The sequence below is a fragment of the Alnus glutinosa genome, chromosome 9, assembly GCF_958979055.1.
Source record: "Alnus glutinosa chromosome 9, dhAlnGlut1.1, whole genome shotgun sequence".
NCBI classification, from domain to species: Eukaryota; Viridiplantae; Streptophyta; class Magnoliopsida; order Fagales; family Betulaceae; genus Alnus; species Alnus glutinosa.
In genome coordinates this window covers 17873676-17945764 of record NC_084894.1, presented here as the reverse complement: position 1 = coordinate 17945764, position 72089 = coordinate 17873676, and the positions used below count along the sequence as shown (strand labels likewise).

Below are 72089 nucleotides of genomic sequence, written 5' to 3'. Positions count from 1 at the left end.
CAAAGTGTGCTATTTGGAACTAGGAGCTCGGGCATAGTCTCCTCGGGATAGTACCCTTGGAATAATACTCTCGGTATGTGTCATCTCGGTACATACTTTTCGCCTCGGTAGAATACCCTCGGATCAAACTTCTCGGATTATACTTTCTTCTCGGTATATCCCCTCGGATCTAACTTTTCGCATCGGTAAAACACCTCGGATCTAACTTTCCGCCTCAATAAATCACCTCGGATCTAACTTTTCACCTCAATAAATCACCTCGGATCTAACTTTCCGCCTCAATAAATTACCTCGGATCTAACTTTTCACCACAATAAATCACCTCGGATCTAACTTTTCACCTCAATAAATCACCTCGGATCTAACTTTCCACCTCAATAAATCACCTCGGATATAACTTTTCACCACAATAAATCACCTCGGATCTAACTTTTCACCTCAATAAATCACCTCGGATCTAACTTTCTGCCTCAATAAATCACCTCGGATTTAACTTTCAGCCTCAATAAAACACCTCGGATCTAACTTCTCGGAGTATAACCCTCTTTCTTTTTCTTTTTCTTTTTTTTTTTCTTTTTTTTTTTTTTTCCCAGGTCTGTCTCTTCTTCCGAAAGATTAACTCCAACAGTACTCATCAGAGAGCCATCTTGGGAGATTAACTCCATTCCCGTGGCCGATGAAACCGACGCGGAAACTGTTCTCTTCATCCTCGAGATTGAACCCAGGACTTCGGAAAATTTTGGTGATGGGTGACCCAAAGATCGTCTGAGGAAGCAAAACATGTACTAGTGTGTCTCGGTGAACCTGCAAGTATTTCTAGCAAAGCAATCCTCGACCCACTTCATGAACTCATCACCTGTTCAGGGGCTCTATATGCAATCTGTAGTGGGTCCGACTCCCCCTTCAAGACTTTGAGGGTGCTAGTTATCGGCTTAAGCTCTTCAGATCCTCCAAAAATGGAGAAGATTTCTGAAGAGCATCAGAATTTCAATCCCTTTCTCTCTGGGCTGGGATGATCGGAACCTGAAGTTTCTGGAGTTGATCTGGATCACGCAATTTCTGACTTGAGGTTCGAGAGTTCCAGTTCGGGCATTGTGGGCGAGCTAGGTTCGGTTGAGCTAGAGGAACTATACAGCCCGAAGGCGGGCGCAGTGCCAAGGCAGAGGACTTGATGACGTTTGATGAGGCCCCTGATTGTGGTTTCATGGAAACTTCTGGAGTCTTACGGGATGAACGGTGTTGTTCTGTATTGTTGCTTGACAAACAAGCCCTACATCTCTTGATCTTCCAAAAATCTCCCACTGTCCGATCTCTTCAAGACATTGGCGGTTTCAGATCTGGTTCAGGCTTCGGTGGGTCACAGCCAGAGCTCAGTTACTTCTCGGGTTCACTGTTAAATATAAAATCTTTGAATACGACATACGTTATTCAAAGCTTTTAGAGTGAAGTCCTCGGTCATCTGGCAGAGACCCGAGCTCTCGTCACATTGCTGGTCCATCTGATTTTTCTGACTTCTGTAACTGCAGAGGCTCATCTCGGAAAGCCAGTTTCAAAAACTTGATTTGGCTTCTTCAAGTCTCCCTGGATCTCTTTTTCTTCTTTTTGCTCTGTTTTTCTAATAGGTCAGGAGGTGTAATACTTGTGGTTTTCCCGCCTGGCAATGCATGGGAATAATTGCCATATTGAATGTGGGACAAGTGCCCCGTGCCCGCATACGTGGGAGAATCAACGCCCGCTATTCTCCTTTCTTTCTCCTTGACCGTTTATCACCTTTGCATCTTCCAAAAAGGTGGCCCGATTCTGAATACAAAGAAAGAAGTCGATCCCTTCTGTGGCTATCGGTGAAGCACCCTTCTTGGTTCCTAACTGCAACTTTCGAGTTCCTCTGAAGCTATATCATTCTCCCAACTGAAAACCGACACTGACTCTTCTGAGCTCTGACCGCCATAAGCTACCAGCACTTCCTCACTATCGCCATCTGCAACCTCTCACTGATTTTTCAAGAATCTTCCATTAAAACATGAGGTCTCGGGCTTTCTTGTTTACAGAATCTCCCTTACTATCACCGTCTGTTAATGCAAACAGGAGCTTAGAGCTTGTGATTTTCAATTCGGGATTCTCTGGGCTCGGTTCGGGAGGGGCTGATGGAAGAGGGAAGTCGGAGCGGGTCTTCCATGTTGCCGCTGTCCCGGAGGTTCAGAAGTAGAATCTCTCTTTCTCGTCCGGGTCTACTGGCCACCGACTAGGTTTCTCACGCTCCAGCTCCGTGTTCAGTCCGACCAGTCATACATGAGGATCCATGGAAATCGTCCTCTGTTTCTGGAAACCATTCTTGATGACTTGGGTTGTTTCCTGTACACCAAATCAGGTGCACCGAAAATACCCCTGATTTCTTCTAGAGCCGCAAGCCCCAGAAAATGAGGTGCTCTAATTCCATTTTCGGCGCTGGTGGTTTCGGATCTAGCTTCATATTCTGGCGGGTCACAGTCAGGGCCTGATTACCTCCATGACTGGGTGTTAACTATGAAACTTTGAGTATGGGCTGTGAGAGTGAAGTCCTCGGGATATGGCCTCTATTTAAATCACAGTCGAATCATCCTCGGCCTGTACAGATAGTCTGCTTTATCCTCTCGAGGGTCTCCATCTCACTGGTCACGAGTCTATGGCCACGGATTGGGTGAAAGAGATGTGAGCTTTCCAATTTCCAAATGCCTGGCATAGACGATTCAGCAACAGGTGGGGGTGAGCGTGAGGAGCACGAGTCGCTGGATTCTGAGTGGAGTGTCGCCATCTCCTGAAAATCTCCAGATTTGTGAAGAAGACAACCTCCATGTTCAGGGCTCCGACATCCCACTGGGCGAAACCCGAAGTGTCGGGGATTTGCGTTTTGACGTCATGTGGATCGCGTCACCGGCGCTTTCGGTGGGTTCGGAGTCAGCAGGGAGGATCCAAAGATGGACCTTCACGGTGGCGAATCCTCCATTACCTAACTCGGTATCAACCGAAAGGTTATGGACTTGAACTGAGATGAGCCATCGTGGATCATCCTTTGACGAGGGTCTGGATCTCGTAGCCATCATTTTCTTCGAAGGAGAAAACAGGAACCGGATCGAGTTAGGACTTAGGCACCCGTGGATTCTCTTCTTTTTCCTTTGGGCCGTTGATGTAGCTTCAGAGCAACAAGGTTGCTTCTTGTCTTCTTTTTTTTTTTTTTTTTTGTTTTGGGCCGACTCCCTGCCTCTTGGCCCATCTTTCTCTTTGATTTGTTTTTCAGAAATAAATTGACCTATCATCACCGAAAAAATTCTTGAGTTTGTGCACCCATGTATAGTCGTTACTTCTGAATATAAATCTAGAACATCTGTTTACTGTCAACATCGATTTGGTGTAATCAAATTCTGATCTATCATCACAATAATCTTTTTCTTCTTTTATAAACCCAATTATTTGTCTTGTAGTACCAATAAAAAATATCAAAAATCAACAAGTATTAGAAGAGAAACACCATTCCAACCAAAACTCACAGTATAGTTGAAAGGCTTCATGTTTTTTAACGAAGCGCTTGTAAACGTACAAGGCCACAATAATTATTGATCTTTGTCTTAAGAGAATTTCAGATCTGACACCCCAAAATTTCTTTCCACAATTTAACAAATCGAAATAAAAAGAAAAGTATGGACTTATCTTGTTTTTCTGACGAAGGCGAGCACTGATTCGATGCCAATTGAATACTGATACGTCATAGTTGAACGTGATCTACTATGTATGACTGTAGATCTATATAGATCTGTCTTGGTCTAGTGATGATCTTTGAAGGAAGAAACCACAGGCCAGTTTCAGCCATGATTTATCGCGTAGTCACCGTTGCAGATATTTTTTTTTGCAAGAAACGATTCGTCGGTTCCCACAGACGGCGCCAAATTGTTGGTACAGTTTCCGGTACGGTGACGTGTTGCCTTGTGATTCGTTGCCTTCCTCGATGTTCATTCTCCTCGTAATCTGCAAAATAACAAACGGCTCGTCGGGGGTGCCGACCGGACCCCCACTCTGATGCCTAAGTCAGTTCAAACTTATTTTCTGGAGAATATCAGTAATCTCAAGAGTTCAGAGAATCTGTTTTTTAATACCTGGCGTAGTAGTCTTATTTATAGGCTCACAGTTATAAAACCGCTAAAATACTTGGAGCATAATCTGATTAGGAGTCTGAGTCCTAGATCACATAGTCTTTAATTTTATCTTTCTGGAATTCAAATTGGGTAGTAGAGTCCAAACTGGATATGACACTCTCTTTAGCTAATGTCATTCTATTAGGTACCTTATCCCATATTTGATGGGATAGAAGTCTATCTTGATATACTCGAGATATACGTCTTTTTGGAGATAACGAATGGTCTTATAAATTGGGTCTAATCTTGCTGGGCCGACCCGATGGGCTCGGCCCACATGTCTTTGGAGCTAATTATTTCTCCAACAACAATGAAGACAGAAATTACCAACTTACCAGTTCAAGAGTAAAGGTTTCAGAGAATCAGAGGGACGTTTCAGAGAATCAAAGGGACGTGAGGGTGAAAGGTGAGAGGTGAACGAATCAGAGGGACACGGGATGAGAATCAGAGGGACGTTTTAGAGAATCAGAGGGGCGTGAGGGGGTGTGCGGACTCGGAATGAGAATCAGATGGGGTGAGCGGTGAAAGGGGACTCGGGATGAGAATCAAATGGGGTGAGCGACGCAAGGGGACTCGGGATTTTAGAGGGACGACCGGACAAGAGGGGGTGAGCGGCGTAGGGAGACTCGGGATTCCAGAGGGACGATAGGGGGTGACTGGGTGAGCGAGGTAGGGGGACTCGTGTTGTTTAGAACTTTAAGGTTTCCTTAAGGAGAGGACTTTTAGGGTTAGGCGTGCGGGGCAGGGTGGATATCCAAGATTTTTAAAATGTTATACCCGCAACCCGTCCCACCCCACCCCCACACAGGTAGTCCGATTTTGTACCCAGATACGCAATTTTAAACTTAAAATCTGGACCTTAAGGGCGGGGCGAGTTTGGGCAAGTTTTGCCCACTCCAAACCTTAGCAGTTCGCTAACCTCCGACGAATTGTCAATTAATCTTTGATTTGGATTGCCATTAGCCAACCTCTGCTGCCTTAAAGTTGTCAATTAATACATTCATAAATAAAAACTAATTTATCCAATTAACTCTAATGATATAAACTCACCAACTTAAGTAACTAAAAATTAGTACAAATTTACAAAAAGGTATAAACAATAAAGATATTTACTTTATATTAATGAATAAATTAATAAAATAGTTTGTGAAAAAGTTTTAGTTCGCTCAAAAAGAAAATTTAACCAAACTTAAATATTTAATCTAGATTGATAATGAGCTCAAACTCCACTCATAATATAAAAAAAATAAAATTAACAAAGTAAGTTTAAAACTTTAACGCTTCTTAGTTACAACCTTATGTGTTTGGAAATGTATTTCAAGCAATGTCTAATTAAGCATTGAATGGCAAATTGCAACATGCTTAAAAACCACGCACACGACAAATGTGACCTATATAACAACAGTAGAAGGCGCCCACCGTGGGGCTCAAACCCACGACCACAAGGTTAAGAGCCTTGCGCTCTACCAACTAAGATAGACGGGCAGCTTGTTGAACTCAATTGTCAACCTTTTAATTATCTAATATAAGGGTAATTACCTTTTTTCCCCATAAACTATTAGTTATTGTCAATATACCCCCATGAACTGACACTCTCACTATAAAAGAGCATCGAATTACCATTTACTTACCAAAGGCCTCTTTCCGTTAGTCAACTTCGTAAAAAACTTGAAATGACTCAAATACCCTAACTTTATAATCAAAATTTACATATAATACCTTCAAAATAAAAAATAAAAATAAAAAAATAAAATAAAAATAAAAAAAAGGAAGAAGAAGAAGAAGAAGAAAGGGGGTGGCTGCCAAACTGGGGGTGGCCGCGCGGCCACCACCAGGTTCGAAGGTGGCAGCAAGCCATGGTGGTTCAAAGGCCACCCAAGCTTGCATTTGGAGTGGCTTTGGGCAACCCAAAGCAAGTTCAAGGGGGCTACGCGGCCACCCTCAGGTTCGGAGGTGGCCGCGAGCCACCCTAGAGATAGCTCCGGTCACCTCTAGAGGTGGCTCGAAGGCTCGCAAGCCACCCCCTTCCCCTAAGGAGGTGGCCGCTTTTCCTTTTCTTTTCTTTTTTCTTTTATATATATATATATATATATATATATATATATTTGTATTTTTAGGTTTGATATTTTTTATTAAATTATTGTTTGAGAGTATTTCTGCCTTTAAACGAAATTTAACGTCTAAAAATAGAATATTCCACCCAATTTAACGAGATAACCTAACAACGAGGGGTTATGGTAAATAAATGATAATTCGATGCTCTTTTACGGTGAGAGTGTCAGTTCATGAGACATATTGACAATGGCTAGTAGTTCATGCCCACTTTTACTAAAAAAATGGAATCCTCGTCCGGGTTAAAATATAATTTCCCAATATACTGTCAGAAAGCTATGAAAATCTCTTAAAAATATTGCACTTTGCACCGGGACTAAATCCCAATTATATCAAATTAGGAGTGGAAAGGCAGTTATTTTATTTTTATAATCCCCACTGCCCCGCCTTAGGCAATTAGCGGTTATAAAAATAATCGTCATTTAACGTTTATTTAAAGCTATAACCGCACAACATTTTGGACCTATTTTTGCATCTTGAGCCATCATTGAAACTCTTTTTTGGGCTTATTTTAAGGCCTCGTTTGGTTTGCGGATTAGACCCATGGAAAGGAATAACTATTCCTACTAGGGGTGGGCATGGGGCGGGGTGGGGCGGGTTTCCGCATTTTTTGGCCCCGCCCCGCACCTTTGCGGGTTGGAAATTTCCAACCCGCAAACCACACTTATTAAAGAGTAACCGTGCGGGGCGGTTCACTGCGGGGAGGGTTCGCGCGGGGCGAGGCGGGTATTTTGAGTGGCATTTACGTAATTTTGATTTTATTTTGTAAAAAATAAGAAATTCAAAAAAAATACTGATTTTTTAAATAAAAAATTAAATTCATATTTCCATTCAAAAACATTTTTCATGGATTAGCCTTTTAAACTAAAAATCCTATTAATTATAAGATAAAATTCTAAGAAACATGATTTATATTTTCTCCCATCAACAAAGCATAATGAATAAATGACAAGAATAAAAAGCTATAATATTTCACTATTCTATGTCATCAATTTTCTTGTCTTTTCCAAAAGTAATGAAAAGATTATTTCAAATAACAATACAATAAAAATGTATACACTTTAACATCCCATGAAATTGAACCATAAAAATTGTATTTCTCACACAATAAAATGAGTCCACTAGTTAGTAAACAACTAAACATGCAAAAATATAACAGTCCATTGGTTAGTAAACATGCAAAAATATAATAGTGAACCAAAACAATTTAAAACAAAAGGAAAAAATGAAGAAGATGAAGAGAAAGAGAGAGATTCCCTCTTCTAGCCTTCTAGTTTTCTTTCTTTCCCTTTTTTTTTTTTTTTTTTTTTTTTTTTTTTCCTCCTCCTTTGTGCGGGGTGGGGCGGGGCGGGGACCCGGGTTTTTTAAAAGTCTAAACCCGCAACCCGCCCCGCATAAATTTCTCAAATTAGGATCCTAACCCGCAAAAAATCTCGAAAATCCGGTCTTCTGCGGGGCAGGGTGGGGCAGGTGCTGCGGGGCGGGGCGGGTGCTGCGGGTTTTGCACACCCCTAATTCCTACTGAATAGCTATTCCTTTGTTTGGTTGTATATTATTTAAGGGAATAGTTATTCCCATGGAATAGCTATTCCCTTACGAAAAGGAATAGGTATTCCACTCAAAAAGGAGTGGAATACCTATTCCTTTCCTGTGTGAATAAATAAAATTCGTCTTTTGCCCAAAAACCCCAACCCTCTCAACATCCAAGTCTCTTATCCCCCTCTCTCTCTGTGTTTCTCAACTCATGGTGTATTTGGATACAAAATTTTGAAAATAAAATATAATTCTGATTCTACTTTTTTCAAAAATAAATCATATTTTATTCAACTTTTTCAAAAACAAAACATATTTTATTCAACTTTTTATAAACAAATCATATTTTATTCAATTTTTTTTTTTTTCTAAAAAGTCAAATCTCAAAATTCGCAAACAGAATAAGAATTTAATTCTGATTTTAATAATTCATTACTCAAATGCACCATCAGTATCTCTCTCCATCTCTGCAATTATATTCTCATCCCCCTCTCTCTGTTTCTCAACCCAACTTAATTTGTTGTGGGTTAGTCTTTTTTTTTTTTTTTTCCTCCTATGATTTAGCCTACAGAATGCACTTAGACGTAGCAAAATGAGTACCTCTTAATATCGGGAGGACTCCAATTGCCTGACGGAGGTTTGAGAAAAACTTTATAAGCAAAGAACGAATGTTTGTTGCTGAAAAACAAATAAAAAATAATAAAATAAAAAGGGCTTTGCAGATGATTTATTTTTTTATGATGATTATGTTTTTTTTTTTTTTTTTTTCTTATAAATCATTTTACTTTATAAGCAAAGAATGAATGTTTGTTGCTGGAAAACAAATAAAAAAGAATAAAATAAAAAGGGCTTTGCAGATGATCTATTTTTTTTCTTTTTATTTTTTTATGATGGTGATATGATGATTATATGTGTGTGTGTGTGTTTTTTTTTTCCTTACAAATCATTTTGTAGCATAATTGTATATGAAAAAAAAAAAAAAAAAAAAGGGCCATGAACTCTATGAAATTAAAAAATAAAATAATAAAAAAAAATAATAAAAAAAAAACAAAACAAAACAAAATAAAAAGGTCATAGTATGATTGTTTATGTTTCTAAAATAAAGAAAAAAAATGTCCTTAAGAATATAAATTATATTTTTATTATAAGGGTATTTTAAGAAATTTGATTATAATATGATTCCATTCACCAATGTATTGCACTATACCAAACAAAAGAATACATATGCAATGTTCTATTCCACTGTTACAACCAAACAAAATAATAGGAATAGTTATTCCATTCCACCTTCATCTATTCTCAGGAATAGTTATTCCTTTTCCTAATGGAATAGACATTCCACAAACCAAACGAGGCCTAAATGTTTTGGGACTTTCTTTTTGGCCGAATGTTTGATGTCATTTAAAACTCCATATGAAATTACGTCATTTTGTGTGTGTCTATATATATATATATATAGGCCGTTAGTAACCGCATTTGCCTACCTCTAAAACCGCTAACAGCCCCGCCCTTGACAGTTTTTTTAAACTGCCTACAAAAATGATTAGGCAGCAATTATTAACCGCTTATCTTTTCACCCCTAATATCAAGGGGGCTTATAGGGACTACCCAATTGTATAATGGCATAGTTTTCTCAAGGTTCCTGAACACGAGGCTATGAACCCTGGCTTCCAATTTAAACACGGTTTTTTTTTTTTTTTTTTTTTTTTTTTTTTTTTTTTTTTTTTTTTTTTCTATTCATACAGGGAAGGCCGGAAGGGGAAAGGAAAAGGGGACAAATCACAAATATGGGCATTTAGAATATGAGCAAAGAATGTTGTTGTTGGGTGATTGCATGACACATTTCAACAAGGGGAAAATAAGTGAAATTTTAGGCTGAGAAATACAAGCAAATTTACTAAAATACAGAAACATAAACATGCCTAAATTTTTTTGTCAGAAGCCCTCTCACCTAAGGAATACAAATCGGCTAGAACCCCATATAACCTAAGTCAATCATCAATGGACTCGAAAGGGGGTGTTTCTAAGAATTATCTAACTCTGCAAGTCAGCTGTCTGAAACTTCAAATTTTCAAACAGTGCTCTTATCTCAGATGGGTTTCACTCAGTAAGCAAGTTCTAAAATGGAAAGCGCACTTTGGACACATATACATGAGTCCTTCGTAGCTTATGTCAGCACTAAGAATCTATGTCACAAGCAAAACGCAGCATCCCTAACAAGTACTCAGTCTTCCGTTTCCGAATCCAAAACCGGAAGGACGCTCAGGGCTGAAGAACTAAGATGCATACCTCGAACTATCCCTCCGTATCCAGTCTTAATCCTGTGGCACAAAAGCAAGATGGAATCCCAAAGCGCCGTTCTTCCCTGAAAATAAAGATCATAACAGATGTTATTTTGACTAAATCAACAATTTACATATACGGCGTACGCACATGCACACACATCTCATGAGAGGACAACGAAATGTCAAGGCGGACATGGCTTTGCTCTAATGGATGAGTAACAAGAAAATGGCTACTAAAAATGCTTACCCTATATGCATTAATAGATCCCTAATCCTAAATCAACCTTGCCAAAGGCACTTGGAAAATTTGGAAGCTTGTCTCATCCAATAAAGCAACCAGAAAATGCACCATATTTGGACATAGGTTCCTTTTGTTTAAATCATGCCCCGAGAAGACATAAAATGCAACCAAAAAATGCACTGAATATAAGATGGCCCTTATATACAATCCAATGCACCATATTGGGACTTTTTTTTTGATAAGTAGAGAATTTTATAAAAAGCGTAAAGGCGCCCCTAAGCATACAGGAAGTATACAAAAGGACACCAAAAAAGGAAAGAGAGGGGAAGGGGAAAAACACCCGAAAAACCCAAACAGAAGGAAACCCGGAAAACCCCTACAAAACCATATTGGGACATAGGTTCCTTTTGTTTAAATCATACCCCAAGAAGACATAAAATGCAACCAGAAAACAGGTCTTATTAGATATGTATTATACTTGCAATGAACCCGTATGAAAATGCAAAAGTACAGGACGTATTCAATGTGCTAAGAAAATATATCTTATTAACTACCAACCTGAAGAGAAAATTGCACCTTCTTATCCCAGTACAAGGCAAAAATTGGGGGACTTTGCCTTCCAAGAGCCAGTATAGACGCTCCTGGGTGAAGAGCAGAAGGTACACCAGAAATTACAGCAACATATTTCTCAGGAAACCTTTCTTTTGGAGGCAGAACTCCCAAGAATAAAGGGTTCTTGCTGGACTGGGCTCCAGCATAAGATGTAGGATCCACGTGTAGCATCCACTTAGGGTGCTCTAGGAAAGCACAAAATAGATACAAAAGCAACTGAGAATCAGTTGGAAGCTCCAGAGTCCACTTCTTGTTCTTTTTGTCATAAACTTCCCCACTTCCAAGATACTCATAATTTTTCAAGCAGGTTCCTCCAGCGAGCTCTAAGAAATTCCACATGCAAGTAATCTAAAGTTAGATTCAACAGACTAAACAGTTGCCACAAGATCAACTCCAGATTAGCATACCATATTTCAGATGTTTATGAGACCCGAGAAAGGTGATTAGTATTGAAAAATCAAAAGTCTAATTACCTCGGATTCGCTGTATAGTATAATCAGCTCGAACACCGCTTTGAGGCAGCAAACCTTTAACCCACTCTCCTTTCATCAAAGCATGAAGCCTCTGGTGTTCGGTGATAGCATCTACACACTCCTGCATAATAGGGATCAAGGGATTCTGTTGTGGGGGCTGTTGCAGATTGGCTAGAGGCAACTTGGCTGCATATGATGGGACACAAAACGTCAACTAGGATCTGTAAACAAAATCTCTCCAGTAAATGTCAAAATAAAATATATCATAATTGATGGTCAATCAGCCTACCCATGTACGTATCAATAGCCTGCAAAAGAGTGGCTCGTAATTGATGAAGAATTCCATCTTCATCTTGAGTAAATGCTGGTTGCCAATCCTTAGTCCTATCAATTGGAGACACGGTAGAAGGAGTTCCAGTAGTAGGTACATCACATCCTATTTGGCTGATTGTGATTGAAATGCCAAGTCTGGCAGCTGCTTGCATTACCTACAAATACAAGAATTTAAGTTAGTATATTAGATAGACATTTTAGAGAAACGTATGCTACTAATTATCTCAATAATTTCAACTCTTGGCAATACAAAAATTATTTTCTGCATGACTAGGCAATGTGGACCTTCATATGTCCTTACAACACGTGAATATTTTATTAAAGTAGATCTTTAAAATGCTTGTTGCTAGGTCAAATTTTTGGGTAACTAGGTGTATGCAATCTATTAACTCTTTGTTCCTGCAACCCAAGTCCCCCATCCTCCAAAGCATCAAATTCCCCAATTTTCTGATTGTTTCAAGTCAAATCCAAACTGTGCCAACTTTTAAACTTATATATCTTACCACTACTAAGCAAAGTTGAAAAATACTCATATCAAGCAGAGTTTTTTCTGAGTATAATAAGGGTTTTTCAAAATTATAGTGTCACGTTATAGTGAAAACGTATGCTTCTTTGTTCCATCTAAACTCAAGTACACGTCCTCATTGAAAACTCATAATTGAATACTGTCGCCTTTTGCATATGCCACTCAAGGAGTTCTAGATTTCAATTTAGGAAGGATAATTCCCAAGTTCCACATTTTTAACATAAACAAACTGTGACCATGATAAAAACCAATTAAAGACAACATGGTCACGAGTATTTATTGAGAACATTATACTTTATTATCAAAGAAAAAATAGCCAAAGAAATGAAAATAGAAGCATGAGGAGCAGGAGGAGGTGATGATATCGATGAAAGTGATAATTGACCTGAATATGACTGGTTTCAATCTTTGTAAGAAGAGGATTAAGCAAAACCGAAGAAAACCATTGCCTGAGGCGGTCACGCCATTGCTCAATTTGAGGATAGATGCCCAAATGCTCAAAAGCTTCAATAGCTTCTTCCATGGACATAGGTGGAGGAAGCTCACCTTCTCCTTTCTTGGGGGGAGTGCTAAACTTCTGGGAACCTGGAGACATCCTCACAGGCCTCAATGGAGTACTTCTAGTAGTTCCAGAGGTATTAGCTGAACTAGTAACAGTATTTGGACTAACTATGCCAAAACCACTAATGGTGGGGGGTGGAGTTGCCAGTTTCCCAGCTGATTCCGTGATTTTCTCATCTACTTCTGCCAAGAATTGTTCAAGCTTTTCTTCTGATGTTATCTCTTTTCCAGAGGAAGCTCGCTTGTTTGACCAAGGGGTTGAGACCATTGAATCCACCCCAGGTGAACTTTGAACAGAAGGCAATTGTGAAACAGCACCAGGGATGAGATATAAAGAGGACGAAGAACTCGGTGATTTGGACGAGGTGCTGACAGCACGCCTCCTACTTCCCCCACTGGAGTTTGATATATCCACACTGGTTCTAGATGAACGATTTGGACTGGTCATTGGAGGATGAAGTGGAACAAGGACATCTGAGTGTGGTCTAGACTTGGGAGGTTTCTTCGAGGACTCCGATGCGACTTGTTCAACCTTTGGTTTCATTCCCAAAAGTCCTAGTTGACGATTCGTAAGAAATGTTTGATCCTTATTTTCTTTACTGGAAGATAGAACGGACACTCCAGCGACATTTCTTGCTCTACGCAGAGAGATGGCTTTGAAGAGGGAAAATATAGTTCCAAAAAACACTAAGCCCACTATTGTCTGTAGTGCCTTGGCAATCAAATCTGAAGGACAAATGCAAGATTTTCAAAAATAGTTATGCCAATCAGAGAATTTGTTTAGCCAAACTAAGATATGTGAATTGTATTTAAGCTTACATGCTGTTTCCTGGGGCAGACTTTTGAACTTTAAATTGTCAATGAACCCATTTTCCCTTCAACAAGTCAATGGAAGATAATTAAGCACGTGAAATACAAAATCAAAACCCATGGACATAACTAAGATCGAAAGTACAGTATTCTAGTTTGAAATTCTCCTACTTCATGAGAAAATTACATGGATAATCAAACCCTTGAATCTATGTTCCTTATAATAGATAAACTCAATTAGATTCAGCACAAAGTTGCTTAAATTAGGTCTTAGCAACTGAAAGGCAAAAACTACGAAAGTGCATATAACCTATTCACAATTACTCGAGAAACCAAACAAAAGGAGACCCTCCATTAGGTATTTTCTTTTTTTATATGGGATTGAACCTGTGACCTTATCCTCTATCCTTGTTTTATAGGTGCTAAGAAATTCTACAATAACAACAAGATATGAAACTCCAAGCCATTCTTCTCCATTTCTTACTTCCTTAAGAATGAATAACCCGACTATGCTAAAACTAATAGTTTAATTAGACTCAAATGAGCATAGATTTTTGTTTCCACACATCCCAAATAATGAGATAAACATAACTCAAAATTTCAAATTTCCTATATTTTCCTTCCAAGCAGACTTAGCCATCAACCATAGGGAGCACATTCAAAAGTTTCAAAAACAAAGTACTCACTTAGAACCCCCACAAAACCCTACGGCATTCACTGATTCACATTATTGAGACACTTTCTTACCTCCTCTTTTTTTTGGATGAATTACTTTTTTATAGACACAAACAAAGAGTACAAGTCTCACAAGCAAAGCTAGAGACAACAAAACAAAGCTATTTTATACAACCTCACCCCTGTCTACAATCTCAATCTTCTGAGAAAGTAAACAACCTCTCAACTAAAAATACAAGAAAGCCCAACCCAGAAAACTATACAACGAAACAAAATTCCACAGCAAACTTAACAAACAAATTACCATCAACCAGACCAGCCACAATTCATTTACTTCCTTAACCCCTCAAAGCAACAATTCATTTAAATTCTAGTTCTAAAAGTAACCCAAGCAAGTTTCCTACAAATTTAATTCGAACATGCAAGATTTAGAACCATAAAAACCAAGTAAAAAGCTTCACTTTTCGAAGTTTATTGCTTCAATTTCAGCTCTTACAAGCACTGAAAACAAGTTTCAAACATAGTGTTATATCGTACGATTCCACTCATAGAATGAAAAAACTAAAAGCCAGGCAAGCTAAAGAAGAAGAAAAGAAAAACCTTAATTTTCAAGTATAATTACGAAGACAGGAAGCAAATTGTACCAGGAAACAAGGGTGAGAAGAGCGAAGGCGGAGGCGGAGGAGAAACAGAAGATGCAGAGAACGGTATACTTGGAAGGTTGAACACTTTTGGCGGTGAGGGCAGTGGAGAGAGCTGCGTTCTGGTACACCGAGAACTTGGAGGGCTTCGGTGGAGGCGAGCCCTTGTCTCTCGCGCCTCCCGATTCCATGACCGGTGAGTTCTAGGGTTTGCTGGGAACAAAGAGAGAGTGAGAGATTGGTCTGTTACAGGTACTGAAAATCCTACAAATAAAGACTTGCCTTATGCATCAACATATCCAAAATAAGAAAGGAAGACTGAGAAAACCAACCCGTCAAAGAATCACAGACACCCAGAAAGGTAAGACCGATCGGGGTCGGCTGAGGGAGTGAGGCACAGATGCTGAGATGCAGAACAGATTCAACAGAATGCAGTGAGAAGGCTGAGAGTATCCTTACATGCAGAACACTGAGAACAGATTCAACAGAGCCAAACCTCAAACGGCGTTGTCGAGTGACTGAGTGTCGACTGTCGAGTGAAGTGATGCGGAATGGGAAAGCTCCAAAGGAAAACTGGAAAAGAATGAGAATCTGACGCCCAATCTAAAACCCTAATTTAGTAGTTTTCTTCTTTAATTTTTTTAAATCGTGAAAATTACACTTTACCCCCTTTAACATCTATGTATTGGCAATCTAACGCCCAATGTGCAATATTTAGTATATGACCCCATTGATGTTGTCTACTTATTCCACCGTGGACCTTCCGTCCATATACCCGTCATTTTAGACGGTAAACAGGTCACGTGCACTGCACGTGATCGTTTTACTCAATTTTCGTCACCAGAATGCCCCCGACCCCATCAAGCCTACACAACCCATATATGGCCAACACTTCTCGACCATTTTGGGACCTTGGCTCATTTTTTTTTTTTTTTGTCTTCTCCCACACCGAAGGATTGCAGAAATTAAGGTTTCGAACACATCTTCTTGCCGATGATCCAACCGTCGGGCACTGCTTCTTCAAAGTCGGATTCTTCAAGAAGTGGGGCAACATCTGCAATGAAGGCACTCTGTTATTGCGAGCGTCTGGCTTGTGTGTTAACCTCATACATCGAACGAAATTTCGGTAGGAGGTTTCGAAAATACGGGAATTACAAGGTATAAGTCGAAAACTCTCATTAACTGTAATTTGTATGATGGGTATGTTGCAGATTTCCATTATTTTGAAAATTAGGGTTTAGGTCATGCCCATTGTTAAAGTGGGCAGTGTTCATGACTTTTAGATTTGAAAAATTAATTCCCATTTATGGGTTTGCTTAATTTTGGAACAATGTAAAGCAATTCTTTCACGAGTTTTTGTCTAAAGGAAACAAAAATTCAAATACGCACACAAGGTGTATGATAAAATACCTCAACCAATATGCCAAATTATGGGAGGCTTGGTTTATGTTTTATAAGTCATATGTAAATTGAGTTTCTTGAGAATTACTAAGTTGTTAATGCAATGTTCCTCACTGATTTGTTAATGCAGGTATGAGTTTTTGCATGAAATTGTGATTGTTAATGCACTGTCATGGTCTGTTCCTCAATGCCTCATGATAGAAAATGGTCCTAACATTTTTTAGTGTCTTTTGAGTACTTGGCAGCATAAGAATAGAGATGAGGCATGGTTTTAAAATGTAGTTTTTTAGAAGTGATATTTTAAGTGCAGTTTTGTTCTAATTTACAAGTACATTTGGTGAAGTAGTTTGATTTTAGGGTTCAGGGAATGTTCTTATTTTATTTACTGCAATTTATCATTATCATTATCTATGCTGCTATAGTTTTTTTTTTTTTTTTTTTTTTTTTTTGGGGGGGGGGGGGGGGGGGGGGAAATTGGGAGTGTGGTTTTGGGAATAGATTGATTATAAAATGTGTCCATTTGGAGATAGGGTAGTAGGTCGTTTGTGGGAATGGCATGTAAGTTTGATTTAAGAAGCCGAACGTTGTCGTACAATGGTTTGAAAAAAAAATATGACTTATAATTAACCGTGTGTGTGTGAACAGCGTGCAACAAAATATTAAATGCAGAATTTAAAGGAGATAAATATTTTGTTGACGAAGTGAAAACTCAGTTAAAAGAAAAACCACTCTATGGCAGCCAAACCCATGATTTCCACTATTCAAAAGACAAAGCTAGTTACAAAGTAATAGCACTCACATACCCCTGATGTAGTGGTAATACCTTGAACTCTGACGTGTACCTATACACGAACGCCTTCAAACCAGGTCTCTTACCTGAATGGATCTTCAATGCAATCATTTACCTTAGGGCTCCTTTCTAAGATAAACTTCACAACTAATCAAATCACAAACTGGCAACAGCTAGAGAGTTAGCAGATCTTCAAATCTCCCTAAACATCATTTCTAAACTATAGAGAATTTAATACCAAATTTTGTAAAATAATACATGCCTAGAGGCCTCTATATATAGGCTACAGAAGACCTAAATCAAGTCTGCTACGATTTTCTCTAGGCGGCGTCCGGATGCAAGCTGAGGTCGTCCAGACGGTTAGCTGTGCAACCGGCTTTCCAAAAAGGGTTGATTTTCTTTCATGAATAAGGCCGCGTCCGGACGGTGTTGCCCTAATGTTCGGACGGTTGCACTTCAGCTACACAAAATTTCCATAATAAGGACTGGCATCCAGAAGGTGTTGCCCTGACGTCCAGACAGTTGCAATTCTCTCCACGTCTTGCCTTATCAAGGATGGCATCTGGACAGTGTAGACCTGTCATCCGGGCGTATGCAGCTATCTTCCTATATCTGTGTCTGCGAAAGAAAACCTAATTCTCCTCGAACTCTGAAAAGCATCCGGACGTGTTGCCATGACGTCCGGATGGATGCAACATTAAACTGTTCGAAGCTTATTGACACTGATAGGTGTCCGGACGGTATTGCCACGTCGTCCGGACGGATGTTGCTGACTAAAGAGCGTCCGACTTCTTTGAGTTGGAATCTGCACAAAATCTTCTTGAGACTTATGAAATAGCCTTCTTCATGCTTGTGACACTGAACTTGTCATAATAAGACTCTTTCTATCTTTAAAGAAATAAATTCTGAATATCTGAAGACTCTGAAATATACGGCATCCCTGTAAAAGCAGCAACATTACATGATAATAATTTTGTCAAAAGAATGCAGTTAGTCATAAACTAACAAACTGCCCATTCGGCCATTCTGGGACAAAAATCACTTGACCGGTTAAAAATACAATTCCGGTCTAAAACAAAAAATACTCTAAATTTTTGTCTCAAAAGGACGAAGGAAAACAGAGTATAGAAAAACCACAAACACAAAATACTCCCCCTTAGTGTCTCAAGTTCTCAACAGGATAAGGGTAAACAGAGTATATAAAATCCCAGACAAAAAGTTTTAAAATCCAAAAATAACAGGGATAAAGAGAAGTGTCTGCAAGTAACCCCAAAAGAGAGGAACCAAAATTCTCCAAGTACCAAATCCTATTAATCCACTGAAAGCAAATAACGAAGAGAAATCCGTACAAAAAGTTGGATTTGTGCTACTTCAGCTTCTAGCTCTGGAAGCCAGGAACCATAGACTGAAAAACCTTTAGTCGCTTGATTTTGCAAAGCCTGAACCTGGTCATCTGCAGATTGACATCCTCTAAGCAACTGGTCTGCAAGATAAATAAGAAGATTCACTACTGAACCTCTAACTGGTACGGATCTGAGGAAGATGCTACGGAAGGCTATGCATGAGCTGAGGAAAAAAGTTCATCTTAAATCCTGAGACCTTTGGAAATATTGAACATATGACCTCAAACAAAATTAATTTTCCAAATGATCCATCTATTGGACATTGTGCTGGGAGCCGCTGGATAAAATATTCCTAAAACAAAATTAAATAGAAATATCTCCAAAAATACCACTACCAAGAAGAATCAGATCATGTTAGTTCTAAAAACAATGTGGTATTATGATGACTATCAATTGGATGCCAAAGAAAAATATAAGCAATGCAGCAATTCATAAGACATAAATATCAAGTTCAACCCAGTACACAGACAGAATAGGATTCTTATGCACAATATCTCAAGAAAATATCCCAACAAATATTCAAATATTCTAAAAGCACAAAAACTTAAAAGAACAAAGGAAGACGTAAGGAAGATCATGGAATGAGAAGAGATGTGCAAAGAATGCCAAAATCTCGGGAGTAATCCACGAGAAAAACACACAACATGACAAGATAAATCAATAACAATGCAGTGGTGTGTGACTGGCTGAGAAAGCAAGCTGCGAAAAATACCTGTAAGGATCACGTTTGGACGTGGTACACACTTGTCCGGACGGTCCACTGCCAAATTAACAATCGGCAGGACTGCGCGTGTTTTGGATGTGTCACTTAACTGTCTAGACTTCTGAGCCGCACGCGTCCGGAAACAAGAGTAGGTCCGTCCGAAAGCTTCATACTGAAAATCTGAAACTGGAGGAAAATTTGCAGACAAAATATTTTTCCTAAAAATAGCTTCAGAGCACGCATGTATAGTCAACTGATAAAACAATCATATAGCATTTCAAAAATATGCAAAGATATAATTGAGAGTTAAGTATTCAATAAACACAAATTTTCCTATAGATAAAAATTTTAAATAAATTACTCAACTCATGCAATGTGTGTGTGTGTGTGTGTGTGTGTGTGTGTGTGTGTGTTAAAGTTTTCTCAATAAGGTATGATGTTTGCTGATATGACTTAAAGCAACTGAATTTTCTAAACAAGCTGTATTTATTATCACAGGCTTAATAACAATAGAATCTGATTCAGAATCATAAGCATGTTAAGTAGAAGCACTCAAATCATCAATAATTAAATCACGCTTGTTAGACATATCTATATGAATACAAAGCATGCTTTTCAAATTATCACTAGAGAATTTTTTCAATTTATTCTCAAGTGCATCATAGTATTAAGCAACATGGTATTCTCAGATTTCAAAGAGTCAATCAAAACATGTGATTCAGATAACTGAACAATCAAAGACTTTTTTTCTTGCTTCACCTTTTTAAGCCCTTTATGAGAAATTTTAGAATTTTTAGCATTCTTTAATTTATCAAAAACCTTAAAGAGCTTAATATTAGAATTCTCTTAAAATAACTGAGAAGAATTCATAATAAAAGGTGTAATAAAAAAAATAGAAGTCACAAAGATAAAGATCACACTCAGGAATTAAATCCTTTAAACGGAATGTACCTGCTCTGATACCAATTGAAAATAAAATATGACTTCTAATTAACCGTATGTGTGTGAACAATGTGCAACAAAATATTAAATGCGAAATTTAAAGGAGACAAATATTTTGTTGACGAAGTGGAAACTCAGTTAAGAGAAAAACTACTCCGGGGCAGCTAAACCCAGGATTTCTACTATTCAGAAGACAAAGCTAGTTACAAAGTAGTAGCACTCACATACCCCTGATGCAGTGGTCGTATCTTGAACTCTGATGTGTATATATACACAAACGCCTCCCAACCAGATATTCTATCCGAAGGGGTCTTCAATGCAATCCTTTTCCTTAGAGCTCCTCCCTAAGATAGACTACACAACTGATCAAATCACAGACTGGCATCAGCTAGAGAGTTAGCAGATCTTCAAATCTCCCTAAACACCCTATCTAAGCTATAGAGAATTCAATATCGAATTCTGTAAATAATACATGCCTAGAGGCCTATATATATAGGCTACAGAAGACCTAAATCGAGTCTGCAACGATCTTATCTAGGCGGCGTCCGGACGCAAGCTGAGGCCGTCCGGACAGTTAGTTGTGCAACCGACTTTCTAAAAAGCGCTGATTTTCTTTCCTGAATAAGGCCATGTCCGGATGGTGTTTCCTTAGCGTCTGGACGGTTGCACTTTAGCTACATGCAATTTCTATAATAAGGACTGGCGTCCGAATGGTGTTGCATTGACGTCCGGACGGTTGCAATTCTTCTCCATGTCTTGCCTTATCAAGGATGGCGTCCGGACGGTGTAGACCTGTCGTCTGGAAGTATGCAGCTGTCTTCTCATATTTGTGTCTACGAAGGAAAACCTAATTCTCCTCGAACTCTAAAAAGAGTCTAGACGTGTTGCCATGACGTCCGGATAGATGCAACCTTGAACGATTCGAAGCTTCTTGACACTGATGGGCGTCCGGACAGTATTGCCATGTTGTCTGGACGGATGTTGCTGACTGAAGAGCGTCCGGACCCTAGACAGGGCCGTCCGGACGGAATCTTGGGATCCGACTTCTCTGAGTTGGAATCTGTACAAAATATTCCTGGAACTTCTGAAATAGTCTTCTTCATGCTTGTGACACTGAACTTGTCATAATATGGCTCTTTCCATCTTTAGAGAAATAAACTTTGAATATCTGAATGCTCTGAAATATACGGCATCCCTGTGAAAACAGTAACATTACATAATAGTGATTTTGTCAAAAGAATGCAACCAATCACAAACTAACATGGTTGAAATCGAAGTTGCAAAGTTGAAGGAGAAGATGGAGAGTGAAGCAGCTAAATGATGTCGTATAATGGTTAAAACTGAAATTGCAAAGTCGAAGGCGAAGATGGAGATTGAAAATGCCACCCTTTATAAAGAAATCGAGATTGGGTAGATCAATTGCCAAGCAATGAAGAAGAATTATAGGACAACAATACTATGTACATGGATATTGATCGTGGTGTACCTTTTTATGGCTAGATCAACTTCAAGGGATGTGTTTGAAGCTAGATGTGATCGTATTTTATTACCTTGAAGACAATGGTCTTTTGTTTTGTAATGTAGACATTTTTTATTTACTGTAGGCCATTTTTATGTTGTAATGTAAGCCGATGGTGTTTAATGTATGCCATTTTTTGTGTGTGTTTAGGGTTGATCTTTTGGACACAAGTTTGTAACCTAAACCAAAAGTGATATATGTGATGATGTTGTGTTGTTGTTTGAAATAGAATATGTATATGCACATTGTCCAATTCTGTTATTGTGTCCATTTTGTAATTTAACATGACCTGTAAAACTTATTGATGTTGAAACCTAATGATGTTTTCATATTGTGCCCATAAGCAAGTTGTTTCAATTTGTCAAATTAACCTAATATACCAAATGTCATCCAAATCTGCCCAAACTTGTTTCAATTTGTCAAATTGACCTAATATACCATTTATTTTTTTCACAACACAATGTACAAAATATGCATTTATCAAATGTCATCCAAATTTGCCCAAATTTTCTCAATCCAAAAATCATGCATTTACTAAAATGTCATGCAAATCTGCCCAAACTTTCTCAATCAAAAAATCCTGCATTTACCATTCTAGTACGTCCAAACACATATATTTACCATAGCATGTAAACAAATATTCCACCAATAGTGGATTTCCTAAACAAACCTACATAATCCAAAATACCTGCACACATAATACATTGAAAAAACACAACCATTGCCTAGATACATTGTCATTACATTACACCAAAAATAGACACTGTCCAAAATAAAGTGTTCAAACCGATTCTTAAATACCATATTTCACCAACATTGCACCAAAAATAGACATTGTCCAAAATAAAGTGGACAAACCGGTTCCTGAATACCATATTCCACCAACATTGCACCAAAAAATACATTCTCCAAAATACATTGTTAGAACCGGTTCCTATATACAGTCATAACATTACACCAAAAAAAGGAATTTTTCATAGAGGGATTCAACGCTTTCACTTTGGCTTTTTCTTCTTTATTTTTGAGTCCATGAGCTATATCCCTTTCTCAATTGAATGCACCATTCTTTTACCTTTCCCTTTCTCTTTGGCAACTATTGAGGATTTCACTGCTGCACCATGTTTAGCAACAGCTGAGGTTGTTGGGTTGAAACCATACACTTTCCCTCCGCATCCATCTGTTGTTCTTCCAATTAGGTCAATCCAAACTTTTGGTTGAGGATTGATAAGGACAATGCGCATTTGGCCTCTGAATCTGCCTAACACCCTCTTTGGGTGATGGAGGTGGTCTAGGTGCAGGAGGTCGCCTATTCCAGCTTAGTAGTGTAATTCCTATAGTATTTCCCTACCATAAGTTTAGTGTCAATTGGAATGATAAATACTCAAAATACTACTACATGTGAAGTTATAAAAACACTAAAATAAAGTAGCATATAAATACCACATCTCTTTGCACATATGAAGTAGGTGGTGCAATGGGTTGATGTACTCATATTGTTCCACAATAGACTCGAGCAGAGAAAAAGTCAAACTATTTGGATCAACACTGTCAGGATGAACAACCATTTCATCCCCCGCATAGATGATTCCATATTTTTTGTCAAACCTACCCCCATAATTTATCTCAAACACCAATTTCATCCTATACATGCAAAAATATTACATTGTCAATTGGACTAGGGGGCCACTAGTATACAATTTTAATTTTACATTACATTTACAACATAATTCATTCAGTGAAAAATATGCTATGGACCCACTGCCCTCGATATGAACCCATGGAATTAATATTTTATGCACCAACACAGAACTTGGGATCATTATATTATGCAACCAACTAGAAAGCTGAACCATGCACATGGACCCAATGCAGTACTCAAATGTGACGACTCAAACGACATCATTAAATAATCCACCACGATATATGTGGTCCCACTGCAAATAACAACCCAATCAATACAAAGCAATGTCTCGACAAAATAAAACACCAAAATATACAAAGCAATTTGTATGGAATAAAGGGAATTTAACCAATCAAGCAAAATCTCCAAATACCCGACAGTGACAGTGACAGTGGGGTATAAGCAAAATCCACAATCCACCATGGCCTATCGGGTATAAGAAATTCATACCCAAATCGTCGACACAAACCCTAAACCATTTTCAATATTCAACTAATCACCAACCACAATTAAACTAAGCAAACAACATATACATAGCATTACCAAAATACCCGACAACTAAAACCCCCAAATTTTCGACAGTTGTAATGGTTTTATCCCAAATCCTCGACAATTCCAAAACCCTAGAAATTATTAAAAAAATCATCAACCACAATTAAACTAAACAAACAACATAAACAAACCCTAAACCCAAATCCCAGACAATCGAAACCCCTAAATACCCGACATTACTGTACACACTATTTTATACCCAAATGCCAACAAACCCTAAAATATAGAGAAAGCACCAAAAAGGAATGAAAAAGACACTCACCTACTTTTTCCAGTTGGTTGAGAGATCTTGATGTAGAGTGAAGTCGAGTGGGGAACAAAATCGGGAAATCGATGTGTTGCCTTCTTCGTTTTGATGCAGATCTGGAGTCGAATGGGGAACAAAATGAAGTGTGGGGCACGATACAAGAATATGCAAGGTATGAGTAGGCTTGATGGGGTCGGGAGCATTTTGGGGACGAAAATTGAGTAAAACGGCACGTGACCTGTTTACCGTCTAAAATGAAAGGCATGTGGACGGAAGGTCCACGGTGGAACAAGTGGACAACATCAGGGGGTAAAATGTAATTTTCCCTTATATATATATATATATAGAGACACACACACACACACACACACACACGATTACCGGTTATAGCCGGGTATATATAAATCCTATAATCGGTAACCGCTCCAGTAGAGCCGGTTATCAGTTATTTCAAATCGGGTACCAAACCGGTTTCCCGATTTTCCGGTTACCAATTGGTATCCGATTACTAACCGGTCGGATTTATACCTCTACAATCTGCTGCCTTAGAGTCGTCAACTAATACGTTCATAAATAAAAACTAATTTATCCAATTAACTCTAATGATATAAACTTACCAACTTAAGTAACTAAAACTTAGTACAAATTTACAAAAAGGTATAAACAATAAAGATATTTACTTTAAATGAATGAATAAATTAATAAAACACTTTTTGAAAAAGTTTTGGTTCACTCAAATAGAAATTTTAACCAATCTTAAATATTTAATCTAGATTGATAATGAGCTCGAACTCCACTCATAATATAAAAAATAAAATAAACAAAGTAAATTTAAACCTTAATACTTCTCAGTTACAACCTTATGAGTTTGGAAATGTATTTCATGCAATGTCTAATTAAGCACTGAATGGCAAATTATAGCGTGCTTAAAAAACACGCACCACCGTGGGGCTTGAACCCACGACCACAAGATGCATACCTCGAACTAATCGTTGAAGGCGCGATCGTCTGCCTTCATCTTATAGCAGACTGCGTCAATTGTCGTCGCCACGTGTGCCAAAGTGCGTTGATGGGTCATCAACCTATCCTGCTCCTCGCTAAAGGCAATGACGTGGTCGTCAAGCATGAACTCGAGCAACCTCTACTAGTAGTTGGGCTACCTCCCCGATCAATTGAGGTATAAGGGCTGGCAAGTACCGAATCGTGGGAACGGGTTTGGAAGTTGTCGCTTTGTCTAATGGCTGGTCCACCGTAGTTGCTGGCTTTAATACTACTAGACGTGGGGTTGTCTAAGCTAAATGGGTGACACTCCTCTGCACGAAATCCTTGTACAAAGGCCCCAACAGTTTTTGAATGTCTCATCCATCAGCTGCGCTCACGCTGACCAGCCCGACTATCCTCTTGATCAGACCCTCGAAAGGTAAGTTTGCGTTCATCACTCCCCGATGAATGTTCCACATGATTCTAATGGTGTAGGTGGTGCAAAGTTGATGGGAACGTGTTGAAGCGAGGTGTACAAAAAGTGCACCCTCTCTAGTGCAATCGGGTTTGTGCTGGATATGAGGTGGAGGCTCGCTGCTACAACTCGGTAAATGAGGCGAATGTTCGTTAGGAGTGTCCCAATGAGGTAGAGAGTGTATGCCTCAAATTGTCTAGTCTCTAAGCACTCGATGATCTGGCTGTGAGACGGGGTCTCCTTCGTGGTCCATGGATACGGTGAGTTGAGGACCTCAGGCGTTTGGGTGAGATCCCGAATGAGGGCTGGTGTGACTCTGAAAACCCTCCCTTTAAGCATCATATTTGTAATACCCAAAAACCCTCCCTCTGAAATTGAAGTAATAAACTTTGAAAAGTGAAACTTTTTACTTTGTTTCTATGGTTCCAAATCTTGCATGTTCGAATTAAATTTGTAGGAAGCTTGCTTGGTTACTTTTAGAACTAGAATTTAAATGAATCGTTGTTAGTCTGGTTAATGGTAGTTTGTTTGTTAAGTTTGCTGTGGAATTTTGTTTTGTTGTATAGTTTTTCGGGTTGGGCTTTCTTTTTTTTTTAGTTGAGGTTGTTTACTGAAGATTAAGATTGTAGACAGGGGTGAGGTTGTATAAAATAGCTTTGTTTTGTTGTCTCTAGCTTTTGCTTGTGAGACTTGTACTCTTTGTTTGTGTCTATAAAGAAGTAATTCATCCAAAAACAAGAGGGGTAAGATAGTGTCTCAATAATGTGAATCAGTCAATACCGTAGGGTTTTGTAGGGGTTCTAAGTGAGTACTTTGTTTTTGAAACTTTTGAATGTGCTCCTTATGAGAGTCAAACAATTTTGTGTGCGTCAAACAATTTTAGTTGTTTGAATTTTAAAGAAGACAAAATATGATGTTGACAAATAGGCAGGATTTACATGAGAAGTTTGCATGCAAGGTTTACTATATGTTGCATTTGTTCAAAAGTTTGGGAGTCGGTTACTAACATGCAGCAACATAAAGTGGATGAGTAAACACACGAATACACAAAACTTAAGGACCACAATTTCCACTAGTTTGTCCAAAATGTGTGAAAATAGAAGTGGTAAAATGCATACGAATATGAAAAAAAATAAGGGACTACAATGAATTGGGAATTCCCAAAACTTGAAAATCGAACCCGATCCCCATTGCCCCACATGTTAACTGCACTTTATTCTCAACTACTCCTAAAGACAAACACTTTTGAGTAATTTATTGTTCCCACCATCCGTTTTCCAAGCCATCTCAACATCCACATCTGACTCACATGTCCTAAAAATTGACCACATCCAAAGAGATATCCACATTGTAGTTGACATCCCACAACAACAAATTTCAAAATCAAAATTATAAAATTGTTGGACATCGGTGATAACAACATCATTTCATAACCCAACATCATTTCTAGATAAATTAACCCAAAACCCTAAATTGGAAAAAAGAACAACATAAAAATTGTGAATAAATGAGAGACGATGAGCTTTTTGGTACTCGCAACAGGAATAGAATGGTTACGACGATATTTTCCACAGCAACGCCAAGGACGACGAAGAGAAAATCTTGTTTTTGGGTGAATGGACAATAAGTCCTTAACGTTTTATAGAATATTCTATATTTCGTCCTTGATTTTTTGAAAAAAATTTCAAACTGCCGCCCATCTTCCATTTCTCACGATTGGGGCCGAGGTGTAAAGTAAACAATTAAAATGGCGTCGTTTTGAAGCTGAAGTGTCAATGCTTATGTTGACAAACAGTGACTCACCCTAATAGAAGTTGCGAAAATAGACAGAAAAGTCAGGAATGACTGATTTTAAATTCACGAGAAACAGAAGGAGTAAATATTGATTTTTAGAAAGTGAGGGACTAATCGCGCTTCGACTCAGAGATTTATTATACATTTACCCAAATTTTAATGCCACGTTTCATAAAGATTATTACATCTAAGTGAATATCACCATGAAAAAAGACATGCAACAAAGCTCCCAGTTGTTCGTAAATTCATGAATTATGAGATTGATGCCGGATAAAAAAAAAAAAAAGAATAATTGGATTTTTTTTTTCTAAAATTTTATTTAGGTTATTATTATTTTAATATATGTTTTAATTAATTTCAAAGAATCAAGGGTGTTATTTTGTAATTTAATAAATGAGTTTTGTCTAAAGTCAATTGGGTTAGAGTTTAGGGTCTGTTTGGCTTTGCGATTTAAAAATAACGATTATAAAATGTATGATTTGAAAAATTAATTTTTAAAAGCGTAGTTAAGTGTTTAAAAAAATTGCAATTTGATCTTTAAAATCGCAAGTTAGCTTTTAAAATTATGCGTTGTTAAGAAAACATCCCATTATCTGTGATTTGAAAAAGTAATTTTATGCGTTTTCAAATCGCAATTTTTTATAAACATAATTCTTTAGCGATTCATTTTCTACGATTTGGTTTAAAATCGTACTTTTTACCTACGAAATTGCAATTTAAAACGCACCCTTAGTCATATTAATAGTTATGGGTCTCGCCTAAAGTCAATCAAATTAGAGTTTTTGCTTTGTACACTTCAATGGAAATAATCCGATAGAGTTAATGAGTAAACGAATTTTGTTTAGAAGTGTGACTCTTTTTCATTTCGATAATGAAACTCCACCAGAACTCTTATTGTCTTTGGATTAGATAACAAAAGCAATCAAGGATTTGATTAAGGATATGAGCTACTGGGTGCGTTATAATCGGTCTCATTAGGAATGGATAATTGATTTTATTTCAATCTTGGAAGATTTGTTAGACGTTAGAGTTATTGTTTGAGTGAGTTAGCTATGGCTACAAAAAGATAAGCCATTTATTAAACATTATCTCAGTCTCTCTCTCCCTTTTTTTTTTTTTTAAAAAAAAATTTTATTTCTTTTCAAGTGTTTATATAATAATAAATGAGTTTAAATTTTATAATAACAAATTTTCATATAATAATAAATATTTCTACACTTAATAATTTAATAGAGTTTAAATGAGTTTTTATAATTTATCTCCTTAATTTGATTGTCAATTCACATAATACATTACCTTCCATTTCCTCTTTTTTCTTTCTTGCAATCATTCAAAGGAGAGAAACTCGCTCATCTTTCATTCTTTTCTCCTTCTATCATCCATTAAATAAAATATCCAAATAAAATATTTAGACACGTTTGATACATAAAATATTTATTGGAATACGAATAGAAATTCACATTATTATGAATAATGAATATAGATATTAATTTAAAAAGAGAAATGTTAGAGCTCATTGTAGTATCATTTTGGAGTCATTCTATGCTGACATAACACCCTGTTTTTAATAAAGAAAAATTACAACTTGATTTATCTCTCTAATTTTAATTATAAATTAAAATACAGAGATATGATTCTCTCCCACATAAATACACAACTTTTAACCACTTTACCACATAAACAAGGTAGTGAAAAGTTGTATATTTAGATAGTAGAGAATCATATCTCTAAAATATATGGTGTCATGTCAGTATAGAAGGACCTAAGAAGACATTAGAGCCTAAAAAAATTTCTAACATTTCTCATTTAAAAAATATAAATTTGTGTTACATGTTTGGTAGGCCGTGACAAATAATGAAGCTAGATCATAAAACACCAAATCATAATATATATATATGTGTGTGTGTAATAAAAAAAAGATGCTTAAATCATGGAGGCTTGACCTGACAGTGAAACACTACTTTAATTGCAATAAAGCATGCTGGTTTTTATAAAAAAAAATAATAATAATAAAAAAAAGAAATACTGCTTTAATTTAATTTCTCATAAACTTTTTTTTTTCTTTTTATGTTTTTCTTTATACAATTTATATCCGATCAATAATTAATAAAATCTAAATAAAAAGTTAGTGATTAATATCTTAAAAGAAAAAGAGATAACGTTTAAAATGTGAAATAACTAACCTTATCTAACATCTACCAAATCTTATCAAAGTAAAATCAATGAAATCCTAATATTCATTCCTATCGGCATTTTTCTTCCCCACCAAAAAATTAATGAAATAACAAAAAAAAAAAAAAAAAAAAAAACTAATTAGGTTCTCTTAATTATGTAAATAATTTTATACTAGCCAAATAGTATATTCCCACCTGCACAAAGTTTGCTGACGTGTTGGCCTTAGAAGCTAAGCGGACCCACAGTTAAGGTTTTGATACTCATCATTACTCCACAAATTCAGAATGGTGCAATTTAAGTAGAATACATTGAGCTTGAGTCTTATCCTTAATCAATTACCTTTTCTTATCTAATCCGAATCAAATTCCTCAGAGTCCTTCCGTTAATGATCTTCTGACTCTCTATATATACCACCTTTCTCAGTCTCTATTAACGCATACATTTATTCCTTCTCTGCTTTTTCTATTTGGTGTTTGGTTTCCTGGAAACTGAAAGAAAAAAGAAAAATGGAACTTGATCTTTCTCCAAAGTTGGCCAAGAAGGTGTACGGAGACAATGGTGGTGCGTATTACGCCTGGTCCCCATCTGAGCTTCCCATGCTGCGTGAAGGGAATATTGGTGCGGCCAAGTTGGCTCTTGAGAAGCACGGGTTTGCTCTTCCTCGTTACTCTGATTCTGCCATGGTTGCCTATGTCCTCCAAGGTATATGTTAGTTATCTCATCTGATTCCATTTTTTTTTTTTTTTTCACGTCTTTATATTCTGTGGGTGTTAATTTTCATTTGTTTTCTGATCAATTATATGTTCCATGTTCTATTGTTGTCGTTGTTGTTAGATTCATTGAATGTATTGGGATGGTCATTCAGTCTTTGATGATTTGTTTGGCGAGAATTAATTTAATTATTTAATGGATGGTTTTTTTTTTTTTTTTTTTTTTCCCCTTAGTTATGCAATTCGTAAAACAAACCAGTTCGTTATAATTTTTGAGGTATTCATAACTGACCTTGTTCATGAAACTTAAATAAGGATTGTAGATTTTCTTGGTTCTTAAGTTGCATCATGAGAAATTTCTAGTTCTTTTGGGTTAATATGGGGGCAGTAACTTAATAGTAGAAAGCACAAAGGTGATCTGGTATTGTGGTAAGTCACATCCCACTATCATCACGGGCTAGGTGGATTCAAATCATATCATGCGAATCTGGTCAACTGTTTGATAGAAGATTGCTCGTGTTGCTGTTATTATGATAGTGGGTTTTATTAGCCCATCTCTTATCATATTTTGAAATTTTGTTCCAATCTTTTTTTTTTTTGGTGCTTTTTCTTAAGATTGGCTATTTAATTGGATTAATAGGGGAAAAAAAATAGAGAGTAAAGCAGCCAGATTGTTTGAATTATTATGGAAGAGTTAATTTTCAGGGATTTAGATGTTGGATATAACAATGATTTTTGGATCAGCTTGTAAGGATGACTTGATGATTTTGAAAAGCGTAGTATTTTGCTATTGACCTATTGTGCATGTAGCAGAAGAAATAAGCACTGCTTTCTTTGTTGAAAGCAGTTCCAGACGTATTCAGTGAATACCGTCTACAAACTTTACATGCTTTATAATTGGGGTTTACCTGAATCTTAACTTATTCTTCGTTGACTTTTCTTTTCTATAGGAAGTGGTAGAGCTGGAATTGTCCTTCCTGAATCAGAAGAGAAGGTCCTTGCAATTAAGAAGGGTGATGCTATTGCCCTCCCTTTTGGTGTTGTAACATGGTGGTACAACAAAGAGGACACCGAGTTAGTTGTTCTTTTCTTGGGAGATACATCAAAAGCTCACAAAGCTGGTGAGTTTACTGAGTTTTTCCTGACGGGTTCCAATGGGATCTTCACTGGCCTTTCAACTGAATTTGTGGGCCGAGCATGGGACTTGGATGAGAATGTTGTTAAGACCCTTGTTGGAAAGCAATCAGGCAATGGGATTGTCAAGCTTGATGGGAACTTTGAAATGCCTGAGCCAAAGAAGGAACATCGAGAGGGTATGGCATTGAATTGTGAGGAGGCTCCATTAGATGTGGACATTAAAAAAGGTGGAAGGGTGGTGGTTTTGAACACTAAGAACCTTCCTTTGGTTGGTGAGGTTGGCCTTGGGGCTGACCTTGTTAGGTTGGATGGGAGTGCCATGTGCTCTCCTGGATTCTCTTGCGACTCTGCATTGCAGGTTACTTATATTGTTCGAGGTAGCGGCCGTGTTCAAGTTGTTGGTGTTGATGGCCGCAGGGTCTTGGAAACAACTCTTAAGGCGGGTAATTTGTTCATTGTGCCAAGGTTTTTTGTTGTGTCCAAGATTGCATCTCCTGAGGGTATGGAGTGGTTCTCTATCATCACCACCCCCAAGTAAGATTTTTTTCCACATTCTTAGCCCCATAATTATATTCCTCTTCGCCTTTGAGCATACTGTTTTCCTGATCTGCTATTAGTAGAGGCAATGGGTTCTTTATCAAGAAGAACTTAGCAGCAGAGCCAATTCAATTCCTTAAATTGCATTTTTGTGTATTATTATCTCTTTTGAAGTGTTTAGGACTTATATGATTCTTCTTTCCTGTGGCAGTCCGATATTCACACACTTAGCTGGAAGGACTTCAGTGTGGAAGGCTTTATCTCCTGAGGTGCTCAAGGCTGCATTCAATGTGGATCCGGATACAGAGAAACTTTTCCGCTCTAAGAGGACTTCTGATGAAATTTTCTTCCCTCCACCGAGCTGAACAAAAAACTAGCTTAGTCTTGTTAGTTTCCTAGTCACCCCCAAATAAAAAGCATAAAGCTTGCTGTAGGCCTGTGGGGATTTCTTTATCGTTTATGTTCCTGCTTTATAATTTTAGACTTGGTTAATATGGTTTGGTTCTCTGAAACTTTCCATGTTAATGATGCCTTTAGTTTTTCCATTTTATTCTGGTCAGCAAATAATTTCTAGATGTTGTTTAGCTTCATCGTGTTAATGTGAGAAGTGCTTTTATTTTAATTTAATGGATTAGAAGAAGAACTTGTCCGATAATCTTCCAAACATTTGGATTTCACTTCTTTTTAGATCATTTAAATCTAATGAACTCTTTTCTTAATCTCCTGCAAAAGAACATAGTTACTGATCTTAAAATTTCTACTTGCTTTTTAAGACGAGAAATTCATCTATTTCAACTCGTAATAACTAAAGCAGACCAAAAAAAAAAAAAAATTAAAATTATGTAAATAAACCTTCTGGATGAATTAAATAAACCAACAAATCTCGTCTTCCAACGTAATTAAGCATACAATCCGACTTGATCAGAAATTTGTCAGTACGATTTTAAACCAAATTGCATTGTTTGAGAATTGTGTTTTTAAAAAGTTATGATTTGAAAATATAGAAAATTTGGATTTTAAAGATCAAACTGCAATTTTGTCCCAAACATTTATCTGGGTTTTTAAAATCACTCATTTTAAAATAATCATGACAATTAATCTCCCAAGCATAAAAACCACCGTTACCAAACAATCCAACACAGCCAAATTTATTAAGGCAAAACTTCATATACTTCGTCATAAAAACAGAAAAAAAGGGAGAAAAAGAAGTTTATATAAACCTATTAACACGATTTGGATTTAGCCGCGAAAGAAATAGTTTTGGTTTCAGAGAAAGAGGGAGAGAGAGTCCTGAGCTGTAAGATACCCGTGTGGCGACGAGAGGAGAGTGCGAGAAATGGCACCGTTGAAGTCTCTGGAGCAAGAGTATCCGATTATAGACTACAACTTCCATAACTTCTGTGCTTCTCACGGCATTTTCTCAGGTCCGTTTTCCCCTCCTACTTTTCAAGCCCCCTTCCTTCGTTTATTTTCCTCAGAAACTATTTCTCTTTTGACGCTTGTCTTCCGTTCAAATGTCATGTTCGATTCTTTGTTATAGTTTCTAAAGCATTTTGATTCGGGATAAATTAAATACCTTTCGCATGAAATTTATTTACTTTTCCGAAGAAAAAATCACCATTTGACGCAAATTACGTTAATCCAATCAGGGGAATCATTTTGGTTGAATTCTTTGTTGAGAACTTGTAGAGCATAGATTGAACTTTTTGAAGAACCTTAGTGTAGTGTTTTAAGATTGCTCACCATCCCTCAACGCCATTTTATGCAGTGGCGGAATCAAGATTTTGCTTTACGGGGAAAAATAAAAAGATAAATGTAAAAAAAAAAAATTATAGTTTCTGCAACTCCTTCCGTCTTCTAAAAACATCTAATATATCTTTTAAGTTTTAATGTCCACTTGTTTCGATGTAAAAAAATAGAATCATGTAAGTAGTGTCGTAAATCTGCATGAGGATATGTGCATTGTAGTCATCATGGTAGTGTTCATATGCCCTCCTTTCTTGTTGACAATGACCCAATGCTATCTTCATGTAATGCAATTTATAAGATGAATTAGGCATGGATGCACTGCAATCCCACCCACCACTGGGTGCTAAAATAAAACAACTATGTAATGAAACGCATGGATCTCCTACTGGTAGGTTGGGGTTTAAATTGACGTAGACGAAGGACACTTAAAAAAGATAGACTAATGAAAAAATCCTGCTTGAAAATCTTATCATTTTCTATGATTAGAAACGAGTTGACATAGTAAAAAAATATTTTCAAAACAAAGAATAACATGTGATCTAATAGTATCTTTAAAAATATTAGAATCCTGTTTGAGCTCTCTTGTGTTTGATTTAGTTGTGGGTTTCTCTGACAGTTTGCATTGTGCGTGTACTAATTCAGTCTTTGGCTTTTGCCCAGTTTGTGTGACCGACTCCTTGTTCAAGTAAAGGTGTATGTCAACGCAGAGGCACCATTCTGTTAGTTGGATTATTTTTTAGTTGCAACTGTCTGTATTTATTTTGAGTCTTTCGAGTCAAATTAAATGTACACCTAGGGTGGATGAGTACTGTTATGGTTGTTTGTTGCTTGTATGCTGCAATGTTTGTTTGTAATGTTTGATTATATCAATGAAAGTTCAACTTTCCTTCAAAAAATAAAAAAAAATAAAAAAATAATAATAATAAATGATTATATCTTGTTATCTAATATATTTGCCCCTTCTTTTTTCTTTTTTTTTTTTTTTTTTTTTTTTTTTTCTATAATTTTTAGTATTCTGTTTTTATTTTTCATTGAATTTTTATGTCTATTGTATTCAGATGTCCAAATCAATATTTTTGTTAAATAAATCGGTATATTTAAAAGCTTTTCAACTTTGTATACATGGATGGAATTATTTTAATTAATAAAATATTTATTAAAATATTTTCTGTCTCAAATTAGTTATCTTGGTTGTGAATAAAATAGGCTATTAATAAAAGTAGATCAATATGGCAATGTTCTTAAAATACTCAATCTTTCTTTAGGACAAAATTTTCAAAGAGAATCTTGTTTAATTTTGTAAGTACTTAAAAAGAGTTGTATTGTAAAATGAAAGAGTTATATTTCCACTTTTGGACAATGAACACTTATTTTAAGATAATTTAAAGAAATGATGACATTTAATTTGGAATATGGAGTAACTATTAAGAAGAATGATGCTTTTTGACACCATATTTTATGTTACCACATTAGTAAGATATGACCCCTCCAAAAGAGAGTTGTTCGATGTTAGATTCTTTAACAGTATCCTAGGTTGTAGTGAAGGCTTGCTTTCTCTTGGAAGAGTGTTTGGTGAACTTAGGCTCCTTTGAGAATGACTTTTTTTGTTTGGTCGGTGGCCTAGGAAAGATCCTTACTATAGACAACCTCATGAAGTTGCATGCCATTGGACCATCTTCTTTTTTATTTATTTATTTTTTTTATGAATACTAATAAGTTTTATAGAAGAAAGAGGAAAATCCTCGAACACGAAAAATATACAAGAAAACAAGAGCCCCAAAGAACTAGCTGTTATACAAATAGGGCTGAGCATGGGGCGGGGATGGCAGTTTTTTGGCCCCGCACCCCGCCAAAAACCCCCTGCAACCGTGTAGGGCGGTTGGGGATGGGGCGGGGATCCTCGCGGGTATGGAGAAGAATGTAGAATAATGCAGCAGCTCTCTTTTTTTAAAACTAGCTCTTAGTTTTATACCCAGAAAAGCATGGTAATGGAAAATTTCTAAACATGGGAATGAGATTGAGATCGAGGTAGGGATTATTCAGCTTTGTTTTTATGGAATCCAATCTAATTCACCAACAAAAATAACTTCCACATCATAAATGGTGAACTTGTAGGCTTTATTCAGGTAATAATAGTCATTTCAAAAGTAGCCCTAGTATTTGTGAGACAAAAGTTGCAACTATAGAAGAGGCAGATCACAAACCTTGGAGGACTTCTTACTCTTGGTGGGCTTCGGTAACGCCTAGGGGAATACCTTCTGTAATTTGAATACCTAGGAAAGCAGGCAAACACGATCATTCATTTTTACATATTTTATAATTTGAAGGTCAAAGAATCCACAATTAGGTGCCACTTACCTGTCCCGGTCATTTCTACCACCATAACGATAAGACCTCACAGGAGATGCAGATGGGGTTCTGAATCGCCGTGCATAAGAGTACCGTTGACTAAAACCACGCCCCCTTCTGATTCGCTTGGTAGACCCATCTGGGGAAACACTTCTTAACAAACGCCTCCCTCGGTCAGGAGGTGACTTAGCTCACTTTAGCTCTTCGTGATTCTGTGAAGAAGGGCTACAGCACTAGGAAGAAGAAGAATTTGGAAGAAAAGAAAAAGAAAATATGAGGGGGGGCGGCGCTCTAGGTTAACAAATTAGGGTTTTTTTTTCTTTCTATTTTTTTCTATTTTTTTTTTTAATTTTTTAATTTAATTTAATTTTTAATTTACACGGGGCGGGGCGGGGCGGGGCAGGGTTCCGTGGGGAAAAAAAAAAAAAACCCGCGCCCCGCCCCGCACAGGTTGATTAAAATCCAACTCGTACCCGTAAAAAAAATGCTAAAACCTGTGTTTTTAGGGGTGGGGTGGGGCGGGTCCGCGGGTTTTTGCTCTACCATATATACAAAAGCGCTAAGAACTAGGTGTTGTTACACTTTAGAAAACAAATTAGATCTACCAAATTCCCTGAAGAGAAGGTAGGAACATGAGTAAGGGCCCAATCCAGGTGAGATCTCAGGAAGGAGGATTTATAAAGTAGCATATTGGACTCACTACCCTCAAAGATTCGACGGTTTTTTTCTCTTCAAATGCTCCACATTAAGAGGGCTGGAATAACTTTTCAAATAACTTCTCTAGGATGTCCATGCCTAAAGAATTTCCAACAATGGAGCAGTTGAGGCATGTTACCAGGTGCGACCCAAGAGACCCTAAAGCTGATAGGTACTAAGTGCCAGATATCCACAGAAAACTTACAATGGAGGAGAAGATGATTAATAGTTTCATCATCCTTCTTACAAAGGCAATATCGATTAATTAGCTGAAACCCCCGCCTTCTAAGATTGTCCACCGTGAGGATTCTACCCAGAACTGTAGCCCATAAGAAGAAAGCAATGCGTGGAGGGGCCTTCACCTTCCAAATGCTTTTCTAGGGGAATGAACTAGGCTCTTCACTGTTAGGAGAAGTTAAAATAGTGTAGTAGCTTTTTGCTGCAAAACTATGCCGGCTTGAAGGAGTCCACACCATGCTATCCGTAGCTCCCAAACGTGGGTTCATGGAGTATAAAAGAGTGAGAAAAGAATCTAGAGATTCAATTTCCCAATCATGAACATCTCGCATGAAATTAAAATTCCAAAGGGTGTGTGGACTAGAGCGGTCCATGTACTCTGAAACCAAAGTCTCCTTGTTACGAGCTAATGCAAAGAATTCAGGAAAAGAACACTTTAGAGCACTATCACCTCACCACTTATCATGCCAGAAACGGATGCGAAGGCCATCCCCAACTTTAAAGGAAATATAATTGGAAAAAGCTCTCCAATTTTTCCTAATATACCTTTAGAGACTAACCCCATAAGAACCTCGCACTTCCTCAGAGCACCACCCCCCTCTCTGGATTCCGTATTTCGAAGCAATCACATGCCTCCATAAATAATCTTGTTCATTCCCGAACCTCCAAAGCCATTTACCGAGTAGGGATTTGTTAAACAGAGTAAGGTTTTTGACGCCTAAGCCCACTCTCGCAATTGGGGAGCAAACAGTCTTTCAGTTTACCAAATGTAAATTGTGTTCCCCGCCTGGATTGTCCCACAGAAAATCTCTCTGAAAACGCTCAAGTCTTTTGGCTATGCTAGTTGGTAGGGGGAAGAGAGAAAGAAAATAAGTGGGAATACTTGAAAAAGCGTCCTCTTGATGAGAGTAAGGCGTCCTCCCTTGGACAAATAATTCTTCTTCCAACCCGCCAACCTTTTCTCCATTTTCTCAATTACCCTATCCCAAATGGCTTTAGATTTGAAGGGAGCACCAAGAGGAAGACCCAAGTAACGCAACGGAACAGAAGAGAAGAGATATTACAACCGAGGATGTTCGCCAGCCCCTCAATGTATGGGACCTCCCCCACTGCAACTAACTCGGATTTTGAAGGTTAACCTTTAAACTCAAGATGGCCTCAAAGCACTCCAAATTATGAATTTGATCCACGTCAGCATCACACATAATAAGAGTATCATCCGCGAACAACAGAAGTGAAATCTCCAAGGGGGAGTTGTTGCGATTGTCAACTCGGAAGCCAGAAAGAAAGCCCCCTTCCATTGCTCTAGAAAGCATCATACTGAAGGCATCCATGACTAAAACAAAGAGAAGCGGAAATAGAGGGTCCCCTTGGCGAAGACCCCAAGAGCTATAGAAGATGCCATGCGGGCTGCCGTTGATTAGGATCGAGAGGCGAGCTGTGGAAATACATGCCAAAATCCACTTCCTCCATTTAGGGCCAAAACCCGTATGTCTCAAAATATAGAAAAGGATGCCCCAATTAACATGATTAAAAGCTTTTTCCAGGTCAAGTTTGCATAAAACCCTAGGAATTCCTGATCTTAATCTGCTCTCTAGACATTCATTGGCTATTAGAATAGAGTCTAGAATCTGACGCCCCCCAATGAAAGCATTCTGGCTGTTGGAAATAAGGTTTCCCACTATAGGTTGCAATCTATTCGCTAGAACTTTTGCCAGGATCTTGTAAACACTCCCTATCAGGCTGATAGGCTGAAGTCCCTTGCCTCCAATTGAGGTGGTTTGTGCGTTATGGAATGTTTTTTTTCAGTTTCTTCGGGCTATCTTGAGTTATGCCTAGACAAGTTGTTGACTTGCTTGTAGGTGGACTGCTGGTAGCACTCGGAGTGTAGCGGTGTAGAAGATGGTGCCTTCTTACTTCTTATGGTGTCTTTGGAAGGAAATGCATAATAGGAGTTTTAAAGACCGCTAGAGCATGTTGGAGGAGCTTATATTTTTTTTTCTTCTATACTCTTTATCTTTGAACAACAGCATTTGTATCCCTTTTAGTGCTTAATTTTCGTGATTTTCTTGTTCTTTTTTCTCCTTCTAGCTATGTGTTTTCTCTTGCATGCTTTGTGTACTTGAGAGTGCCTTACGCTTTTAATTCATCTTGATTACTTATTAAAAAAAAAGAGCGAGATATGATGATCAGTAGCAGGCCCCCAGCTCCGCTGGTGGTTTTACGGCACTAGTCTCAGCAATTAGTATTCTTTTTATATTATGTGTAAATGTCCCTTGGGATAAATTACATAATCGCTATTACTAATCCTTTGCGTAGTTTGGCTTGATATTTTGGCATGTTCCATGTTTGTGGTTTTGCAGTAGAGGATTTACTCTTGCATGACCTCTATGTATTAGTTGCTTTTGCGGACCAAGAATCTGACTCCAAGAGATTAAAGCAGGTTGGGTTCCTGAAGAATTTTTGTTAAGGAATGTACTCCATTGTTTTATTGTTGAAAAGTTATCTAATACCACATAGTAGGTATTTTAACCTGTTCGATTCTGGACAATTAGGGTATTACCCAAGTCCTGTCTATAATTGATGGTCAGCATCAGCCATGGTTGAATGGTATGGAGCTGTTGGAAGATGCTCAACGGAATAAACATGTGTTATCCACTGGTTGTGAAGGGTAATTTGAGCACAAAGATTGCCCTATTTCTTTTGCTGTAAGGGAGTTATGATTCTATTAGGATACCTAATAAAATGTTTCGGGTTGCATGACTTAGGATCGATTTTTTACTTAAAGGTGGATTACGCGTGGGACAGTTAACTGAACTCGTTGGGCCATCATCTTCTGGTAAAACACAAGTAAGGAGCCCCTTCATTTGTGATAGCTGTTATTTTTCCTGATGAATACTACTTCTGGATCATGTCTCTGCAATTCTGTTTGGGGTTTTTGGACGTTGTTTTCTTGTGGTATGCTTAAGCGTTCTATATGATCAGCACATCTTGATGCGATCATATCACTTCTCCAAATGATACCATAAGCACTTAAACAATATATATATATAAATGCATTTATATTTATTCTACAGCTTATCCAAATTCTTGTTAATTTCTAGCTTTGCCTACTAGCCGCATCCAATGCTGCAAAGGAGCATATGGGCAGCGTTGTATACTTAGATACAGGCAACTCTTTTTCACCCCAACGCATTACACACTTTATTTGTCGACATTCTGACCCTGCCATTGACCAGGTTAACCATATTATCACTTTTATCAATTTACTTTTTTTTTTTTTTTTTTGGCTCGCTATGCAGTGTAAAACTCTTCTCTGTCTAATTTTCTCCCAATTGAAATTTTGTTGTAGGCTAAACCCAGAATTCTGCAGAAGGTAATGAACGACATATTATGCCACTCCGTGTTTGACATCTTTACAATGTTTCATGTGCTACATCAGCTAGAGTTCAATATCAGATCTCAGGTTTGCATTGGACATGAAGCACTTTGGCTGGTATATTTTGGTAGAATTTCAGTTTCTGGGGTATTGAAATGAATGACAACTGGTTCAGATGCAGAGAGGAGACACTCAGGTGCGGTTGCTTATTATTGATTCGATATCATCACTGATTACACCAATCCTTGGAGGCAGTGGTTCACGGGGTATACTTTCTTGTATGTAAAATCATACTGTCCTTGGTAGATTAGTAAATCGCTTAAACTCCTTAAACAAAAAATGCATCTCTCTCTCTCTCTCTCTCTCTCTCTTTCTGTGTGTTGTGATTTTGTCGTCACTTGTTATAACTTTCTTGAAGCATCCCTAAAATTCTCAACTCCTGCACCATTTAGAAATGACGTTCAGTTAATTTTCAAAATCATGCAACTTTGTTGATGTCCTGATTGAACAGGCTTAGTGATTCGGCCTATTTCTTTTTTGTAATTTTTTTGGCATGTAATTTTTTATATTTTTTTGGTAAGTATTCTTTTTTCTAATGTGTGTGTCTATATAGATATATATATATCTTGATGATTTATTGGAGAAGGATGTGAACTTTCAATTGCCTGAACCAAATCAAAGTCCTTTCCTCTTCTCTATGTAAGGGGGAATGTAAAGAGACCATCACTATCGTGAACTAGCAATTTGAAAGGGCTAGCCTATTATGTTACATTCATGAGAACGTGGCATTTTTCCCTTCCCCTCTCCTTGGGGCCAAAAACTTATAAAAAAGAAAGAAAGTGGTATTCTGTTTGCCATAGATTCTGTATTTTATAGTAAACTCAACCTCAACATATCAAATGTTCTGCTGCCGATATATAAGTTATTAGACTTGACATATATCTAAGTATAACTCTGCTTTCAAAAAAAAAGTATAACTCTGAAACAGAGACCATATTTATTATGCAATTTGCTTAAGCCTAATGAGTGGATTTTATTTTATTTTTTGCTAATCAGGAACCTGATTCTCTGGGTAAAAGGAATGCTCTTTTTTTTTTTTTCTTTTTTTTGTTTTGTTTTGTTTTGTTTTGTTTTGTTTTGTTTTAACATTTTTTTTTGTAACATCTTTCATTACTTCTATTAGGAGGACATATATTTCTTCTCTTCTATTATTTATTTATTGATTTTTTATTTTTTATGTACTAATGTCCATTTCCCATAGAAAGAAGGTTTCCTTAAGGTATTTATATTATATGCTTCCTTTCATTTTAGGATATTGGTTTGTCTTGGATCTGTCGTGTTCAACTGACATCGGTTTAGCAACTGATGGGATCATGCTTGGTCGGTAAATACAGGACGCGCTTTGATGATTTCTGCTGGATTTCTGCTGAAGAAATTAGCTAATGAGCATAACCTTTCAGTACTGGTATGCTTTGCAATGGAATCCAGATTTTATTTTCTTAGTAACTGGAAATCCTAGCTTCTAGATTTGTTTGTCTATGATGCAATTTAAACCTGATTCCCCCCCCCCCCCCCACAGCTAAAGTATTTGTTTGTAATAGGATTGATGTGGTAGAATTGAAACGATTAAAATTAAGAACAAGACTCAAAATAAAGAGAAAAAAGAACTCAAAAGTGTTATCCCAAATGATCCCTTTTGTCATTTACAAACCCCCTACATATAGTTCACTAGAGCCTACAGATTGTAATCAAACATTACATCAAAGATTATAATAAAGGTTTATAATTCAAAATTAGAATCAAAGATTATAAATCAGTGATTGTTGACTTATTCTTCATTAATCTATATAAATAAGGAAAAATTGCGATTAATTGCGTTTGGAATTTTGACGGTCCAAGCAGTAGGAATCCTTCAGCAAAGGGCCCTACATCAAGGTATCAACTATGTAGCTAAAGCCAAAAATCAGTGCCCTTGATTAACGGCCTTAGCAACATTGAATGAAAGAATTAGAAAAAAAGAAAAGAAGATAGTGTATGAGTAATATTTTGATTGCAGTTACATAATTTCTCACTGCCATTTATTCAAGCAGTTGTACTCTCTGTTTATCATAATCTTCCTAGATGACCTTGTTATAGTGTCACAATTGTTAATGTACTGCAAAAGTGATCATCACTTCACCCAGCTTGTCAATATAATCGTTTTACTGAACTGGCATCTTCTAAAATTAGCTTTCAACTGTATGAAATATATTGTTATAAAACTATTGATTTACTTGAATAGGTAGCTCTATTTCCACCCTGGTATCCTTTACATTCTGTCAATTCACATAAGTCCAATTGTTATGGTATCAACTGGTTTCGGCCGAAATGGAGAGTTAATATATGCTTCTGGAAACAACAAAGTAAATTTAATTTTGGATGCATTCAATTAGTGATTTAGCTGGGTCTCATTGCTTGTGCCTTGGAACAATACTGCACTTGGAAAATATTTTTGAAGGTGACCAATCACACAGTGGGTGGGGAGGGAGGTATCTCTAAACCAGCTCTAGGAGAGAGTTGGAAGAGCATCCCACACGTCAGGCTTCTCCTTTCCCGTGATCGTGGAGGCAGCATGTACAGTGTTTCGGTACTTAAACACCCATCCATGGTACAATCCTTTGCTGCATCTTTGTTCACATTATGTGCATAGGCTTACCACTCTCTCTTTGCACAGCTGAAACATGCTCCTGTTAATGAAAGCGTCCTCTAATCAATATCCTATAATAAACATTGCCCACAAAATATCTTCAAAGCCTTCCTGTTGGCATTGTTTTCATTTCTAATGTTTTTTTTTTTTTTTTTTCAGGCTCCTGGTAAGGCTTCAAGGTTTATGATTGATGACTGAGGACATGGACTATACTTGTGAGTCATACAAGGAAAGTACTATAACTACAACTCTTTTCAAAATGAAGCTGTTAGGTAACATCATCAAGAATATTGGCAATTTTATGGAGATTTCTGTTTTCTTATAAAGTAGTTCATTTTTGTTTTAGAGCGCGGGGTCTGTATTAGTTAGAAACGAATCTTTGACTAAATATAATTGAAGTGATATTTAATTTATATTTTTTTCTTGGGCTTGATTTTCATGATGCTCGAGAGTTTTCCAATTATTTGCAGTGGTGGTTGATTCTCCTTATACTTAATAATATTCATGGTGGAAACTTTCCAAATTATGTGGACATACAGGTTCTCTTGTTAATTTGAATTTTATAAAATATGCTATATATTGCACCACTATGCTGATGTAGCATTGTTAATCAACCTTTAGATCAGCCATTTTTTAAAAAAAAAAAATAAAAAAAAAATTCAATAGTAAATTAACAATGCCACGTAAGCATAGTAAAATAGTAAAATAGTGTTGTGGTATATAACATTACTTTTTTTTTATCTCTTTCTTTTTTTTTTCTTTAAAAAAAAAAAAAAATTTATGGACAAATTATTTTTATACCAACCAACCAAAGAAACTACACAGCAGCCAAGCTGGAACACAACCATCAGGCTACGTAGGCAAAAATCCATACCAAATCTCTCAAAATAGCAAAGAGGAGCTACACAACTACTTCTGGCTAAACAAAACCAAAGCAACTAACCAAACACAAAACAGCATGTACAACCAAATGGCTCCAGTCTCCACATTCCAGCAGCACACCTGGACCCGCAGAAACCCAAAGCATATCACAAAAACCAACTCCAAAAAGAAGCAGAAGCAGCAAATCAAAGCTCTTCCAAGCTCAAACAGCAACAACCAAAACACAGAACTCCACAAAACCTGAAAGCACCACAGCATTTGCACATAACCATAATCACATAATAGTCAACACAAAATATTGTGATAAATACCCCAATTTAGAACACAAAACAATAGTCACTACTAGCTGGAAATAGCCCTTTACAATCCGGTTCCTAACTTCCCTACAAACTTTCTGTACAAGCTTCTCCTCCGAGAGCTTAAAATTTCCAAATTTAAAATCATTCCTAAACATCCAGAAATATACAACCGACCCCAAAGTTAGTCTACAAATCGTGGCTTGGAGAGATTTCCCTTTCCAATCCCTTAATGCTCTATCCACATCTGCATATATCCCACTCCATAGGCATACCCGACTGTAAACACAATTGCATAATTGTCTTCCACAAACGGCTACTTAGTCCACACTCAAAAAAATAAGTGCTCCCTAGTTTCAATATAATGTCTACAGAATAGGCAAGACATCACCACTAGTCCCCCAATTCAGCAACCTATTACCAGTAGAGAGGCAGTCTTTCATAGTAAACCATAAAAAGAAAGCATGCTTTGGAATTGTAATACCTTGAACGTTAATTAGGGTTAAGCACGCTCTAAATATAACTTAAGGATGCTAGGATTGGTTCTCAATTTGTAAAGTGCAAGATTTTGGACTTTTAAGAGTTTCTGTGTAGGCCGAACGTTCGAGTGGGACATCGAACGTTCGATGACGAAAGTTCAAGTTGGGTCTCGAACAATCGAGTGGGATGCCGAACATTCAAAGTTAGATAGTTAAACTTTCAATAGTACAACCTGAACATTCGATTATTGATAGTACTGAAAAATAACACCTCAACCATATCTTGTGCGATTCTAAAACTATAAATATTGCCACCCTCGCCCTTTCACCCTATTTTTGCCCCTTCAATCAATTTATTCCTAGAGAGAGAGAGTGAGAGTGATTTGGAGAAAGAATGAGCTCTCTTGGTCCCTTGTTCTTCAAATGAGGTAACTTTCCTAACCTAGCTTGTTTTTATTAGTGTTAATAGGTTGTTATCTTATTGCTTATCTACTATTTAGTTAGTGTTCGTATCCTAGCTTTTGGACATCTAGTTAGTTTTTAGTTTTAATACAAGATTAACGATGGATTAGTAGCTTAATGATTTTGGACGTACCATGTTCTCTATGGAGTGTTACTGTGATTTAAGACCATGTTAGAGATCATATAAGGACCTTAGGCCGTGTCAAAATGAGGTTTGGAAGGGACTTTTGGTTCATAATGGGTTTTTGCCCAGAACCGAACGTTTGACCCCTTCTAGCCAAACTTTTGATATTGAGGCAAAACGTTCGACCCTACTGGCCAGACGTTTGATGGTCAGGAAGTAAGCTTATTTTGAATAGTTTAGGACTTGTGGCCTTTTTAGCTCGAGGTTAGAGACTAATGTTAGGTTTTTTCACAGATTTGGAGATTGAAGAGTGTCTAAAAGATTACATAGTGGAAACCTATGACTCATGTGAGTAAAACTCATATGGATACTTGTTATTATTTTTCCGCATAGCATGATTATTTTATGTATCAAACCTATATATTTACAACTTACATGAAATGCATCTTAGATTAATTGAACCCTATTTTGTGAAAATTATTGATGAATAATAAGATGACGAAAATGATGAGTTTGTAAATGCATGCATGTATGTAAAAAAGACGGTGACTAATGAATTGCATCATATGACATGGTATATCGGTACATGCTGGATAACCATGAGCTTACTATTATACATGTTAAGTCTATGGTCAAAGATATTTATTTTAATGTTTGGCTTGGAATTTAATGGTTATTTGTGATAGACATGCCATGTATGAATGTCATTAGCGGTGTGGGCCACACGAAGTCGGACTCGGTTAGGGTGCTAGTAACAAACGGTGTGCGGCAACATCCGGAGCACTAGTGTTGTACTATAAGTCCCTCGGGATGGTGCCAACCCTACCAAGAAGGGGTTAGTATCATGATATATTTACCTAATGTATCATGTACCATATCTATAATGCATTAGCATGACATTTTTTTATTCGACGGAAGACTTCATTTATATTACTGCTTGTGATTTAATAACTTTTGCTAAATAACCAAGTTCACTATCTGATAACCTGTATACCATGTGTATTTTTATTACTCACTAAGTCGTGGACTTATGCTTATATCTTTTCCACTTATGAAATATGTGTTGTTTTTAGAGTTGGACTACCTTTAAATGTCGGATTTGAGATGGACCTCGAGACTGATGCAGCCGTTTGGCGTAGTAATATCGATTCGCCTAATGCTTGAGGATTGATTGCAGGATTTGAAGGCCGCTCATGGTAATTAGTACTTTTGGGTGATGTTGTAGACTTAGCATTTAAGGCATGATTGTATATTAAGGTTTAGTTTGATCTTTTACAACGATGATATTTATAGTACGATTTCAGTTAATGTAACGATTCTTAGTAAATGCTCTGGCTGTAATGATTAATATTGATAGAAATATCTTGTGTTTTCGCTGGTAGTATTATCTTTTTGAGGAGTAGAGATCCTTGAGTTTTATTCCTTATAGAATGGGACTGGGAGACAAACTGTGAAGTTAATTACCAGTTAATTAATTTTTCAAGGTGTTACAAGAATGACCAATGATGACGAGATAAGCTTAAACCAATCTACCTTAGGATGTTTAATATGAATGGCTTCCCAAGTCTCCCTACAATTATAGATCTTAGAATTTGATGGCTTCCACAAAGGAGTGTCTAAAGCACCATAATTTACAATAGAAGGACTACATTCTCAGACCTAACAGGTAGCCAATGCCACTCCATCTCATGGATAACACTTGATAGTCTAGTATCAATTTTGCTTCTATCTTCAAAAACAACTCTAGGGCCATACTTATCAACCAAAATGCCATTTAGATGCCAAGCCTCAACCCACGAGTATATATCTTTCCCATCCCCCTCCTGGAAAGTCAAGAACTTTTTTTGCAACATCTCTAAGGTTTAGAATTTTACGCCAACTCCAAGAAGCAAGAGAAGGGATTTTGAGAAGCCAAAAACACATTCCCTTAATTAGATTTAACTTCACACAAGCTAACCATAAGGAATCCGAATTAGCGAATAGATTCCAAATGTGCTTTAAAATGGAAGTAACATGCCAGCATACTAACCTCTTTAAACCCAAAACCCCTCCCTCTTAGGTACATAAACAGATTATCAAGATACTTTAGCCTTAGCTGAGCTAGAGTCATTCTCATTCCACAAAAGCCAATTAAACTGTTGCTCTATTAGTCTAATCACCTTCTTAGGGAGAATGAAGATGTTAAACCAATAGATTTGAATGCTAAAGAGAACGGAAGAAATTAATTGTAACCTACTTGCAAGAGAAAAATGTCTAGAAAGCCATGAGTTGATTCTACCAGAAATCTTCTCCATCAGTGTAGCATAATTAGAGAGTGAAAGTTTCTTTGTAGTAAGAGGCACACCCAAGTAATGGATAGGTAGCACACCTTTAAGCATCTTCAGCTCGTCCAGAATCAACTTCTTCTATTGAGGAGACTGCCCAGAACAAAAAGACATAGCTTTTGGAGGGATTGACTCTTAAACGAGAGAAGGCATTAAACTCTTCCAGAATAGAATGAAAATCAACCTTAGAAAAGATTAGAACATCAACAACAAAGTATAAATGGGACAACCCAATAGCATCATACTTTGGATGAAACTGGAACTCAAGCTCAATAGATGCTTCAACCAACAGACAAGAGAAGACTTCCATTACAAGAGCAAAAATATAAAGGAAAATAGGATCCCCTTGCCTCAACCCCTTTTGGCCCCCAAAAATACCCTACAAGTATGGGTGTAAACGAGTTGAGATATCCACGAGCTTATTCTGGATTGGCTCAATTAAAATCGACTCGTGCTCGAATCGATTATTAAATGAGCCGTTTGTGAACATGTAACTAGGCTCGATTATTAAACGATATAAACTCGCATAAACTCGACTCGAATCGGTTAATGTTTGTGGACCCGCTCATATAAGGATTTACTCGTGTGTATGTGTGCGTGTCTATATATAATATATAAAAGCATAAATTAAGTAACAAACAACAATGGTCAGTATATATTAAGCAGCAATACATAATTGGTTATATATGTATATGTATATTAAATAGTAAAAGTGAATAAAAGCAATACTTAATCTGTTAATCATATGATGTAATGATAATTAAGATACTTAATATGTCAGTCATATTAATTCATGTAATATAATATGACTATATAATCTTATAATAATATAACATTGTGCTATATGGCATATAATTACTATATTAAATGAATATGCTTATATGTTCTAAGTATTATCATTAGATACTTAGGAATTATTAGATCACGTGATTCAAGATTTAAGATCATACAAATTGTTAGATCATATGATCATATAATAATACTTAGATCGTATAATCATATGATATACATGTATTATCAGTAAATATTAGGAATTCAGATAATTGTGACTCATAATGATCTTACTTATCATAGATAATCTCATAAGTTATATGATATGATTCAAAATTTAATTTAATTTTTTTTTACACACACATACATGCACACACAAATTAAGCACAAGTATTAATTATAGCCACATAATGTCATATAAGTAGAAAAATTCATACTAATACAATGATTAAGTATCTAGATACTTATATATAATGGTTAAGTATGATTTAAGATTATAAGTATCTAACAATTATTAATCATACTTAGATACAATAATTAAGTAGATAAATTACATATATAAGTATAACTCTATTTTGTGAAAATGTGTGATTAATGGTAATATAATGAAATGATTAGATTATGAAAGCATGCAAATAAAATTCGGTGAAGACTAAATTGCATCGTATGACATGGTATACCATTTCTTGCGAAAAACGACCATGGGCTTACTATTATATGGGTAGTTCTTTATGGTCAAATGTTTATAATGCATTATGATGAGCCTTGGATCCATTGGTTGTTTTGTGACTGGCGCACCATGCTTGAATGGGGGTCACAGTTACGGCTTTGCTAGTAGTATGGGTGTGACATCCCACATCGTTTGGGAATGAGGATGTACTTATATGTATAAACGCACCCTTCTTAACACAACGCGTTTTAAAGCCGTGATGTCCATGAACTTATCAAAACTCCATAGTTAAGCGTGCTTCTGCGAGAGTAGTACCAGGATTGGTGATGTCCTGTGAAGTTTGGTTTGGGGGAGCCAAAAGCGGATAATATTGTGTCATAGGGGGTGGGTCGTTACAATGGGCCACCCGATGTCAAACTCAGTTGGATTGGTAGTATATGACGGTATGCGTACATATATGAGGTACCGGTATTGTATTACAAGTCCGTTGGTTTAATGCCAAGCCTGATAAGAATGGGTTAATATCCTGGGTAGACCATCCAGAATTGAACTATGACATGACTCTTGTTATAGGCATATATTATATCTATATTGCATACATCATCATCTTGTATAATGAAATGATACTCTAATGTTTGTGATTACAATCTAAGCTAAGCTCACCTTATGATAACATGTGCATCATGCATATTATTGCTAGAATTGGTGTCCAAAACTCCAATTGCATTAATTTGTTTTTTTATAAATTGTATAATATTAAACATTATATATATATATAGCTTTACATGTACTTATATGTTTAATATTTCATATGATATACATGTAAGGTCCCTAAGTTATATTGTATTTGACTAAGGTGTGAGTAATGAGATTATCACACAAAAGATCATAGTCATAGGTCTTTTTAATTTATAAAAGATTGTTCGTAGTCGTAAATGGTACTGAAAAATCTATCTAAACTATAACATGTCAACCTTAACGAATTACTTTGATTAGGAGAAGTAGGTTGGGCTTCGGGTTGATATGTTGGTGTAAGTGTAAGGTAGTGCCATGCACTGAACGGACTACGTGAGCTATCATTCTTTCAACATTGTGATTAAGAATGATGTACGTGCAAGACGATTTCTAACAGTTACACTAAATCTTGAAAAGATTGCGAAATCAGATGTGAAGTGTAGGTCACTTTGATGTACAAGAATGTGATCAAATCACTGGTCAACACTTCTGTGCGTTGGGTAATCACATGTAGCATTGTGAGAATACATTCTTCAAGAAGGAATACAAATCCTTTGTCATGGAACAAAACGATAAGGAATATTCCCCTTGATGCAGATTTAATGTGGTTAATTATCTTAAAACTCGGGCCTGAGTGTTTCAGTGGTATTTACTAAAAATTTATTTGTGTAAGGTGAGATGAAAAACTCACAAGGTAGAAAAATGATATATCATGTAATTAAATCAGGAGTATCAATGAAAAGAGGTAGTGAACTAAGTAACAGTGTATTGATTTTGGTTCGACTACGAAATGATTTCATGGAGGGGTAATATGTAATAAATAAATATGTCGCGGAAATTGATTCATTAATTTGAAAATACATATTAGAGTGCATTCACATTTGTTTAGTGAAATCAATTGTGATTAAATAGGGTTGTGTGAAATTCTCACAGGTCTATTTAAAGCTAATTGTATTTTTTCCTTTAGGTCCCTCTTTGATCTGATGAAAATTGATCAGATACTATAAGCCTCGTTTATTTATTTATTTATGTTGGATTGTTTTATTTAATAAAACATGGGTTAGAGAAATATGATTTCTAAGTGGCTCATTATTTAGATATGATTGGACTAAAGAATTAATTTCTATGGGCTTAAACAATTAAAGAGTTATAAGCTTTTGGAATAAATTTCCAAGGCTTAAGTAGAGATAAATGAGCATTGAACTTATGAATAAAACCCAAGCTCATATTGAAAAATATGTAGCAATGAACTAGGGTTAAAAACCTAGCCCTAGATGCATGGGGAGATATTATCTCCCCATTAACCGGATGATACATGGCCAAAGGGAGATAAAATCTCCCTCCCCTTCGCCGTGCATCCTAGTAGCTAGGAGGATGAGTTCTACTCCTCCTATGACTCATATGCTATCTTAGCTACATCTAAAGTTTATCTCATAACCCTATCAGAAGAAGTAAATCCAAGTCTGTAAATAGAAGGCTATAGTGAAGTATTATGTACGACCAATTTACTACTTCAAGTTGTGAGTCCACACTCACGCTCATATTCAGTCATCGTAGAGAAGATCTAGAGGTTGAGTCAAGAACACGAAGAACACGTTCTTCATCATTCAACATGCAAGCTTCAAAGTCAACTAGCCTTAGTAGCCTAGGAAATGCTGATTTTGATTGTAATTACTCTAAACATGTTGGTTTAAATTATCTAACCTTATTTATCTTGAAGAAAAATTTTCTGGGATCGGTATTCCGCTGCGTCTAATTTGATTAACGCATGATCCCCAACAATTTTTACTCACTTAGTTGTGGACTTATGCTTGTATCTTTCCACCTATGCAATATGTATTGTTTTCTAGATAGTTTTTTGTGATGGAGATTTTGAAGCAACGTATGGTCCTACTGGAGGGAGTGCCAATGATCCCATTTGGCTGGGATAGATGTGAAAAGGACCTAGTGAATCCCGTCGGGATATGATAGATATTATCTTTATGTTTTGATGTTGGTGACTCTTAGATCTTTTGGCTTTGGATCATTATCTATTTTGAAGATTGGTCTTTTGACCGTACTTTGAGAGCTTCAGCTATCTATGTTATGATGTTTAATTTTACTCTATCTATTCTTATTATGATTGTGGATTTTAGAATGCTATCTTTATCTTTTAAGTGAAAGTCTCTACAGACTCTCTTCGGAGAAGATGAGATCCATGTGGTCTTGTTCTTCTTAGAATAAGATTGGGAGGTGAACCATGAAGTTAACTACTAGTTAGTTGATTTCATCGGGGGGCATTACAGCACGCCGGGAAACAAATGTCCAAAAAAAAAAAAAAAACAATTTTCAGTCCTTTGTCCCTTAATTCTCACACAGAATTTATGAGCAATTAAGATGGTAGTTCAGAAAATCAAAGCATGCATTTAATGCAGCGATTCTCCTCTCAACTACTCGTTCCATCTTGTTTGAAGTCGGCCTTGATTTCCATTCCCTCATTTGATTGAATGGCTTCTAGGTTAACTAGATCACAGTGATCACTACATCATGCGTTAGCTATTCCATCTCACCGCTGGCCTCCAAATCCCAAATTTTCTGGTAGTCTTCTGCTCTTCTCACATGCACCATGGCAGAAGCAAAGATTACCTTTGATATAACTAATATGCTACTTGAGTACTATAATTTGCGTCTCTTGATTCTGTTGTTTTTGTTCCTTCCCTTTCCGAATGGTTGAAGATAGAGATGACATTCTACTTTCTGAAGAACATTTTAGAGAGTAAAAAGAGAGCCGTACCCTGGGCTTTACAATGGTTATTTTTCAGTAAAAAGTATAATACGAATATCTTTTGTTATTTTTCTATCTGAGCTTTACAATGGTTACAGTTGTTATATTAACCTCAATATAGTCTAAGAATTTCATTTATAAATCTTGTATAAAATTGGATGGCATAACAATGTTTTGAAAGTATTTTCCTTTTACAAACAAAACTAAGCATATATGTATATTAACAATCAATTTAAATACATATACTTACCAACACTTGACTTACATATATATATATTTATATATCTATACATATACATATTTTACAGGAAACCATTAATATTAATATCTCTTGGAAAATCAATTTAAAAGTTCAACATATATCATATATTTGTATACTTGCAAACAAATCAAAGTATATATATTTTTGAGTCTCTTTTTACACATATATAGATATATTTTGTTACATATGCAAAGAAGTACAGCCAGGTCACTCTCTTATAATTCATGCAGAAAATCTTGAAGAACATATGCAGAAACTCTTGACATCAAGAGCTATACACTCTCTCGGGTCCTCCTTCAAACAAACATACATATATGTTTTTACCTTCTTTTAATATATATGTAGGACACTTGTTAAAATACATGCATATTTCTTTTTTAAAAGACATGAAGACAGCAAAACAACATTTACACACATCCATGACAGCACCTAATGGCAACTCATGCTTTATTTCTCCATGTATCTTTACTTTAATTAATTCTTGATTTCTTTATCTCATATATATATATATATATATCACATGCAAACTACCCTTTTAGAAACATGCAAGTCATTTACACTCACGGCAGTCACCATATTTTCAGTAAAATTTCTTCTTGACAGCAAGATATTTTCATGACAACAAATATTTCAAGACAAAAACATTTTATTTTCACTTTGATCTCTTCCTAGCCGATTTTATCCTTCAATATATATATGTATTCTCAAGTCATTATATCCTCACTATTTTTCTATTGATGATCAGATTCTGGCCTCAAAGGAGGACTTCTCTGCTTTCAACAAGAAGAGAAGAAGAGAAGGTCACTTTATATATAAATATATACGTTCAACAATTATATATCAAAGAAGAGGGGAAGTGTAGAATCATGAATCAAGGGTGAATAGATACTGATTTCTAGGAATTAATGGAAGGGATTACTCACCAACTTTTGGACAAAACAAGCCAAAGAAGAGAGGAAGAGTTGCTGTCCAAGATAAACTATTTGGAAGTGAGTTGTGTTTGTTAGTTTTTAGATCGAAAACAGGGAAATTTTCTGATTTCTGTTTCTGCTGTATTGTTGGGAAATGAGTGATGATTCAAGATCCCATATCTGATTTTACAAGTGCTGAAAAATGTAGGAAGAACACAGGAATTACAGCAACAAAGTTCCTTCAATCTACCCGAATGAACAAAGGAATTTTTTGCTAGAATTTGATTTTCTTTGCTGCAATTTTGGTCGATCAATAAGCTCTTTATATAGAACACTTGAATGGTTAAGATTAAGCCAACTAAAACTTTATCTAATGGCTGGATTAACTATAGGTGGAAGATTCGGATGAAAACTCAAGATTTGACTTCAAGGATTTTTATCTATAACAAACCAAATTCATTCCTCATCAACTAATGTTTAATTTGAACTAATGTGATGTAACTAAGCCTATTACTGAGTTATGATCTTCTGAAACACACATAAAAGCTGGGTTAGTAGATTTTTAAGAATTTAAAACCACCTAGTTTCTCTAACATGGAGCACTCATTTCACACCTTAGTTTTTCAGGTCGGTACCAATGAACTAGTTTTGGTTCTAATTTTGGTTTGAACCTCTACCTAATACACCTATAATCTTTATACACATAGGTTGTACACCTATAATAAAAATACACATAGGTTAATAATCTTTAAATGCTAAAACACCTATAATTGCGTAAATGTAGGGATGAAAATGACTACATTAGATTCATGACACAATGAATGAAAGCTAAATTTGATAAATATTGGGGTGAATGCAATTTGTTGATGGTAATTGCTGCAATCTTGGACCCAAGGTTTAAAATATTGTTGATATGATTCTGCTTTCTTATAATCTATGAGGAAGCTGAAGTCACTAAGAATATTGAACTTGTCGAAAGAACTTTGAATGAGATATATGATGTGTATTTTAATAAACATAATTCAAATCTTGTGGAACATAATTTTCTAAGCAATGCTCATGGTCAATAATGCTCTTCACATAGTAATTCAATCAGTGAAATTGGTGAAAGTGTTCAGGGTGGTATGGAAATGTACAAGTCATTCCTCAGTAGTGCTGATACAGTAAATAACCTACTAAATCATATTTTGAAATATATTTAGAGGAGAGTATATTCATACCTGAAAAGAGTTTGTAATTTGGTGTTTTAAAATGACGGAAAGCTAATACCCTGAAGTATCGTATTTTGTCTAAAGTGGCCAAAGATATATTGTCAACATCGATTACCAATGTAACTTCGGAGTCTATATTTAGTGCCGATGGAACGGTTATTGATCCCCATATAGCTTCATGACTCAGGTGGAAGGGATTCGTTTGAATTCTATATTTATATCGTTTTTTAACCTTTCATGAGTTCACTTAGCATAACAAAATTTTGAACTCCTTAAAAAAAAAAAAAAAAAAAAAAAAGGGCATTCAATTTGGGTTAATTAGGTGCTCATGACTTGACCTATTTATGTAATCTAGAATTAGCAAATTACCATTTAAAAATAATTACAATAAAAAGCTTACAAAAAGGTAGCCAAATTGTATAATTTAAAATGGACCTAAGGCCCACCGATTCATGGGACCATAGTTGGGCCATTGATCCGGCGCTCACACACTCTAACCAGGCCTCGGCTTTGAAGTTTTAACAATCCTCTGGCAAACGAATTCTCTTCTCCGCTGCACAACAACACCATCACCAGCCACCATGGTTAGCGTTCTAACTCAGGTGCTCATCCAATCTCTAACAAGTCCCTAATTTTTTTTTTAATTTTTTTTTTTTTGGATTTAGAACTGTAGTTTTTGTTTAAACCTTTTGTACGCAGGAGCGTCTACTTGGTTTTGCGCTGGGAAGCATATTCACGGGGATTGTTGTATTTGAGCAACGCAGAAGCATCTATAAATCCATTTCTGATACCCAATCTCAATCCACTACGCGCTCTCTGGTAATGCTGGCTCCCATTCTCTTTCGCATTGTCATCATATACAATTTCGGTATCTGAAACCCTAGAATTTCATTTCCTATATATATATATATATATATATATATATATATATTTATGGTTATTCTTTGTCAGTACCTTTTAAGACCTTAGGCATCTAAGAATTTCAAGAATGGTCACTTTTTTTTTTTTTTTTTTTTTTTTTTTTTTTTTTTTTTTTTTATAGGAGTTTTCAGAAAGAGAAATTATTTCAAAATAAAATATAAGAATTTGTTAGGTGTATTCAAAACTTTAGTTTTTAGTTTGATTAGAAAGGAAAGGTTATTGGCAACGATGTTTTGGTTATTTCCATAGTCTGTTGATATTAGCTCCTCTAATGGCTGTGGAAACGACCAAATTATCTTTGGTAATATGATTGTCCTAATAAGCGAACTAAGAAATTCTGTGGACTTATCTTCACTGGGTTGCTCTGTAGATTTAAAATTGCCACTTTGACTATGGCTGTGGTGGTAAAGGATTGAGGTGGGGCTGGGTAGGTCTTGAGTTTGAATTTACATGGACACACAAGCACCCCCATTATTCTCAATGTCATATCTAATTATTATTTCATAATTTTAGTGCATAGAAAAAAGTGCAGAGTGGAAAAAGATAAAAAAAGAAAAGAAAAAGGGAGTTGAGCTTCTGGAAACAAGGAGTTCAATCTTTCGTGATGTTTTAGAAAGAATATTCGTGTGTGTTTATTGAGCTTTCTGCACTTCAGTGCTATACGCTTTGCTTCCCATTATAGAAGAGAGCCCAGTTTTCGGTGGTCTTTACCTGTTTCTTGGCAACTCTGAGCTTTTTACTGTTAAAAGATTTATGCACCCGCTTGTTATGTCTTTCGAAATTGCTGCTCGGTTGGGGGTCTACCTCGAATTCGATAGTTTATTGCTGACAAGATTCCCTGAGCTATATGCGATTTCCAGTAGTTGGTTCTAGGTTGGGGCGCAAATGGTAGCATAGTTGCTTGGAAGTAGACAATAGAGGGCTTGTACCAGCCAAAAATCATCTATGTATTATTGTAAACATCTGCTGACGTACCTCATAGTTAGGCTGTACCTTTCTGGCCTAACTGGCTAGCTATCCCAGTTCGTGGCAGGGAACAAGACTGCAAGAGAGCGTGCCTTTGTTTGCTTCTCCACCAAGCATGGGGCCGATCACTACATAAGCTGCCATCATTTCGGGATTACTTTTAACATAGGAGGCGTCATTGATTATGTGTAGCAACTGGGAACATAACATTTTTGGAATGTATATAGATGTGGCTGTTATAGACTGTTATTACTGGAAGTGCGAAAATGTTTTTTTTTTTTTGAATACTGGAAGTGTGAAAATATTATACCTGTAAAACCATATATCTTTTAGTAAAAACAACACCAAAGGTATCTATATACTAATAATTTTTAGTCAACTATTACTGATGCATAATTTTCTAATTTGTTAGAGTTTCTGGATTTGTGTTCTTCTTCTTCCTCCTAGTTTGATGTCTCTCTTTTATACTCTTTGTGCACTTGGGTTGTGTCCTTGTGACCCTTCTAATAAGATTGAATTACTTATATATATATAAAAAAAAAAGTCTTAGTAATGATTAGTTTATTATTTTAAGGACATAAATTTCATACTAACTGGTTTGTAAGAAATTTCATACAACCTACATATAAGAGTGACATGTGTCCTTTGACATGTGAGAAACACATGTTTTAATAGCATGTGTTTCTCACATAATTTTTTAATAGCAATAATAAAAAAAATGTGATTCTCACATGTCGAGGGACACGTCACTCTTATACGTGGGTTGTAGGATATTTCATACAAACTGATTTGTAGGGAATTTCTGTCCTTTTAAGAATGAATATACTTCTTGACAAGATATAATGGGTTTCCAAGTTCCAACCATTTAACATCGTCATTGTCAATGAATTTTAACAATGAATGTACTTCTTGACAAGATATAATGGGTTTCCAACCATTTTAACATCGTCATTGTCAATGAGTTTACAACTATTTGGTGATTAGGGTGTGAAGTGGCAGATCTTATGCTTTAGTCTTTCCCTTTTTGTGAAATCCTTATCATGTAGTAATCTAATCATATACCACCAAACCTGTGAAGATGTTTGTAAGGAAACGAAAGATTTGACTTTAGTTCATCCAATTGTTATCAGCCATACCATATGAAAGATGGGATGTACAAACCTCATTGTGCAAGAGGTGGTTTACTTGGGTCTATCACCTGTCATACACATGAAATAGCTTCACACTAATTTTTTTTTGGCCCTTCACTTTAATTTTTCATCTCTCTTTTTTTTTTTTTTTTGCAATTATATATATATACCCAAAGAGATATAAAAGATCTCCTCAATGTATTTTAAGAGCAGATTCTAAATTATAAAAGCCCTTGACTATTCAAAGGGATTGCTCTTTTTTGTAAGGACAATGTTAGCGCTTGGGGTACTAGTCATGCAAAAAAAAAGAGAGATGAGAGATATCCATTCTTAGGTGGGGATATTTGTGTTGTAGGTATCCCTTGTAATGTGGTTTTGCCACCCAAATTAACGTGAAAATTTAGATAGGATAGTAATAATTAGTAATGTACTGTTCTTTTTCCTATAGATTGACTTATACTTTGAACTATCACTCATAATTATGTAGGCTAACAGCGGATGCAAAATGCTGTTTTTCTTTCTATCCCACTCGCTAGGGGCAGCTGGGGAGAGGGGGAAGAGGTGATGAGAGAGGCGTGCGCCCGTGAGGGGTTTGGGGGGGTGGGGGGGAGTGCAATAAGGGCACAAACTTGCAGATTCTGCCAAATGAGTCTGGAATGTTGGTGGTTCGAACAGTACTTATCAAAAAAAAAAATGTTGGTGGTTCGAACAGTACTATAGAAAGGGATTCCTTTTTGATAAAGCCTTCATGTTTTATAATTCTTCTGTTCCTTGACTACATCTTACAAGTGGTATGTGACAACAACTGGCTTCCCAAACCTTTTCTACTTTCCTCAATGCTCTCAATGTTGCATGCCTTTCATGTTGTTGGTAAATTAAAGTTGTATCTCTTTTGCAAGAAGTTGCAGCTTTACCATTGCCTTGTGATGGATAAATATCAGAAATTTGACATTCAGGGGTATCAATGTGAGGGTAGAATTGTACCGAGTTACTGAAGCCTCTACACCTATACACTTAAATTTCTCTTTAGCTGACCACCTCTTCATGATTGTTGGAAGGTTGGAGAGAAATGAGATGACTACATAGGAATCTGATTTGATTGGGCCTCTCATTATGAAAGTGAATATGGGGTAGTTAGGGTGGGGGAACTTTTGAGAATCATTGACAAATCCTTTATGGTGGATTTTGGGGTTTAATAATTAAAGCTTCTATCAGCATTTATTCAATGAAAAAAATAGCCGCTATTGGCATGAAAGTGTGAGGAATTGTTTCTTTATGTAATAGATATTGATTCCATCAATTTGTACTGTTGGCATTCTGGTTAAGGTTCGGTCTATGCTTTATTTAAATATCAATAGTGTATGTTGGATCCTCTTAGGCAATGATAATTGGATCTTATTAGTTTCATTGAATAAAACAATTATTTTCTGTGAAATCTTTGAGCGCCATTGAACTCTTATGTTTCACCATTGAACTTCTTTCAGATGAGAGAACCCATATTTGGAAAGAGATCTCGCTCAGAGTTTGCACATCTGTGGAACAAAGCTGTGGACCAGACGTTTGGACCCGTTATTAATTCCCTTAGTTCACGTGGGTGGTAGAAATGCCCGAGTATTTCATTACCAATGTATGAGTGTCTCTGTTTTTGTATACACATCCAACATTCTGCCCACATCTGTATCTTTATACTTGTTCTGTGTTGTGCAAGGGACACGCGTCCTGGGCCAAGCGGCAATGGTTAAAGACCTATGTAATAATTTTGGCTGCAATGATTATTTCTTATTTGAGTAATGATGCTTTATGGTTCTTCTGCTTCCATCTATTTTGGGCCAACCAGGCAAACATGATACTAATCTTTCCTTCAAGCATCTATTTTTTTTTTTTAATCAGAGAGAATGCAATTATTTGGTATGATTTGGAATTGTGATTATAGTCATATGTAGGAATTGAATATGTGGATATTGAATAGCCCGCATAGCACTTACCTCATTGCTTGACTGGTTGTAAGATACCGGGAATCGGGAGAGTTGGACACCCTTTTCATATTCACCCTCCAAAGTTTGATCACTTTTTCAATCTTGCTTCAAGTCTTTAAAAATTTACAATGTGTCCCAATGAAGTAATTTTTGTCTGCTCTAATGGAATGGGTGTCACGTGCAAAGCACGTGATTTTTTCTATTCAAATGTCTCCATTTTACCCTCATTTAGACGCGGTCAATTACCAAACTGACCTTCAACCATTTCACGTGTGTTGGACAAATTTGAACTGACGTTTAATGAGAGGCCTCAGACATATCCCCTTCTTCGTGTTTTTCGACCAATCCAAAGATAGCAACTTCGAACCAGCATTTTCGATTTCTTTGACAAATACAAAGCGTGACATAGTGATCGTGTTACAAAAATTTGGGATTTCTCTCACGAGGCCACTGATTCCCATTTTTTGGTTGGAGGTTAGTAAAAAAAGGAAACTTTTAAAACTAGGGTTGTGTGGAAATTGAGGATTTCGAGTTTATATTGTTTGGATCTACAATTCTCATATATTTTGTTATGAAATTCCTTCAATTTATTGTTTGTTTCGTTGATAAGTGATGGCATGAGTTGTGTTAAGATGTTGCTTTCACATGTAAATGTTGGGTTTGGTGCTTTATTATAGGCTGTTTGTTTTGAGTCGACTTTAGTTGGTGAGTTGTGTTCAGATGTTGCTTTCACGTGTACGTAGATTCTGTCGATGCTGTTCTAAGAAATGTCTATGTGCTTGATCATTATGTATTTGCTTTTGTGAAGTTGGGTCCATGTGCATAGCAATAACGATAATGGTCCCAAAATGCCATTTCATTATTTGCCATTAATTGTTCAACGTCGTTGTCTGCTTTAGGAAAACATTGATATTCTTCTTTAATATGTCTTCGTCTAATGTGTCTTGTTTAGTGTAGTTACTATGCAGAAGAAACAAAATTTTTGACCAACACTTATGATTAAGCATTCATTTCTTATTTTGGATTAAAAGCTGCACACCCAGGAAATTTATTGCTAGCCAAAGATGATTTCCATGCACTGTAATCGATACTTGATTTCTTACACAAACCTCAAAATACTATACATATTTTATATGCTACGTTCGAACTTATCAAAGCAAAAATTATTTGCTTATGTTACATAATTCTCATACAAAAGCAATCCAAAATTCATTTCTTAAACAAATCTCACAACTTTCTTTTGGTAAGTAACACATCACAAAGTTACTATATATTTTATTGTTTTCTTTGTTGGAAAGCAAAAAATTGTTACGATGTACAGATGCTTTTATTTCTTACAGAAGTGCAGTGCTATTAGATAGATTTTTGGCATTCCAATCAAAGTAATGAACATTCTAATAGAGTTAAGAGCTTCCAATGGCATCTTTTTTTTATGGCTAGGGCCCAACTTTATGTCTCATCTCTATAATGTCAGAAAATTTAATATATTGAAACTATGTTTTCTTTATAAATATTGTAGCTTTTCTATTTATGCCCATAGATTATGTACCTACTGCTTGTCATAACAGCCTTTCTATTGCAACCCATTTGATTTATGGCCTTTTTATGTTAATGGAAGTAATACTCAAGTATGTTACTAATTCATCTTGTATGATGGGGGTCCTCCAATTTGGTGTTTGAGGTTCATTACGAGGGTAGGTTTGACAGGCACTTTGGCTGTGAGTATGTGGGTGGTGAAGTTGCAATACATCATGAGACTTATGATCTTGAAAAGTTCTCATACTTTGATATAGAAGGTATTTCAAAACTGTATGGCTACAAGTCTGGAGATATAATGTATTTTAGAGACCCTGAGAAGACTTTAGTTGATGGTTTGCACCTAATAACATCTGACCATGATGTGTTGTTTTTGTCTTTTTGCCATATCAATCATTTTACTGTGCACTTATACATTGTATCATTTGGGGGAATGGGGAGGTAATGAAGAAGGCGATTATGAAGAATAATATGATGGTAGAGGTAGGGTTGATCAGCGTGATCATTGGTGGGCAAATAAGTTGAGTGATGATGAAGATCTGTTTGATGTTGATGTGGATATGGTGGTGGTGGGGCTGGACCCTTAACACGAAATGTTAGCACTTCAAATGTAGAAGCTGGTAGTCAGTATGATGAAAATGGGAAAGGTGCTGAAGAGGGTGATGAATATGTCAGTAACGATGAGGGTTCTAATGACAACTCTCATGGTCAACAGGCTACGAATCATAGTGAATGGCACGATGTTGATAAGTCTCAAAGTGGTGGCAGGTTCATGAGATCATATGAAGATGGTGATAATGCTGCAATAACTCAGAAATGGGAAGAAATGATATACTAGAGTCACTAGGTCCTAGTGGAGAAGATGAAGAAGGTACACATGTACCCAATTATGATTTACATGCAGTGGACCTAAAAGATCCAGTCCTCGATCTTCGAATGAAATTCTCAGACATAAAAATGTTTAGAGAGGCTGTTAAGAAGTATAATATGAGAAGGGGGAAGGACATCAATTTTTTTTTAAAAAAAAAAATGAAAGAAGAAAATGTATAGTAGTGTGTAAAGATCCTAAGTGTCATTATCGTGTGTATGCTCGACAAATGACAGATGAAGAATCTTTCCAAATAAGGTCTATGCAGCCGAAACATGTGTGTGGCAGGAAATATAAAAATTCAATTTTAAGCGCAACTTGGATAGCTGAGAAGCTCATTGAGAAGTTCAAAGTTCAACCCAACATGCCATTGGATGTGATACAAAATGAAGTGAAGGACAAGTGGAAGGTAGATGTAACTCCAAGTTGTATGTATAGGGTTAGGAGAAAAGCTAGAAAGAAAATTCAAGGCAAATTTGAGGGTCAATATAAGAGGTTGTGAAATTATTGTGAAACTGTGAGACAGACCAATAGAGGAAGTTGTGTGTTGATGAATGTGGAAAGACCAAACCTTGATGTGTCGCCAAAATTTCCAAAACTGTACCTTTCATTGGCAGCCATGAAGAAAGGATTCCTAGATGATTGTAGGCCAATGATATGGTAGATGGGTGCTTTCTGAAAGGGTCATTTAAGGGCCAACATTGGCTGCAGTTGGTAGGGATGGCAATGACAATATGTATCCGATTGCATATGCAGTTGTTGAAGTCGAGACCAAAGACAGTTGTTGTGCAAATTATAATACTCGCAAGTGCACGAATCGTTTGCAATATAGTGTTATGCAAGTGCGAGGTTGATCCCACAAGGAATTGTGTTGTGAAAATTAATTTCTATTCAAACTAACCATATTTTAACCTAGTTCCAAATTTAGGAGTTTTTGATAAAATAAAACATAAACAAAATTAATGAAAATAAAGGGGTCTAGGGTTTTGGAATCCACACTCACCAAATCATAGCAACCTATTCTCATGCTCATCACACATATTTGAATTTCTCATATACAAATCTTAGGTATGCTCTACTTTGCTTCAAAAATTAATTAAATCATTCAATGAATCCGTTCTTTGCACAAATCACAAAAGATATCTAGTTTAAACCAAATCATCAAATGTATCCGTAGAACGAAACACAATGAATATCCAATGTTTTGATAAATGAAAACCCAAGCCATCAATTAAATGAGACAACTTCAAATCATCACTTGTATCCGGAAATCACAAGAGATACCCAAAAATCATCTTAAAAATCGAATAGAAGTAAAACAATTAGAAATCCAAAGCCTATAAAATCAAATAGCATAAGCAAGCATGAAAACATAATTTCTCTTCAATGGTAAGGTTTCATCCTCAATCCTAGATGAACTTTTAACTACACATGATAATAAAAATAAAACTTAAAACCTTAAATTAAAAGCATAAAAATTAAACACTTACAAAATGAGAAAATAGAAGAACAAAATCCTCTCAAAAGAAAGACTTGGTGCGTGAGGGCTGTGCCCCACTCCACACACCTTTTACAAAGGCAAAACAAACGTATATACAGTGCCAAGTCTTAGGAGTTTAATCTGGCACCTCAAAAGAAAACAAGTGACGGAACTACCCCTTTCCATTTTGTCCATCTGTGTCTTTTTCTTGGAGATTGATTTACGCAGCTCTAGGTCTCTCCTAGAAGAAAATCATGCTGACTATCATGGGAAATCGTGTCTTGGCATGGAAAGGAAGAGCCTTGCATTTAATTCGTCTCTTTGTTAAAGGAAATAAAATCCCTCTCTTTATGGTGCTGGTCTTGGACAACATTGGCTTTTAAGGAAATTCTGTTGCTGCAGACTCCAAGAGGAGCCCTTTCACGTGCATGTCCGGTCCTTTTCAAAACTGGAGAGTCCTGGCCGCATGACAAGTCTTCACGTAAAAGAGCTAGAAGTTGGTCTTCTTTTTCATTCATGCTTGCTGTCCGCCATTTTTGGGTGGAAGGTGCTGCTGGCCATGCTTAGGAGTTGCTGAACGTGCACCTCTTGCTGAGCTGGGTGCTCTCCACGTGGAGAGCTGCTGCTTTGGAAGGGGAGCTTCGGTCTGGCGTGCTGCTGTTGCAGCTTGGACAGCATTGGGAGCTGTTGCTTGGTGGAAGGAGAGAAGAGAAGTGCTGCTGTCAGCAGCTTGGAGGAGCTGTCCTGCAGGCTGCATTGCCTAGGAGCTGCTGTTGGTGTGGAGGAAGGTGCTACCCATGCTGGCCGGTTGGGGAAGGTGATGAGCTGCTGTCTTGCAGGTGCTATCCAAGCTTGGAGGAAGTGCTGCCAGGTGTGGAGAAGCTGTCCAGCAGCTGCAAGTGCTGTCCAGGTGTGCACAATTCCAGCTTTTGTCCATTTGGTGCTGTCCTTCACGTGTAGAGATGGGATTTGCTGCTTCTTTTCTTCCACAAAGTCCTTCTTTGGTTAATTAAGTCTTCTTGCATGTCTATTATTGCTAGGTGCTGCAAGTCTTCATGGTGGGGTCACATGTCTCTTTTTTGTCTTTTATATATATATTTTTTTTACTTTTGCTTTTTCTCACTTCATTTACGAAATGCCCCACTTGTCCAATTAATTTGCAATTCCACCAAAATATCATCATTTTTTATCAATCACCTGCAAAAATACTAGAACACCAAAACTAACCAAAAGTATTAGAACATAACAAAACTAAAGGTCTAACTAATGTAAATTAAGGGGTCCAAATATACACTTTTTGACACTCATCAACAGTTGGACTTGGTTCTTGGAAATCCTAATGTCAGATCTTAGAGCACATGAGTAGCATGCTAGGCTTACATTTATTTCAGATTGACAGAAGGTAATCTCATTACCTCAAATTATAACTTCAAATTTTTGCATACCGTTAGGCATTTTATTTATTGCTAACTTTACTCCTATTTCGTTTTGTAGGGTCTTATGCCTGCTTTTGAGGATGTTGTTCCAATAGCAGATCATTGGATTTGTGTTAGGAATTTATATACCAACTATAGAGATGAAGGGTATCGAGAGGTGGCCCTAAATGATAAGACTGCAGCATTTGCCTATACTGAAGTGGAGTTCAATGCCCATATGGAGCAGTTGAAAAGAATGAATGAAGAAGCTTTTGAGTACTTGAAAAAGATTGACCTAAGTGGGTGGTCCAGAGCATCGTTCAACGACTACCCTCAGTGTGATCTTCTCATGAACAACATATGTGAGTGTTTCAATTCCTGCATTCCAAAAGCTTGCGACATGCCTATTTTGACAATGTTGGAGATGATAAGGAAAAAACTTATGAGGAGGTATCAGGTTAAAAGAGATGACATTGAAAAATTGACGGGTAAGTTATGCCCTAAGGTGACTGCCAAGCTGGAGTTAATTGGCTAGATGCAATGGAATGTGTTCCCAATTTTGCTGGTGACAAATTGTTTGAAGTTTCTGCTCCCAATGCCAAACAGTTTGTTGTGGACTTGGGTAAAAAGACTTGTGGTTGTAGACAATGGGAAATGACTAGTATCCCATGTGCCCATGCAGTTTCTGCTAAATTATTTGATTGTGGGAGCCTTGAGGATTTTGTCTATGAATATTACAGTTTAGAGAAGTACAAAAAAGCATATATCTCAATTATATACCCTATGCCTAGTGAGGAACAATGGGTTCATACTGAAGGGCATGACATATTGGAACCTCCAAGAACAAGAATAGCCCCAGGTAGACCCAGGAAGCTAAGAAAGAAGGGTCTTGATGAGAGTAGAGATCCTAAAAATCCAAACAGAATGAGGAAATTACGAGCAAAGATGAGATGCTCCAACTGTAAGGTAATGGGGCACAATAAAAGGACATGCCCACTAATTAGGGTTGGACCAACACAGGTTTCACAATCTGTAATGCAGGTCGAGTTGCCTACCCAACCTGCAACAATTGTGAGTTTACTATAGTTACTGATCTTATTTATGTTAAGCCTTATTCATCAGTTATAGTATATGATTGACATGCATATATTTTTTTGTTGGCTGTATTCAGTCATAAAGTGCTGGTTCTAGTAGGAGTACAATGACTAGAGCCTCTGGCACAAGGGTTGCTATGAAGATACTTCAATATGTCTTTGTTATGTTATTTTAAAAGTCTATTTATGGCTAACTATATCACCATTAATAATTTAAATTGTTTTTTTTTTCTTTTTTGTGGGATTGAAAGAAGAATGCAAACAATTGTGGGCCAACTACTGTTAGTGGTAGTGCTGGTCCAAAAAGATTTGTGCCGCTGAAGGTACTTAACTATACCTCATTTTATGTTTTATGTTTTTTTTACACTAATACTAATACAAGTTACAAAAAAAAAAAAAAATAAATAAAAAAAATAAATTAGAAGAAGAAGAAAAAAAAGAGATAAAAAATGGCAAGAGCAGTTAGTGACAGTCCTGATCCAGAAGCATCTGTCTTGAGAAATGTCTCAAGGTCGCTTCAAACTGTTATAGGAGGAGTAACACCACTACCGGGATTTGCGGCAAGAACTCTCCCACCTCCAGCATGGGGCAAAGTGCCAATCAAAACAGCTACCAAACCAGGACCTGCAACAAGAATTAGACAATCAGCTAGGTTGAAGCCTTGAAGGGTATTTTCCGTAGTGCTCCCATAAAACAAGGTCCCACTATGCACATTGACCTGGATGAAGGTGATTCATAACCTCATGAGCGCATAGGAACTAGTCCAAGAAGTGGTGTGTCAAGAGGTGGTTTAACAGGAGAGGCTCCAACCAGTGGTATAGCAAGAGGTGTAGCAGAAGCTGGTGCAACACATGACTCGGCAGTTCAAAGCAAAGGCAAACGTATTGTCACAACCGTTGAAAAAGGAATTGAAATTGTGGAAGCGTAGAGAAGACAAAAGAAGCCAAATTGGAAGCATTAATTTCATATAAGCTTCACTTTGTTTGAATATTTAAAAAACATATGTAGGTTGCTATTTTGGTACAAATTGTGGCTATAACAGCTTTTAAACAATATTTTTTGGATGTTGCTATAATGGGTGCAACTATGATGTTGCTATATAATTTTGGATGCTGCTATGTAATTTTGGATGCAGTCCAAAACAATATGTATTTTCTATTTTGGTACAAAAAAATTGTTTGATCCAGACATCCTTATCTTGAAAAACTGTTTGATGCAGTAGCTTCCTGGCTGGAAAAATGTTTATTTGTGGTACTGCATGATACTTTTTTCATGCATTGATAGCATGTTTGCACTTGCCTCAAATAATTGGTTGTAACGGGTGAACTAAGAATGTTGATATGCCATTGGATGTGATTACCTAATCTGGCCACTATACCATTGTTCTAACTAACTTTATACATTAAAAATTAAAGTTAATGTATAAAGTTAGTGTATAATGAAGATAATCACATGATTTGCTTCATGTGATTATCTAATCACATAATTGTTTGTACGCATGGAGTAAACTTCTTTATACACTAAAAATTAAACTATGATAATTCAATTCTTTAACTAATACATTCATTATATTATACATCACATAGAATGCAAAATGTCTTTAACACCACATTAATAAACAAAAGCAAACAAAACATGGAGCACACATAGTGGCTAACAAGTACATATATAGTTAAACATCATAGACTTCATTACAAATACAAAAATACTAAACTGATGATTGCAATACACAAGGACAAACATAAAACATAAATACAATGTGTTCCATTGCCACAGACACCTCAGGGCAATGTCATACGGCAAACTTTTCCATTGTACATCCCTTTGCAAGTGTATCCAAACAAAAACAAGGAAAGTGCACAAAAGATCCATGAACAGACAAGGAGTTTCTAGTAATTCTTCTTCATTGCATGGACTTTGATCTCCTCAATCTCTACTTTTGACTTCAGTTACTCAGCTTATTTCTCCATTAATGCCCTGAGCTTGTTTCACATCGTTTTACTTCTGCCACCAAAATTTCGTGCCTTCGACGCAACTGTCTTGCTTCTGCCACCAAAATTTCGTGCCTTCAACGCAACTGTCTTGCCACCCTTTTACCATGTTCACACAGTTTAGGATCAACCCATTCAAAGAAACCACAGTCTCGGTTAATCTGTAAAACCGATAACAAAGATTAATCACCAAACCCGTAACCTAGTTATGTGATAAAAATTCATCCAAGACCTATATTTTTTTTCTCTAGCATGGGGCAGTAACTTTTTCGCAACAATAAAGCAGTAAAAAAGACCCACAATTTTTAGCAACAACAAAGGCAGTAACAAAGACCCACTTTTATTTTTTTTTCCCCACAACAACAAATGCAGTAACTTTAGGTTCATCTTATAGAACTTTCTTGTTTATTAGAAAGGCAGGGATAACTTCTGGTCATAATTGTAAATCTAATTAATATAATACAATTTTTTAACGTGCTTCATTCATGATTCTTCCTGTTAGTAATAGTTTTGTTTTATGTTCATTCATAGTTGTAATGACTTTTTCTTTTTCTTTTTATTTCTAGTAAACATTTTGGTGCATGAATGTTTAATGTAAGCAAAGGAACAATTGTGTTGGTATGGAGAAGGTTTTTACTTAATCCAAAGCTGATTTGTCATATTAACATTTTTTCAATACATTTTCCTTATGCTGGGTTTGACAAACACATGTTATCTTACTAGCCTAAAAGATGTTTTAGATTCACAAAATGTTTCTCAATGAATTTTCCTGAACCTTTTTATAACTCAGTAAATAAACATAAATCAGATACTAAAACTTTGCATGCAAAAATGAGCCCATTTACAAACTTAAAACACATAATGGTTACATACAAGTAAACAAAGGGATTATCAGTAAACATCATTAGCAGTGACTGAGAAATACAGACCCACATAAGAATCGAACACAAAAAAGCAATAACTATTACATACTCACCACAAAAATACAAGAATAGAAAAAAATCGAGTAACTTACTTACCTTCCAATTTTCGTAACCCACAAACCTCCTACCAAAACTTTCTTTAGTGTGGGCGGTTTTCACCATCATTGGCCGCTCACAAAAACAAATGCGCTGAATTGAAGATGTGGCCCCATTGTACGTTGACCCGAAGGAGACATTTTCGGTTGAAGGATCTATTGACTTGAAACAAAGAAACCCTAAAACATGTCAGCTTAAAGACAAGCAATAAAATGCCGGGGTCCTTGTCTTTAAATTGTTTGAAAAATGCGTGAAATATTTGAAAGTAAGTTTGGTAATTGATCGAGTCTAAATGATGGTAAAATGGAGACATTTGCATCGAAAAAATCACATGTGGAGCACGTGACACCCATTCCGTCAGAGCAGACGAAAATTACTAATAGATTAGCCACATTGAAAAATTGAGAAACTTTGTTGGGGCACATTAAAGGTTAGAGGCAAGATTGAAAAAGTGGTCAAACTTCGCGCGCGCGCACGGGGTGAATTGTATTTTCCCCTCTATTTTGAGTCCATTTGATTGTGCTCACTGTGGATCTCTTATAGCCTTAGGGATGGTAAAGGTGCCGTGGCTTCGGGGTTCACTTTGTGACCTCCCTTGCTTGACCTTGTAACAAAGGTAATGAGATATATAAAACTTAGAGTTTGTTTGGAAAATAAATTTTTAGTCTTGAAAGAACCTTTTAGAAAAAATCTCATTTTCAATTAAGTTTTCTCCGAAACACGGTTTTTTACTTTTGTAGAGTAAAAAAGTTAAAGAAATGTTTTTCAAGTTTTTTTATAAAAAAGATTCATTTTTTTTACATGAATTTTAAGTAATAAAATAACTTTTTAAACTCTTAACGCCAATCCAAACAAACTCTTACCTAGCTCTCTTCTCAAGACCTCCCCCCCATGCCACTTTGGCCCTGCCATGGCTAAGTAATTCACTTCCGTTCCACGGAAAGGCTCTCAATACTTGTTCCAGTTGCTTGATAATTATAGCTTTAGGGATTTTGGCTGATTATATTTAGGGATTTTACCGATACTAAAGGTAGCTTGCTTACTAATTAATTAAGCCACCTACTTGAGAAGCTAGTCGCCAGAAAGAAAGAAAGCTGTCTACGAAGCTTTGCTCTCCCCCTTGTAGTCATAGTACTCGTCTTGGCTCTACTTTTTTGATTCACAAGGTATGAGTCCGTCCTTTCCTGGTGAACTGTTAGCACTATTCCTACATTTTGTCTATATGGACCGAGAAGAAAGGGGGTCATGGAAAGATGATTGTAATATCGGAAAAGCAAGGAGGTAAACCTCTATCTATCAAATATACAACATGAATTCCGACAATGCAATGTTGTTGAACTTTCATGCCGATTCAAATGAATCATTTTTCCTTCGAGGTAATCACATCTTTGCTTATTAGGCAAAATGGTAGCAAGTTTCAAATTTTGTCTTAGTAGCACATGAATTCCTATTAAGGGTTCGAATCAATGTTTGGCTTTAGGAATCCTAAATGATGCTTACTATAAACTCCTCTAGGAATGTTGGTTTATTTATTTGAATTTTCCTTATGAGGCTACACATATACAGGGGGATTTCTATAATTGCTGGAAAAGCACTGTTTGGGAGTGAAACTTCTCATTTGGTTTCCTACTTGCCGTTTTCCTCCCAAGTTGTCTTCGTTTCCCCTCTCTTTTTCCAATGGAAGAATGTACGTACCTTGCAATAGTAAATATACTTAATCAATAGTAATGCTTCTTTGAAATATAAATTTTGCAACTTTCAGTTTACAGTCTCTCATTTGCTGAATCTCTTTGTTCATATAATATATACTTAAACAAATGTGTGGGGGAAAAGAATATTAAAAAAAAAAACAGACATTTTGTTACTGATTTTGAGAGTACTTTATTGCTGCTGAAAAGCTAAACCCAATGTCTCCTTTGTTTCTTTAGAAACGTCCTGTGACACTAATATGTTGTTTCTTTTCTTCTTGGTCGGAAGCACATATGATGATTATTATTAACAATTTTTTTTTTTTTTTTGGGTGTTCTTCCGTTGACTTTTTGGAGTTTCAATTTATCTGCTTCTCTCATTAAAAAAAAAAATGAAAAAACTTTATTTATAACTTATGATATTTCATTACTTTTGTAAACATGTATTTAAACTTTAAAAAATGTCAATTTAAGGTATTCATTCTTCAATTTTTTCTATTTTAACATCCGTTAGATTTTTTCGTTAAGTCCTATCAAAATTCTTAAAATATCATTGTGTTTTTTTTTTTTTTTTTTTTTTTAATAAAATTATAAATATTTTCAAAGATTCAGGCATGAGTATTTTTGTAAATTCCGTTAAATTCTTACCAACATCTAATTTCTAGCAATTTCTTTTTCTTTTTATTTTTCCTTAAAAAAAATAGGGGTATTTTGACAAGATTTAACAAAAAATTCTAACAAATTAAAGGGTTGAAATTGAAAAAAAAATATAAAATTGAAAGATGGATAAAATAAATCGACACTTTTTAAAATTTAAGTATTTTTTTGCAAAAGTGAAGAAAGATAACGAGTCATAAGTAAATTCCTCCAAAAAATAAAAAAAAATAAAAAAAAATTGATTATCTTTACCGCTTATATAATATATACCAAAAGTCGGCTATTTAATGAGCCATGAGCCATAATTCTAAAATGCCATGCACGCTGCTTATCACCATAAGGATTA

General features: G+C 36.4%; 4 protein-coding genes and 1 non-coding gene across 10 annotated transcripts; 3 read left to right on the top strand and 2 right to left on the bottom strand.

The window, feature by feature from the left end:
- Nucleotides 1–5578: 5578 nt before the first annotated feature.
- Nucleotides 5579–5651, bottom strand: TRNAK-CUU (transfer RNA lysine (anticodon CUU)). The gene has a single exon. It is a non-coding gene; the product is annotated as a tRNA-Lys (tRNA).
- A 3963-nt stretch (nt 5652–9614) lies between these two features.
- On the bottom strand, nt 9615–15567 carry LOC133877964 (uncharacterized). The gene is made up of 9 exons (XM_062316428.1): nt 15465–15567; nt 15301–15371; nt 14972–15181; nt 13662–13717; nt 12667–13568; nt 11712–11910; nt 11423–11608; nt 10896–11272; nt 9615–10176 (listed from the first exon to the last, which is right to left on the bottom strand). Exons 3-9 carry the CDS (start codon nt 15157–15159, stop codon nt 10036–10038), a joined length of 2049 nt encoding a protein of 682 aa, XP_062172412.1. The 5' UTR covers nt 15160–15181; nt 15301–15371; nt 15465–15567; the 3' UTR covers nt 9615–10035.
- A 14374-nt stretch (nt 15568–29941) lies between these two features.
- Nucleotides 29942–32679, top strand: LOC133878268 (glutelin type-D 1-like). Its single transcript, XM_062316803.1, has 3 exons — nt 29942–30333; nt 31292–32012; nt 32227–32679. Exons 1-3 carry the CDS (start codon nt 30138–30140, stop codon nt 32378–32380), a joined length of 1071 nt encoding a protein of 356 aa, XP_062172787.1. The 5' UTR covers nt 29942–30137; the 3' UTR covers nt 32381–32679.
- Nucleotides 32680–33190: 511 nt separating this feature from the next.
- LOC133878049 (DNA repair protein RAD51 homolog 4) lies at nt 33191–43571 on the top strand. Of its 6 annotated transcripts, none has more exons than XM_062316535.1 (10): nt 33191–33439; nt 39410–39489; nt 39602–39717; nt 39815–39896; nt 40151–40285; nt 40399–40512; nt 40601–40691; nt 41820–41890; nt 42923–43051; nt 43271–43571. In XM_062316535.1, the coding sequence occupies exons 1-10, from the start codon at nt 33352–33354 to the stop codon at nt 43307–43309; spliced, it is 945 nt and encodes a 314-aa protein (XP_062172519.1). In that variant the 5' UTR covers nt 33191–33351; the 3' UTR covers nt 43310–43571. The 6 variants fall into 6 exon arrangements, 4 of the variants coding, with proteins under 4 accessions (XP_062172519.1, XP_062172520.1, XP_062172518.1 ...); XM_062316534.1 differs by having other exon boundaries at nt 33195–33439; nt 42923–43072; XR_009901836.1 differs by lacking the exon at nt 42923–43051 and having other exon boundaries at nt 33193–33439; nt 41737–41890.
- An 11883-nt stretch (nt 43572–55454) lies between these two features.
- LOC133878199 (uncharacterized) lies at nt 55455–59810 on the top strand. Its single transcript, XM_062316720.1, has 3 exons — nt 55455–55604; nt 55702–55821; nt 59504–59810. The coding sequence occupies exons 1-3, from the start codon at nt 55584–55586 to the stop codon at nt 59618–59620; spliced, it is 258 nt and encodes an 85-aa protein (XP_062172704.1). The 5' UTR covers nt 55455–55583; the 3' UTR covers nt 59621–59810.
- Nucleotides 59811–72089: the final 12279 nt, after the last annotated feature.

Bases quoted from the DNA above. Each gene is read 5' to 3' on its own strand.
- LOC133878268 (XM_062316803.1), top strand. From the start codon at position 30,138: ATGGAACTTGATCTTTCTCCAAAGTTGGCCAAGAAGGTGTACGGAGAC. The intron at 30,334-31,291 runs GTATATGTTAGT...TCTTTTCTATAG, and splicing joins GGTTGCCTATGTCCTCCAAG to GAAGTGGTAGAGCTGGAATT. The intron at 32,013-32,226 runs GTAAGATTTTTT...TTCCTGTGGCAG, and splicing joins TCTATCATCACCACCCCCAA to TCCGATATTCACACACTTAG.
- LOC133878049 (XM_062316534.1), top strand. From the start codon at position 33,352: ATGGCACCGTTGAAGTCTCTGGAGCAAGAGTATCCGATTATAGACTAC. The intron at 39,897-40,150 runs GTAAGGAGCCCC...GTTAATTTCTAG, and splicing joins CATCTTCTGGTAAAACACAA to CTTTGCCTACTAGCCGCATC. The intron at 40,692-41,819 runs GTATACTTTCTT...CGGTAAATACAG, and splicing joins TGGAGGCAGTGGTTCACGGG to GACGCGCTTTGATGATTTCT.
- LOC133878199 (XM_062316720.1), top strand. From the start codon at position 55,584: ATGGTTAGCGTTCTAACTCAG. The intron at 55,605-55,701 runs GTGCTCATCCAA...TTTTGTACGCAG, and splicing joins TGGTTAGCGTTCTAACTCAG to GAGCGTCTACTTGGTTTTGC. The intron at 55,822-59,503 runs GTAATGCTGGCT...AACTTCTTTCAG, and splicing joins AATCCACTACGCGCTCTCTG to ATGAGAGAACCCATATTTGG.
- LOC133877964 (XM_062316428.1), bottom strand. From the start codon at position 15,159: ATGGAATCGGGAGGCGCGAGAGACAAGGGCTCGCCTCCACCGAAGCCC. The intron at 11,911-12,666 runs GTCAATTATCAC...TTGTATTTGTAG, and splicing joins TTGAAACCAGTCATATTCAG to GTAATGCAAGCAGCTGCCAG. The intron at 11,609-11,711 runs GTAGGCTGATTG...CATCATATGCAG, and splicing joins GGCTATTGATACGTACATGG to CCAAGTTGCCTCTAGCCAAT.